The sequence below is a fragment of the Malaclemys terrapin genome, chromosome 13 (genome assembly GCF_027887155.1).
Source record: "Malaclemys terrapin pileata isolate rMalTer1 chromosome 13, rMalTer1.hap1, whole genome shotgun sequence".
In the NCBI taxonomy this organism is placed as follows: domain Eukaryota; kingdom Metazoa; phylum Chordata; order Testudines; family Emydidae; genus Malaclemys; species Malaclemys terrapin.
The window spans coordinates 38,906,938-38,957,519 of NC_071517.1; the positions used below are offsets into that span (position 1 = coordinate 38,906,938).

At 51.5% G+C, this 50,582-nt stretch overlaps 1 protein-coding gene across 1 annotated transcript; it reads left to right on the forward strand.

Annotated features, from left to right (window-relative positions):
* Positions 1–2,680: 2,680 nt before the first annotated feature.
* Positions 2,681–33,505, forward strand: LOC128847242 (butyrophilin subfamily 1 member A1-like). Its single transcript, XM_054046623.1, has 6 exons — positions 2,681–2,786; positions 7,458–7,805; positions 8,568–8,849; positions 13,540–13,656; positions 26,118–26,144; positions 32,837–33,505. Exons 1-6 carry the CDS (start codon positions 2,681–2,683, stop codon positions 33,394–33,396), a joined length of 1,440 nt encoding a protein of 479 aa, XP_053902598.1. The 3' UTR covers positions 33,397–33,505.
* Positions 33,506–50,582: the final 17,077 nt, after the last annotated feature.

The window sequence follows — 50,582 nt, forward strand, 5'->3', positions numbered from 1 at the left end:
AGAGGAAGCAGACCAGGAGTGTTTTCCACCACAACCCCATCCCTTCCATTTTGCAACCATCCCCCCAGAGGAAGCAGACCGTGACTGTTTTCCACCACAACCCCATCCCTTCCATTTTGCAACCATCCCCCCAGAGGAAGCAGACCGTGACTGTTTTCGACCACAACCCCATCCCTCCCGTTTTGCAACCATCCCCCCAGAGGAAGCAGAGTGTGAGTGTTTTCCACCACAACCCCATCCCTCCCGTTTTGCAACCATCCCCCAGAGGAAGCAGACCGTGAGTGTTTTCCACCACAACCCCATCCCTCCCGTTTTGCAACCATCCCCCCAGAGGAAGCAGACCGTGACTGCTTTCGACCACAACCCCATCCCTCCCGTTTTGCAACCATCCCCCAGAGGAAGTAGAGTGTGAGTGTTTTCCACCACAACCCCATCCCTCCCGTTTTGCAACCATCCCCCAGAGGAAGCAGAGTGTGAGTGTTTTCCACCACAACACCATCCCTCCCGTTTTGCAACCATCCCCCAGAGGAAGCAGAGTGTGAGTGTTTTCCACCACAACCCCATCCCTCCCGTTTTGCAACCATCCCCCCAGAGGAAGCAGACCGTGACTGTTTTCGACCACAACCCCATCCCTCCCGTTTTGCAACCATCCCCCCAGAGGAAGCAGAGTGTGAGTGTTTTCCACCACAACACCATCCCTCCCTTTTGCAACCATCCCCCAGAGGAAGCAGACCGTGAGAGTTTTCCACCACAACCCCATCCCTCCCGTTTTGCAACCATCCCCCAGAAGAAGCAGACCGGGAGTGTTTTCCACCACAACCCCATCCCTCCCGTTTTGCAACCATCCCCCAGAGGAAGCAGACCGTGAGTGTTTTCCACCACAACCCCATCCCTCCCGTTTTGCAACCATCCCCCCCAGAAGAAGCAGACCGTGACTGTTTTTGACCACAACCCCATCCCTCCCGTTTTGCAACCATCCCCCAGAGGAAGCAGAGTGTGAGTGTTTTCCACCACAACCCCATCCCTCCCGTTTTGCAACCATCCCCCCAGAGGAAGCAGAGTGTGAGTGTTTTCCACCACAACCCCATCCCTCCCGTTTTGCAACCATCCGTGGACCAGTGACAGGTGCATGAGCAGCCCAGTCATTGGAACTAAGCACGGAGAAGCCAGTGGAAAAAATGAAAAGGGGCCACTGTGGTCTCAACTTGGGCTCAGGGGCACGCTCCATACCCACAAACCCTACCTCCCCTTTCACAAATTCAATGAAAGGGGCCACTCTGGTCAGGAAGCAGATCGGGATCGTTTTTGACCACATACCCCATCCCCTCCTGATTCGCAACCCCATGGACAGGCGGTAGCAAGTTAACAAACAGTTTACCAAACTGCTACGCTGCGTGGCAGAAACCGCTCCCAGTTGCAAAAGGGGAGGGCTGCACTTTGTGCTGATACAACGGCCCTGGCTGCTGCCCATATTATAGGTGATTGCCAGAGCAGGGGGCGCTTCACCTGCCCCCAGAGCTCTGTCAGTGGGAGTCACTGGGGGGAGGCCGTGAGTCTGTGCCCTGGAGCCCTGGTCAGGCCCCTTCCTGGCCAATGCTGGCCCCTCTGTGGGTAACACTGGCCCTGGCGGTGTCCCAGTGTAGGGGAAGTTACAGGCACAGTCTGGTTCCTGGGAGGATTTTACATCACTGCACAGCCTGGCAGGGGTCGCGTGTCTGGGTGCAGCATGAGCCCTGAGTAAGACTCTTTGTCTCTAAGGTACGTCTACACTGCAGCTGGGAGGTGCGATTCCCACCACAGACAGACACCTGCTTCCTCTGCTCAAGCTAGTGCAATAAAAGTAGTGGTGGGGGTAGTATGGGCAGGGGCTCAAACTAGCCACCCAAGTACATACCTAAGGGGGGTCCAGGCAGGTTTGTTCTCAGACACGTAACCCAAGCTGCTGCCTCTGCTACCCCAGCTAGTGCTACACTGCTAGTTTTAGCATCCTAGCTCCAGTAGAGCTATCACATGTCTATCTACCCCCGTGGGGAAGCTCGCTCCCAGCTGCAGTGTAGACGTACCCTGAGAGAGGTTTAAATGTTACAGATTCCAGGGGGCACAGAGCTGAGGTGACTCTTCAGAATTCATCCCTGACATTTGCACCAATGCCGGAGGCAATGAGGGTGGGTCACTGACATGTAAAATCACCAGGGCCGGGGACTGATCTGGGAGATCCCCAGAGAGCCCTCGCCTGGGACAGGTGTGGTCAGATGATGGAGCCACTTTACCCCAGCAATCCGTGGCCATTCGTACCACGCTGGCTTGTTTTCCTTAATATGTCCCGTTCACAGTAGTGTCTGTGCCCCAACTGAGATGGGGACCCCATTGTGCTGGGCACTGGATATGCCAGTAGTGAGGGACCGTCCCTGCTCTCCAGAGTGTATTACAATCTAAATTAACCAGACAGCTCCACGGGTGCCAGCCATGGTGTGAACGTGGTGTGGACTGGCTGCTGGCATAGTGACATCCAACCCTGCTCAGAGCCAGGGCAGACGAGGACTGTGGGGGAAATCCCTTCCCTTCTGGTGCATGGTAGGCAGCAGTGAGGCTTGTTACCTCCTCCCCACGGCCCCGTGCCATTGTCACTGTGTGTCACTCACTCACTGTCTGATTTATGTCTCCTATTCCCCAAGCTACGATGATGGGGAAGGTTCCCTCGTTCTCCCCCGGCTCCACAGTGAGCTCCGCTCTGCCCAGCTACATCGCTCTCTGCCTCACTCTACAGGTTCACAGGCTGGCGTCAGGTAGGAGCTCTGGCCTCCTCGCTGGGTTTGCTGCTGTTACTATTGCTGGTCATCACTGTTCATCTCACATCACTGCCTTGTCTTGTAAACCACGTCTGCTCAACCTGCCCACAACTAGCCACATGGAGAAACAACAGGGCATTGCTGGGTCCCCAGTAGCCATGTTTGCTACCTATATGCTATCTTGTCAGGCCTAGCTACACACATGCTGCTGCTGTGACTGGAGGCGTCTAAGACAAAACATGGTGAGCGCCATTACAGGGCTCACAAATTATTTAAAGGGACACTACCAAATTCCTATAGACTGCACTGCCAGACCGACTGTAAGTTACAGATCAGACTCTTCAGCCACAAACAGATCACGAATCCCCGACTCTCTGGTTATGAAATGAAAACCCACGAGTTGTTCATACTGCACTAGGCACATCTGACTAGGGCTGAGAGCGAGACCTCCTCTCACAATGAGGATGGGAGGATATTTGCTGGCTCCTTCATTCTGTACCCTTGATGAAGGCCTTATCATGTCCCACTCCACCCCCGGGGGCTGCCTGCACAGCTACTTGGGCATTTTGGTTCCCTCCTGCTGTGGTTTCTGTAACGATCTTGGGGCTCATTAAACAACAACTCAGTGAATGGGAAAGGAATAAAACTTTTAATAAAACAAACTAGACAGTTTTTGTGGTGGACTCCGGTGCACAGTTACACTGTCTTCTCAACCTCAGATTCCCGGGCACATCTCTACATTCTGTTGTTCATAATACTGTCCCTCATGAAGGAGCATCTCTAAGTTATAGTCTTCTACAAACATATCTCTATATTTTCCCGCTTAAAAAAACAATGAACTCTTATATACATATATAGAAACATCTAACAACTACCTAATAACACATGCATTAAATTCTCAACCCATCTAGTACATTTCCATAAACCCCATGTGTCAATTACCTAGAGAGGTGAGGTTACCAGCACCTCTCTCTGGAGTGAGTCTTTACCTCTCACTTTCCTCAAATTCCCCTCCTCCAGGCAGGTTAGCAAGTCTCTGAGTCTTTCAGGTCGTTTAATCTCCCTCTCTGATCTTCTCAGTATCAGCCTTTCATTGGAGTCTGAGTTGTTCTCTTGTTCCCTGTTAGTTTCTCCTTTGTCTGTTGATGATAAAGGATCAGTCAGTTGAGAAATGCCAGAGTCCATATCGACTGTCAATGTGTTGGAACTTTCTGGGATTATTCATAGATCCCTTTGATTGTATCAAAATGTGTCCCCTTGATTTGTCTGGACTACAGTCCTATGGCAAATTGCCTAAAATCTGCAGTAGAAAATCGCAGCCCATTATCGCTAAAGACTTCATCTGGAATTCCATGTCTGGAGAGGATTCCCTTCATGATGGCTATCACTGACTTACTATTAGTACTGTGCAGTGTGCAAATTTCTGGATGCAGAGAATAATCCTCTGTGACTATTAAATAATCCTTTGATTGCCAGGTAAATAAGTCAGTGCCTGCCTTTGTGCAACTAGATGAGGTCTCAGTGGCTCTGCTTGTTCCCAGGGCTTGGATTTCAAGCATGAAAAGCAGTTTCCTACCACTTTAGTGATGATGTGATTGATCCATGGCCAATACAGCACTTCTCATGCTCGTTGTTTGCACTTAAGGCCTTTTTGGCATGCAATGTTCCTCCAATTTAGTCAGTATTTTACTTAACTTGATGCTTTCACCTTCTTCAAACTTAAAGTTGTTATAAATATGCAATGCTTCCGCCTCAACAACAGGCAAAAAGATCGATAATTTCACTTTATCATTTTTCTACAAAAACAAACCGGTTTATTAGAAAGCAATAAAACTTTTAATAAAACAAATCAGAGAGCGTCTGTAGTGAGTTGCTGAACACGGCTGCACTCTGTTCTCAACCCCAGGTTCCAGGTCACATCTCTAAATTCCTGTATTTCACAGGGGCCAACTTTCAGCTTTCCCCGAGGGGTGCTCCACCCCCGCTCCGTCCTGAGACCCTGCCCCCACGCCGCCCCTTCCCCCAAGGCTCCACTCTTGCTCCCCTCTTCCCACCCCAGCTCAGCCCCCTCCCCTGAGCACGCCCTGCCCTTGCTCTGCCTCTTTCCGCCCCTGCTCCTCCCCCTCCCCCCAGCACCTCCTGCCTACCACCGAACAGCTGATCAGCGGCAGGTAGGAGTCACTGGGGGGGAGGAGCTGATCTGCGGGGCCCTCTGAACAGCTGATTGGCAGGTGGGTGATGAGCACCCACTATTTTTTCCCATGGGTGCTCCAGCCCTGGAGCACCAACGGAGTTCGCACCTATGGAATTCATAATACTGTTCCTTATGAAGGAGAGTCTCAAAATTATAATCTTAAACACATCTCTACACACCCCAGCAGGAGTCACTGTGTTAGGTGCAGCTGTATTGAATGGTGGAGACATTAGCTGGAGCAGCTTGGTAGAACTGTGCTTGTGATATGAGGAGATCTGGGTCTGAGTCCCCCACCCCAGCATGTGATGAAAGGAGAGAGATGCAGGTGTATCTTGAGGGATCCAGTATCCCCCATTTCAGCACTGAGCTGTGTAGTTGTGTCAGTAGCAGGGCTCAGGGGTCTGCTTGCCACGGGGATTGTCTGTGTGTTTAATGCTGGGTAAGGGAACATGTAGTGCTCGATGGAATCCTGGGAGTGAGGGTGAAGGGCTTGTAAAAGGGGGTGAAGGTTTGTAAAAAGTAACAAGTGTGGGGCTGTTTCTGGGCAGTCGCTCAACATTGAGGGCAGAACAGGGTGGGTAGCAGCTCACCTAAAACAAATCTTCCCTTGGCAAGGAGAAGGTTTGTGTGCTGCAGTTGTCATGTGCCCTGATCCCTGAGTGACGTGCTCTATCTGCACAGGCAGGGTGTGAGTCTGTGCGCCATGAGTGTATCAGGTCATCACTCAAACAGGGCAGAGTTAAGGTCACTTTGGCATGTACCTTAATTCTGCATTTGCTGGTTTTCAGAGGCCTGAGTTTTGCTGAACTCATTTTTCTGGAAGGACCTGAGATACCACTGGGAACCTTAACTCTGCAGTAGCAAAGATTTTGTCAGTGACTTTCCTGCCTAGTTTCTTGAACAGAAAGGACTCTTTGTAGTAGACAGTTGTAGTTCTCACTTAGGTTTGCAGTTGATACACAACTGTGGTTAGATAATAACAAAAAGCACTAGCTTTTCTATAGTTTTTCATCAATAGAGCTCAAGGAACTTTATTTATTATTCCTATTTTACAGATGGGGAAACTGAGGCACAGATCAGTGACGAGACTTGCCCAAGGTCACCCAGCAGACCAATGGCAGGGCCAGAAATAGTCCAAGTCCAGTGGTCTCTCCACTAGGCCACATGGTTGCCAAGTTGTTTCTCAGCACTCCTTGCCCCACCTATACATTTTGTTACAATGGAATGGGGATAACAGTCAGGGTTTGAAGTATTTGCAGTGTGTAGTTGCTAACAGGGCTGGTGAGAGAAATCTGAGACACAGTCTATGGGTAGGTCTACACTTAGCTGGTAGTTCGGCAGCGAGCGATCGAACTTCTGGGTTCGACTTATCGCGTCTTGTCTGGACGCGATAAGTCGAACCCGGAAGAGCTCGCCGTCGACTGCGGTACTCCAGCTAGACGAGAGGAGTACCGCGGAGTCGACGGGGGAGCCTGCCTGCCGCGTGTGGACCGAGGTAAGTTCAAACTAAGGTACTTCGAACTTCAGCTACGTTATTCACGTAGCTGAAGTTGTGTACCTTCGTTTGAATTAGGGGGTTAGTGTAGACCTGGCGTGTCTCTGCATCGGGACAGTTCTGTGGTGCTAACAGTGACTGGAAGTGTGAGAGAAAACTACTGAATCTGTCTCCTTCTCCACCCCCTGCTGCATCATCCCACACAACATGTAGCCCCCCCTTTCCCCTCCAACATTCCAGCTCTCCCTCCCCTTCCCACACCATCAAGCCATTAGTTAGCACTGTAGAAGCCTTTAATATGTAAGATGTTGCTCCTTGCTGTCTCCAGATCGGGTAGACATACCTGCACTAGCTCTGATCGAGCTATCATGCTGTAAAAGGCAGAGTGGACACAGTGGCATGAGCAGCCTCCCTGAATATGTACTTAGGGCCCTGGCCAGGATCATACCTGGAGAGCTAGCCCATCCCCCCGCTCACACCACCACAGCTACGCTTTCTCAAGCTAGCTCAATCAGAGCTAGTGGGTACATGTCTACCCACACTGGAAATTATACCTCCAGCTCAAGGTGTAGATGTCCCCTCAGTGTTACCAGCTCACAGAATTTTATCACAAGTCTCATGATAGTTGATGTGTTTCTTGAAGCCACAGCTCCCGGAGGCCTGTGATTAGCTGAGAATCTCAGCTTTCATTTTGCTTTAAAGTAAGTTTCTCTCCCTCATGGTTGCAGATAAATACTTGGAAGTGTGACCCAAGTGAACTTTAAAGGTTCAGAAATCAGAAGGCAGAGAACAACCCCAATGTTACCATTTTTAAAAAAAATCTCTTTATTTTTAAGCCAATCCTCTCATTTTTCGGGGGGCTGACTCCTGATTTTTGAACAATTCAAAGATGGGAATAAGCACCCTGCTGCACTTACATTCTTGTCTGTCTTGGTTCCTCTCCAATTTAATTTTCTTTTCCCCCTGATACATTTCACAGAACAGTTCACAGTGAGGGGACCAGGCCATCCAATCACTGCCTCCCTAGGTGGGGTGGCCGTCCTGCCCTGCCACCTCTCCCCCAGGATGAGCGCTGAGAACATGGAGCTGAGGTGGTTTCGATTCAAGTTCTCTGCAGTTGTGCACCGGTATAAGGATGGGCAGGATCAGTATGGACAGCAGATACCGGGATATCAGGGAAGGACAGAGCTGCTGAAAGACAATATCACCAGTGGGAGTGTTTCCCTGAGAATACGCGATGTCCAGCTTTCTGACCATGGACAGTACACGTGTTTCTTTCAGTCCAGTGACTCGTATGAAGAAGCCTTACTGGAACTGCAGGTGGCAGGTCTGTAGCTTGTTTTACCTCACTAGCAGTGTAATAAATGGGGCAGGAGAGCTCCTGGTGAGAGGACTCTGGATGTTTCTCATTCACACATTGATACCCAGAATTCCCTTTCAGATTCCAGTTATTGAGCAGCAGGGGCAGCAGCTGCTCTCTGAGCATGAACTGGAGGAATTTCACATCTGTGCTCTGCACTCTGCAGATTTTTCTAATCTTGGCTTTGTTTTAAATAGAATGGAATAGAGTTAAAACATTCCTCAGCCATTAAAACAGCCCCACCATTCCCATGTCCCAGGCTTTATGTCTATCAGGTGACTCCCAGTTTTACTTATTTAAATGTACAGTGTGTTCTGTAGAATGTTCCCAAGATGTTTCTTTGTTATGAACCAGAGTTGGGTTGGTGCAGAGTGCTGTGTCTCCCAGTGAAGTGTCTGAGCTGCTCAGCATTTCTCAGGAGCTGGCCATGTATTTTATTTATTTATTGACTGCAGTTTTCTTTGTCAGCTTTCTCTTGGAATTGCCTTATTATTTTCCATTGTGGATAAACTCAGGATCTAATTTCCATAGGTAGAAATCAGTATTGGGTAATTCTAGAGAAGGGAACAGATCTCCCAACACTCCAAGAAACACTTGTCATGTATTTTTCATGTAGTTCCCAGTGACTCTGGGTTCTGGGGATGCAGAGGGAGAATTAATTCATTCCTTCTGCTCTTTTCTTTTGCTAATTGTGTAGAATTAACACAGATTCATTCCATTCTTCTCTAGTTTCAGGCTCTGACCCCCACATCTCTGTTGATGGTTACCATGATGGAACAATCTGGGTTGTGTGTCGATCAGCAGGCTGGCACCCAGAACCCAAGGCTCAGTGGAGAGATCACCTTGGGCAGCTGCTACCATCTGCCTCTGAAAAAATATCCAAGGAGGCCAATGGCCTATTTCACAGCCAGATTTCTATTGTTATAACAGAACATTCCAACCAGAACTTGTCCTGTTCTGTCAAGAACCTGCCTCTTAACCAAGAGAAATTATCAACAGTTTCCATAGCAGGTCAGTGTCCACCCACACTGCGCCGGGGATAGAATGGATGTGGCAGATGCTAGTGGGAAGTGTGTATGATGGTGTGTTTATTGCTCACTCCTAGTTATATATTTTTCTAGATACTGCATGAGCCTCTCTTCTACTGTCTCTGGAGGGCTTAGAATCATAGAATACCAGGGTTGGAAGGGACCTCAGGAGGTCATCTAGTCCAACCCCCTGCTCAAAGCAGGATCAATCCCCATGTAGTACATGCCAAAAAACTAAATCAATGTCACAGAACCACCAACGACCCAGGCCAGCATCCCAGACCAAGGTAGCACTCCCACTCACTTAGCTGAGAGCTCTGCCTGAGTAAAGGCTGAGGGGGCCAAAATGTCACTTTATATTAAATTTCACAGAAGTCAAGAAATTCAGATTTAGAATCTGCACAGCCCCTTTGATCCTGATCTCCCCGGAGCATGTACTTTCTGCTGTTGCATTACAGAATCACGCAAATGGGCCCAATTCTTCACACACAAATCAATGGGAGATTTGGACACAAGTATATGAAATATCATAGATCCAAAGTTGTAGAGGAGGAAGTGCAGGGAGCCTTTATATTGTTCACTTTCACCACTGTCATTTCTCATGATTTTATAATGAAACTCCTGATATTGTCTATTTCAATTAAAGCCTCATCTACTAGAATTGCAGGTTTATAGAAGAATCTCAGCTTTACCTGGAAAAATGTTTCTAACAGTCCTGATTGCACAGAAAAGCTTGAAAATGTGACCCCCTAAAGGCTCACAAACCAGAAGGCAAATACGAAGTAACATTTATTGTTTTCTAAAATCTCATGATTTAGGGGGATTCATGACTTTTGAACACCTGGTCTGGCAATGCTGCCTATAAAATATTTTTGTTAATATAAAATTATTGTAATCAATGAACAATAATCACCTGAACAACAACAACGTAGCACCAGTGATATTTGAATGAAGGAGATGAAACATTCTTTAATAAAATCCATTAGTGGGGCTAGAGCCCTCTCACAGCAGCACTGGCCTCCCTCACAGCAGGCAATTGGCAAGGCCACCCCAGAACAGTTTTACCTTCACTTTCCATTCCCACAGCCTCTCTCGCAAACCTCACCCATCTGCACCCAGGCAGTAGCAGAGGGGATCCTCATTGCAATATTTAGAATGTTGTTTGTCTCAAATCTACATTGTTACAGTTGCTGAACAGGCTGGGTATGGCATTCCGGAGTGCAATCCAGACCAGTGTGGGGCTGTGTCACCCCTGCCTTCCAAGCTGGGGTACCACACAATGCTTTGCTGTTGTGGTTCCTAACCTGGGCTCCTCACAAACAGCCTGCAGGTCACACTTTGAGTGTCTTTGTACAGCCACAGCCCTGTCCAGCAGCCCCAGCTGCCTTGGTTACCATATTCAGGGTAACCCCAACACATTCCGAATCCTGGATTTTTCCCCAGAAATGTGTGTTCTGCACTCTCCAGCCCTCTCCTGGACAGTCCAGATATATTAGGTCTGTTGCCTTTCTAAGGGGATCAAGATACAGACTGTCACCTTAAATGGAGTTACCCACACAGTTGAGAACACTAAATTAGTTCTGATTAAAGAGTAAAATAAGTTTATTTAATTACCATGAGATAGATTTAAGTGAGCACAAATATTAAGGCATTACAGTCAGAAATGGTTACAACATAAATAAAGATAATACACGTCTGTGACCTTGGTTGCTGAGGAGGCCACACTGAGATTGCTCAATCAGGGCAAACGAGCCTGAAAACTGGTGGTCTTTTCTATATTTAGATTTTTTTTTACTGAAATATGGCATAGATTTATAGATTATGATCATCTACTCTGACCTTCTGAATAAAAAACAAAATCTGTATAGACTGAATGTGTAAGCTGCAGGAGAGGAGGGGAGGACTGCACTCCGAATGGCAGGAGCAGGCTCTCTGGGGTGCTGCTGCTCCACACATGCCTGCACATTGGCAAGGACTGACCAGGTCCAGTTTGGTTGCACCTAAGAGGTTTAACAAGGTCAAAGCCCTGAGCAGTGACGTTAAAATACAGGGAGTTATTTGCTGCCAAATACACAAAGACTTCAGGGAGCAAGATAACAGGAGCAGGAATCAGAGTGAGAATTTCTTCCTAACACAGTCTGCAGAGCGCGGAGGACAGGCCACCAGGAACAACATCAAGGGCCAGTGCTCAGCCCAGCCATGACTAGGGCTCTAGTTTTGTACCTGTGCTATTTTGCTGGTGAAAACATCTGTGGGGACATTGGGGTTAGTTGAATGTCTAAGCTCCTGATTGCACATGTTTAAAGGATACATCCCTTGGTGAAAGGGCATTTTCACTCAACTGTTCTGGTGCCATCTCAGCTTAGAGTTCAGAGTTTTCCATTTAGGAATCTCTAAGGGAATGAACATTTTCCTGCATTTGGTGACCCACTGGATGATGAGTTTGTAACCAGCAAGGCTCCCCCTTCCCTTGTGTCCTTGGGGGAGGTCACACCGATGTATTGTGGCAACTCTCCATCTGGCCCTGGCTTAGAGTAACTCTGGTTTCACTAGGTTTCCTGTTTCTTATTCATTGTTTTCTAATAACTCTGACATTAAAGAGTGAGATTTTCAGATGCACCTCAGTAAAGTAACTTGAAAATCTCACCCCCACGGTCTCTGCTCCTGCCAGGCCCAGCTACAATACAGTTACAGCCATGGCAGGGTGTCACCCAGACCCAATTACAACACAATTCCAATCTGTAGTGTAGTCCGGATGTCAGCTCTATTTCAGAGCTAGGATAAGGCTAGGACTCCACTGGCTTTGTAATAAAGCATGGAGGAGCTGTATCTCACCATGACATCCTTTGGGAGCTCCCATAGGATTCCTTCAGCCAGTCATGCAGTGTTGTCATTGATCTCCAAAATCCAGCATTTCCCCTCACTGGCCCAGATTCACAAAGAGACAGAGATATTGTGAGACTGAGCATTGCAGTGCCTAACTTTTAGGGACCTAGAAAATCACTGGAACAACACTGGGATCCACAAAGCCTGAGTTAGGCACCCAGGCTCCCTGTACAATAAATGAGGAGAGACAGGTACCTAAGACCAGGATCCACAAAAGCAAGTACACAAGGCTGGGAGCTGCCTTAACTAGCCCCTGGGAGATGCTGATGAGAAGGGTGTTCCATAAGCCCTGCCCCTGTCCCAGAGTTCAGTTTAAATTATTCCAGTTTAGTACTAATGTGGACACGAGAACGAATGGATACAAACTGGCCGGGGGGAAGTTTAGGCTTGAAATTAGACGAAGGTTTCTGACCGTCAGAGGGGTGAAATATTGGAACGGCCTTCCGAGGGAAACGGTGGGGGCGACGGACCTGTCTGGTTTTAAGATTAAGTTGGATAAGTTTATGGAGGGAATGGTTTAATGATAAAACATAGTAGCCAAGGAAAACCAAGCAATGGTACATGAACAGCATAATGGCCAACAAGGGTCAGGCTAGAGACTCTTGCCTATATGCTCGGGGTATTACTGATCGCCATATTTGGGGTCGGGAAGGAATTTTCCTCCAGGGTAGATTGGCTGAGCCTCTGGAGGTTTTTCGCCTTCCTCCGCAGCATGGGGCAGGGATCACTAGCAGGAGGGTCTCAGCCGATTGAAGTCACTAAAACACAGGATTGGGGACTTCAACGGTAGAGTCCAGGGAAGGGTCTTGCGGCCTGCAGCATGCAGGGGGTCAGACCAGATGATCATAATGGTCCCTTCTGACCTTAATGTCTATGAGTCTATGAGTGTCCGATGCAGGGAGGCACCTATCTCTGCTTGTGATCCACGAACAAGAGCCCCTCACCTGGGGTCAGGCAACTTAGGCAGCTAAGTTGTTTCTTGTGAGAATGAGCTAGGTGCCTGCTTCACCCTGCACAAAATGGCCACCAGAGGAGGAACCATCCTTTTGTCTTTTCACCAGTGGTTCGAGAAAGAAGGGATTTGAAGAGGGGTTTCCCCCTTGCAGGGGAGTGCTGTAAGCCCTGAGCTATGGGATACTCTGAGGTGGGTCTCTCTGTCTCTCCTGTTAAAGCTGATACACTTTGGATAAATAATTAAAGGGACACAAGAGCAGGGCACTGGTCTCCCACATGGATGCCCTAACCACCCGGCAATGGAGTCACTAGTACTGCCTCTTTCTCTGTCCCAGGGACTAGTAAGTAGATAATACAAGCTGGAACAGCTTTAACTGACAAAATTGAGGGTGCCCCGGACACCAGAATGTGCCTATCTCAGTGGTTAGCACATGCCCCTCAGCTAGGAAAGGTCCCTGTTCAAATCCTGTCTTCCTATACAGGGGAAGCGGGGGAACTGAACCAGGCCCCAACATCCTGGGTGAGTGCTCCAACCACTAGGCTGGAAGATATAAGATGGGTGACTCTACCTCCTCTGGCTGGATTGTGAATGGAGACTGATAGAGATCGGTGTCTGGGTGCCTAGAGCAAGGCAGCAGTGAGCATGCCCAGAGGCATGTAGGGAACTTTTACCCTGAAAGGTCAGGCACTGAGTGAGTTTAGGTGCCACAAGTGGCAGCTGAGCAGAGGGTTTTCCAGGTTGCAGTGGTGCCTAAAATTGCAGTTTAGGTGTTTAAGTGCCATTGTGGATCTGGGCCTCCATGTTTGTAAACTAATGGTACTTTCCTTTGCAGAGCTGTTTTCCCCAAGGGTCAATCCCTGGATGGTGGCTCTGTGGGTGATCCTGGCTCTCCTGGCTGTTCTCATTGCCCTGTCCAGTTACTGTGTCTGGAGGCAACACAAAGCGAAAGGTAAAGTGACAAGAAGGGAGAATTCAGTGTGACCAGAGGGACAATGTCATTAAAAACAAACCACGGGAATGAATTGATTCAGTTAATTAATTCAGTTTTCTAAAAAGAGCTTAGAACTATGGGAGATGGACAAAGGCTAAGGGTGAAGGAGGGGTTGAATTAATTATTATTCAGAAACAAAAAAGCTTCATTTAATGTGAGTTACAGTTGCTCTAATCAATAAATGGAACCATTAAAAATGAGGAAATACAAAGTAAAGGATAAAAAGTCAAGTACAATTTCTAATAAAACAACACAAATTATATCTGATATTTTTAGAAAATTAAACACCATCCTTAACTCCAACCAAAATACATCCTAAAGTATTGGTGTTAATATTTACTTTCAATGTTAATAACTATTGGTTTACACTAATTGTAATTATTTTAATGGCCATTAAAATGACCAAAACATATGGTTAAATAGTATCATTGTTACAGTCATTGTAAAGATGACTCATTTCAGACACATTTTTTATTTATTGTATAAATATATTATATTTACCATCTGAATATAATGTTTGTAATACATGGATATTGGATATTTAACAAATTCATTAATCAATATTTTGGTTGGATTTAAGGATAGTGTTTAATTCCCATAAAGAACGGCCCTCTTTCAAAATGGCCATCATAGATTCATAGATTCTAGGACTGGAAGGGACCTCAAGAGGTCATTGAGTCCAATCCCCTGCCGTCATGGCAGGACCAAATACTGTCTAGACCATCCCTGATAAACATTTATTTAACCTACTCTTAAATATCTCCAGAGATGGAGATTCCACAGCCTCCCTAGGCAATTTATTCCGGTGTTTAACCACCCTGACAGTTAGGAACTTTTTCCTAATATCCAACCTAAACCTCCCTTGCTGCAGTTTAAGCCCATTGCTTCTTGTTTTATCCTTAGAGGCTAAGGTGAACAACTTTTCTCCCTCCTCCTTTTAGATACCTGAAAATTGCTATCATGTCCCCTCTCAGTCTTCTCTTTTCCAAACTAAACAAACCCAATTCTTTCAGCCTTCCTTCATAGGTCATGTTCTCAAGACCTTTAATCTTTCTTGTTGCTCTTCTCTGAACCCTCTCCAATTTCTCCACATCTTTCTTGAAATGTGGTGCCCAGAACTGGACACAATACTCCAGCTGAGGCCTAACCAGCTCAGAGTAGAGCGGAAGAATGACTTCTCGTGTCTTGCTCACAACACACCTGTTAATGGATCCCAGAATCATGTTTGCTTTTTTTGCGACAGCATCACACTGTTGACTCATATTTAGCTTGTGGTCCACTATAACCCCTAGATCCCTTTCCTCCGTACTCCTTCCTAGACAGTCTCTTCCCATTCTGTATGTATGAAACTGATTGTTCCTTCCTAATTGGAGCACTTTGCATTTGTCTTTGTTAAACTTCATCTTGTTTACCTCAGACCATTTCTCCAATTTATCCAGATCATTTTGAATTATGACCCTGTCCTCCAAAGCAGTTGCAGTCCCTCCCAATTTGGTATCATCTGCAAACTTAATAAGTGTTGTGATAGACCCAAGCCAGTTGGGTATAGCAGAGTAGCAGAAGGCAGATATACTGGCCACTGGATTAACAGTTTCCTGTTACCTGACTGACCAGAGCAGGGGCTGCTCCAGGCTAATGAGAACACCTGACTCTAATTAACCTGCAAAGAGTCAGGTGAGGCCATTATGCTAATGTGAACACCTGACTCTAATTAAGTTCCCTCTGATACTATAAAAGGGCTCACTCCAGTCAGGCAGAGGAGAGGGAATGTATCGTTTATTGTTCCCATGGGACTGAGGCTACAGGCTGCCCAGAACAAAGACCGCTGTGACTTTGTTGTCACTGGAAACAAGGGGATGCAAGGGTTCACTTTGGGGAAAAAGCGGACCTTAACTCAGGGCCACTGTAACCTAGTCCCATTGAGAGCAATGGGAGATGGCAGCCATTGTGAACAAGGGCAGTTCTGTGTGAGTGTCTCTGAAGGAGAAGATTTTATGCACCAGCCTCTGCTGACAGATCAACTTCCAGTTATGAAAATACTGGCAAAAAAGACCATTAATCCTATTTGTTTTCAAATGCTGCACATTGCACCAGATCTCCTGCTCAGAGTGGGCAAGAGGGGGAGACTAGGGGTGTGTGTATGCAGCAAAATACAGGGTGCAAGAGGGAGGGGGATTTGGGGTGTGTCTTGGGGAATGTAAGGAAGTGCAAGAAGAAGGGGGGATTAGGAGGATGTGGGGAGGTAGGGGAAAACTGGGCTATACACTCTGGCTGCTTTGAACTGCTCCGGTGATGCAAAGAAGCTGTAAACCCAGTTCAACTGGCTGCTTTGTGCTGCTCCAGAGTGGGGTAAAACAGCCACAGTGTGCTGGTGAATCTGGCCATAACAATAAATACAATAAAAAAGATGTATAATTGATACTTCATACCTTCAAATATTAGAAATATCACATGGTACCATTCTCAATTTCTTTAAATTTATGTACAGAATTTGTAAATAAAAAACAAAACAAATTAAAAAAAAACAGTTAAAATGGAGCTAAAGTTGAGAGAACATATTTCAATATGTTACAGGGATACTGTAATTATCCTAAAACCAAACATCATAAATCCAAAAATTCATAATTAAGGTTAAACTTGAAAGAAATGCAAACATGCTATGGCCTGGAAACGCACTGTTAGGACACGCAAACAGCCTTAACTCTGCCCTGTAGTGACACCATGAGTCCGGGTCCAGGGAGTAGAGAGAGAAAAAAATCTCTTTAAAGATCAGTTTAATTTAATCTGGACCACCAACACTACAATGTCCTAACCATAATCATATGGGTATTGCATTGTATTACTACGTTATAGCTTTGTGTTACTACAAACAGGAAATGTTCAACAATTGCACAAAAAAAGAGGAGAAAAAAGCAATAAAATACATGGTATTAAGTCCTCTATTGCCACCTTTTTCCTGTCTGTGCTGTCAACACCCTCTGTCTGTCTGTCTGTCACGCTCTCTCTCTCTCTCTCTTTTGACCAGCACCTTCTGGATGTCTTTTTTATTTGTTTGTTTTGAAGAGCCAGAGAGGGGGTTGCCAGTTAAGATACACTTAACATTCCTTAAACTTCTTTAAACTTAAAACCCAAACCACCCCCTGATAAAAACAAAATCTCAACAAAGAAACAAGCTGCAGGAGTAAAAAGAGAATGCAGGCAGAAGTCCAGCAACAGAGTGGGGTTTTTCCAGTTTATTGCACCCAATGCAGCATGTTTGATTATCTGCCCTATGGGCAGGTGGCGTATGTGTGCATCCGGTGCAAGGAGCTCCTGGTCCTCAGAGACTGTGTATGGGCTTTGGAGACCAGAGTGGCTGAACTGGAGGAGCTAAGGGAGACAGAGTGGTACATAGATGAGACTTTCCGGGCAGAGTATAAAGGTCCCGCCCCCAGTCTGACAGCCTCTGTGCTGTTGAGGAGGATGAAAGTCTCAGGGAAGGAGAGCATCCAAGTAGAGCAGAGGGAAATGATCCCATAGTTGGGACCCTCCTTCCAGATGATGTTGTGGTATCCTCTTGCACTGAGGATACCACTCTGGGGGAGGGAACTCTAGTTATTAGGAAGAGATAGGTATTGGTAATTGGCGATTCAATCATTAGAAACATAGCTGTGTTTGTGATGACCAGGAGAACCGCATGGTGAGTTGCCTGCCTGGTTCAAAGGTTGTGGCTCTCTTGAGACATCTAGATAGATCTATTTATAGTGCTGGGGAGGAACAAGTGGTCGTGTTACATGTAGGCACCAATGACATAGGGAGGCGTATGAGAGAGGTCCTGGAGGCCAAATTTAGGCTTTTTGGCAAAAGATTGAAGTCCAGGACGCCCATGGTAGCATTCTCTGAAATGCTTCCAGTTCCACGTGCAGGGCCAGTTAGACAGGCACAACTGCAGGGTCTCAGTGCGTGGATGAGACGAAGGTGTAGGAAGGAGGGGGTTAGATTCATTAGGAATTGGGGAAACTTTTGGGAAAGGGGGAGCCTATACAGGAAGGATGGGCTCCACCTAAACCAAAATGGAACCAGATTGCTGGCACTTAAAATTAAAAAGGTCATTCAGCAGTTTTTAAACTAAGGGCTGGGGAAAGCCGACAGGTGCAGTGGAGCATGTGGTTCGGACAGAGACATGCCTTAGGGGAGGATCTACTAATGGAGATTCTCTATGTCCTAGTAAGGAGGAGAGGATGGAAGATGATAAAATACAGGCAGGATCTGATGAGAAACAGTCACATGAAAAAAGTCCCATTCAATTACATCGTGTAATGGCAGACAGCTAAAAAGTGACAAGTTTTTAAAGTGCTTATATACCAATGAATAATAGAATACCAGGGTTGGAAAGGAGCTCATCTAGTCTAACCCCCTGCTCAAAGAAGGACCAATCCCCAGACAGATTTTTACCCCAGTTCCCTAAATGGCCCCCTCAAGGATTGAGCTCACAACCCTGGGTTTAGCAGGCCAATGCTCAAACCACTGAGCTATCTCTTCCCCTCAGTGCTAGGAATCTAAATAATAAGATGGGTGAACTAGAGTGCCTCGCATTAAATGAGGATATTGATATAATAGGCATAACAGAAGCTAGATGGAATGAGGATAATCAATGGGACACAGTAATCAGTAGCATAGCTAGGGCGGGAGCAGGGGGAGCTGTGGAAGCGGGGCCAGCGCTCCGGCCGGGGGAGCGGGGCCGAGGGCTCCCAGCGCTCCGGCTGGCACAGCAGGGTCACGGGCTTCCGTCGCTCCAATCGGGAGAGCGTGGCTGGGACTCAGGGTGCTCTGCCCGGGACTCCGGCCCTGAGAGCGTGACCGGGGGTCTTGGCGGCCCAGACAGCGCTCCGGATGGGGAAGTGGGGCCTTCTCTCTTCCCAGAAGAGCAGGCCACGGGCTCCCGGCGCTCCGGCTGTGAGAGTGGGGTTGGGACTCAGAATGCTTTCCCCAGGATTACAGCCCTGAGAGTGTGGCCGGGGGTCCGGATGGGGAAGCGGGACCGGCGCTCTGCCCAGGGGAGCGGGGCTGCCGAAATAAGAATACTTACCCCAGTTCCGTTTTGGCAGCATTTCGGCGCATGTGCAGGGCCGCCGACATTTTTTTTTCTGGTGGCCCTGTGCATGCGCCGCTCTGCCTTTTGGTGGCATTTCGGCGCATGCGCAGGGCCGCCGAAATGCCTCCAAAGGACTGGCGCCTTTTTTCTCCGCCGCTCCTCCTCGGCAGCAACCCTCGCTACGCCACTGACAGTAATACCAGGGTATAAAATATATCGGAAGGACAGAACAGGTTGTGCAGGTGTGGGAGTGGCACTATATGTGAAAGAAAGCATAGAATCAAATGAAGTCAAAGTCTTAAATGAACCAAACTGTACCATAGAATCTCTACGGATAGTAATTCCATGGTCTAATAATAAGAATATAGCAGTAGGGATATATTGCAGACCACCTGACCAAGGATATATTACTGACTACCTGACATGGGGATAGTGAGATTAGAGAGGCTATTAAAATAAAAAACTCAATAATAATGGGGGATTTCCACTATCCCCATATTGACTGCGGACATGTCACCTCAGGATGGGATGCAGAGATAAAGTTTCTTGACACATTAAATGACTGCTTCTTGGAACAGCTAGTCCTGGAACCCACCTGAGGAGATGCAATTCTTGATTTAGTCCTAAGTGGAGCACAGGATCAGGTCCAAGAGGTGAATATAGTTGGACCGCTTGGTAATAGTGACCACAATATAATTAAATTTAACATCCCTGTGGTGGGGAAAACACCACAGCAGCCCAACAGTGTAGGATTTAATTTCAGAAAGGGGAACTACACAAAAATGAGGAAGTTAGTTAAACAGAAATTAAAAGGTACAGTGCAAAAAGTGAAATCTATGCAAGCGCCATGGAAACTTTTAAAAGACACCGTAATAGAGGCTCAACTTAAATATATACCCCAAATTAAGAAACATAGTAAGAGAACCAAAAAAGTGCAATGGTGGCTAAACAACAAAGTAAAAGGAGCAGTGAGAGGCAAAAAGGCATCCTTTAAAAAATTGAAGTTAAATCCTAGTGAGGAAAATAGAAAAGAGCATAAACTCTGGCAAATGAAGTGTAAAAATATAAGTAGGAAGGCCAAAAGAGAATTTGAAGAACAGATTCAGAAAGTAATAGCAAAAATAACTTTAAGTACATCAGAAGCAGGAAGCCTGCTAAACAGCCAGTGGGGCCGCTGGACGATCGAGGTGCCAAAGGAGCTCTCAAGGATGATAAGGCCATTGCGGAGAAACCAAATGAATTCTTTGCATCTGTCTTCATGGCAGAGGATGTGAGGGAAATTCCCAAACTTGAGCCATTCTTTTTAGGTGACAAATCTGAGGAACTGTTCCAGATTGAGGTGTTATTAGAGGAGGTTTGGGAACAAATTCATAAACTAAACAGTAATAAGTCACCAGGACCAGATGGTATTCGCCCAAGAGTTCTGAAGGAACTCAAATGTGAAATTGCAGAACTACTAACTGTAGTCTGTAATCTATCATTTAAATCAGCTTCTGTACCAAATGACTGTGGGATAGCTAATGTGACACCAATTTTTAAAAAGGGCTTCAGAGGTGATCCCGGCAATTATAGGTCAGTAAGCCTGACGTCAGTACCAGGCAAACTGGTTGAAACTATAGTAAAGAACAAAATTGTCAGACACATAGATGAACATAATTTGTTGGGGAAGAGTCAACATGTTTTTTATAAAGGGAAATCATGCCTCACCAATCTACTAGAATTCTTTGAGGGGGTCAACAAGCATGTGGACAAGGGGGATCCTGTGGATATAGTGTACTTAGATTTTCAGAAAGCCTTTGACAAGGTCCCTCACCAAAGGCTCTTAAGCAAAGTAAGCAGTCATGGAATAATAGGGAAGGTCCTCTCATGGATTGGTAACTGGTTAACAGATAACAAACAAAGGGTAGGAATAAATGGTCAGTTTTCAGAATGGAGAGAGGTAAATAGTGGTATCACCTAGGGGTCTGTACTGGGACCAGTCCTATTCAACATATTCATAAATGATCTGGAAAAGGGGTAAAGAGTGAGGGGGCAAAATTTGCAGATGATACAAAGCTACTCAAATAGTTAAGTCCCAGGCAGACTGCGAAGAGCTACAAAAGGATCTCTCAAAACTAGGTGACTGAGCAACAAAATGGCAGATGATACTCAATGTTGATAAATGCAAAGTAATGCATATTGGAAAACATAATCCCAACTATACATATAAAATGATGAGGTCTGAATTAGCTGTTACCACTCAAGAAAAAGACCTTGGAGTCATTGTGGATAGTTCTCTGAAAACATCCACTCAATGTGCAGCGGCATTCAAAAAAGCGAACAGAATGTTGGGCATCATTAAGAAAGGGATAGATAATAAGATAGAAAATATCATATTGCCTCTATATAAATCCATGGTATGCCCCATCTTGAATACTCCATGCACATGTGGTCGCCCAATCTCAAAAAAGTTATGTTGGAATTGGAAAAGTTTCAGAAAAGGGCAACAAAAGTGATTAGGAGTATGGAATGGCTTCTTTATGAGGAGAGATTAATAAGACTGGAACTATTTAGCTTTGAAAGAGATGACTAAGAGGGGATATGATAGAGGTCTGTAAAATCATGGAAAAAGTAAATAAGGAAGTGTTATTTACTCCTTCTCATAACACAAGAACTGGGGTCACCAAATTAAATTAATAGGCCGCAGGTTTAAAACTAACAAAAGGAAGTATTTTTTCACATAACGCACAGTCAACCTGTGGAACGCTTTGCCAGAGGATGTTGTGAAGGCCAAGACTATAACAGGGTTCAAAAAAGAACTAGACAAATTCATGGAGAATAGGTCCATCAATGGCTATTAGCCAGGACGGGTAGGGATGGTGTCCCTAGCCTCTGTTTGCCAGAAGCTGGGAATGGGCAATAGGGGATAGATCACTTGATGATTACCAGTTCTGTTCATTCCCTCTGGGGCACCTGGCATTGGCCACTGTTGGAAGACAGGATACTGGGATAGATGGACCTTTGGTCTGACCCATTATGGCTGTTCTTATGATTAGTTAGTTTTGTGATTTACTGGGGCCAGGTTTTAAAAAATGGACAATTTCAATTATGAAATAGAAAAAAAGTTCACTTTTGAAAATGAAAAAGTTTTGAAATTCTCCGGAAAATTTAGAAAATAAATTGCTTTCTTTTCAGACCTAACAGAAGGATTTTGAAAATGTTTTGACTTTTCCCCCTATGTTTTTAGCCATGCTCTAGTTTCTATCCCTGTTATTTTTTTATCCTATATAATGTAGCTGTAGGTGTTTTCACTATCCAGATTAATGTCTACTCACTTTTTAAATTCTTCTGTGCTCTTGGCCTCAATGATTTCCTGTGGCAATGAGTTCCACAGTTTAATTGTGTGTTGTGCTAAAAAATTATTTTGTTTTTTATTTGCTGCCTACCAATTTCACTGGAAGTCCCCTTGTTGTATTATGAGGATGGTTAAATAGGAGCCCCTCATCTACCTTCCCCTGTACTACTTATAATTTCATATCCTTCTAGTCATATTGCCTCTTACTCCTGTTCTCCGTAACAGCTCTAGTCTTTCAGTCTCTCCTCATACTCTAGTTTTCCTGTAATCATTCTCCTCTCGCATCTCTGAACCTCTCTAATTTTGCTGTATCCTTTTGAGATAGAGTGACCAATATTGCACAGAGTATTCCAGATGAGGGCAAAACATAGACTTACATAATAGCATAGTAACATTTCCTCTATTATTCTTCTCCCATTCATGATGCACCTTAACAATTTGTGTGCTTTTTGACCATTTGTGCCCATTAAGCAGACAACCTAGTGTGATGTATGAAGAGCTTAACTTATTCCCCCAGTGTGCATTACTTTGTGATTGTCAGCATTGACTTTCATCTTCCAACATATTACCCGTTCCCTTAGCTTCATTAGATCGCTTTGAAGTTACTCACAGTCCTGTCTGGTCTTGACTAACCTAAATAATGTTGTTTGCAGTGTTGTTGTAGCCGTATTGGTCCCAGGATATTAGAGAGACAAGGTGGGTGAGGTAACAGCTTTTAAAGGACCAACTTCTGTTGGCGAAAGAAACAAGCTTTCGAGCTACACGGGAGAGCTCTGCATAACTTGAACCTTGTCTCTCTCACCAACAGAAAAAGATACTACCTCACCCACCCGCCTTGTCTCTATAAATAACGTTGTCATCTGCAAATGTTGCTACTTTTCTGCTCACCCCCCTCTTCCAGGTCATTGATAAATATATTAAACAACCCCAGGCCTAGCACGTAACCTGAGGGCACCCCACTGTTAGCCTTTTGCCATGTTGAAAATTGACCCAGTCTCCCTACTTTGTTTTCTGTCTCTCGGCCAGTTCTAGTCCATGGCAATACTTTGTCTCTCGCCCCATCATTAGTTTAACTTCTTGTGTGGGACTCTGTGAAAGGCTTCTGAAAGTCCCACTGTGGTGACCCGGCTAAGCTAGGCTAAGCTAACTGAGGAGAGGCAGAGGCAAACCAAGACAAAAAGAAAAAAAATGTTTAGAACTTTAAAAAGGAAAACCCCATCATTTTACCAGGAGCATAAATAATATCAAACATTACCAAAGACTGACTTCTTACGTAATACCAACTTATTAACCTTTGTGAGCTTGTACATTCTGTGTGTGCAGTTAGTACCAAATGCATTGTTATTAACAATAACAAATGAGATTACTTAACAATACACTGAGTCACTTTAGAGGAGAATCAACGTTTCCTCTCCTTGACTGTAAGTCCTGTTCTAGTCTTGCTGTCCTGTTCTTTGCTTCTCTTATGCTTGAGATGCCCCTTAGATTCGATGTTCCTGTGGCTGTACCTCTTTTCAATGAGTTTATCCACAAGTGGGGTTTCTTCACCTAATGGGCTCTCACTTGTCTGTCAATAGATGTTCAAACAGTCATTCCCTTTGTTCATTTACTCTAGGCCCTTTGTAAGTGGCTTCTTATTTACCATTTTCAGGATCTGTTTTCATCTAACACAGCTTTGTGATCAATTCCCTTTTTCACCAATTATATTTCCTTTCATTCCCCCATCCCCACCCCCGATACTCTCTCTCTGGTATGTCTGTAGATTTTATTTCCCTCTACTTCCCTTCTCTTATATACCCAGGTCTATTTTTTTTCTGCTTCTCCTGAACTGAAACCTTTCCTGTTTTCCTTAGTTCCTTCTTCTCACTTCCCATCCCCTTTCATTCTCCTGCTCTGCTTTGATTTTATCACCTCACTCACCTCCTACCCAGGCTCCGGTTCATCTACTAGCTCAGCATCTTGATTCTTCCCTTCTCTAACAGCTTTTTCCAACTGCCCCTTTGGGTGGATTGTGAGCCCCACCCCCCAGTTCAAGCTGCCCTCTCACTGGCTGTCTCTCTCCCCAGGACAGCATTGTGTGCTACAGCATTGCAACTGCAGCAGGTACTAGTGCCAGGGTGAGGGTTACTACACCACGACACTGTCAGCTGGTTCTCCTTTATCCAGTGCAGCCAAATAATTCAAGCAAGGCGTGGTTTTCTTTTGCAGAAGCCATGCTAGGACATCCCTGTCAAATCACAATTGTCTGTTTTATAATTCTATTTTTAATTTTGGTTTCAATCAACTTAATCAAATTGAGAGTCTCTTTTAAACATAGCTCCAACAGTTACTGCACCCAAAAAGAGTAGCTGATTTTACTGAGTTTGTATATTTTTGCTCACAGCTCAGCCACTCCACTCTACATGTCCTTCAGGATTATTAAATGGAACCATGTGGGCCAGGAGACTTACTGTTCTGTAATTTATCAGTGTTTTCAGCATCTCTGCTTTTGCCCTTCAGTCAGTGACAAAATTTCATCTTCATTACCTGAAAAGAGTAGGCATCCTCTCATCAGCCTCTGTGGTGAAGACTGAGCAGAGAAATCATTTCATTTCTCTGAAATGTCCTTATCCTCCTTCACTGTTCCCTTTATGACCCCAGTGATCCAGAACACTCACCAGTTCTTCCAGAGGCGTCTTGCTTTGGAAATGTCTTTTATTTATTTCTGTACCTTTGGCTGTTCGCTCTTCAAATTCCATGTCACCCTCCAAAAATCCACTTTATATTTTATCTGAGTAGGGTTGGATTTCCATTTGCTCAATGATCCCTATCTGGATCTAATTACCTCTGGCACCTGCCAGTTAGCCAGAGTGGGGAGTTCTTCACTTTCTGCTTCTGCTTTTGCGCAGGGACGGGTACTGCATTCTTTCTGGAACTGAGTAGGTTGCATAAGCAGCTTCTGTTCTGAGTCAAAAGATTTTAATTTGTTTACTCTTTAGTATGGGATCTTATTGAATAGCCTCCTTCTTCTTTTAACATATGTTTACTCATTTTTCTTTGCTTTACTTTTAGAGAAACTGCAGGGTGAACTCAGTAAGTTGTCTTTTATTCCTAATATAAACCTTGCTACAACATTGTCTCCAATTCAGAGTTTCAGGGGAGGTCTCATCTCTCTGTCTGTGTTTGATTTCAGAGTGGAGAAGAGCCCTACTAAATGCAGGTAAATAAATATGTATTTCCCTAATCGACAGTAGTGGGGTGGTCACCCCCGGGCCTGAAAGAGTTACAGCCAGCCTGGGAGAGGGCTGGGGCTGCAAGCCAAAGGCTAGGCTGGTGGAGAAGGCAGCCACAACTGGGGCCACGCCCCAATCAGGCCATAGCTGGCCCTATAAAAGGCTGTGAGCCAGGAGCTTAGGCACACACACACAGAGCTAGAGAGAGGGACCTGGCTGCCTGGGAAGCAGAGAAGGGTACCTGAGGTGGGGAAGGGCAGAGGGAACTGGGGAGCTCCAGCCTAGCAAACCCCAGGCTGCAGGCCGAGTTAAGGGCCCACAAAAGGGTGCTAGGGCTGCAGAGGGGCAGCCCAGGAATAGGCAGAGGCAGCTGGTCCAACCCCCCTTGCCGATGATGAGTGGTTTACAGTCTGCCCCACTAAGCGGGGGCTAGACGATGACTGGCAGTAGCCCCTGAGGCGAGGTGGGGATAGGGGGTTGGGGGTTCCCCTGGGAGGGGAGAACCAAAAATGAGGGGGTACTGCGGTGAGCAGGACCCCTAGGCAAAGGGCACTGGGGTCCGGGAGGGAGATGGGGGCCAGTGGCAGGCAGGACATCAGCTGGCAGAGGGTGCTCTGGTGCTGGAAAAGAGCTAATTCCCTAGACAACCAGCAGGAGGCGCCGTGCCAGTGAGTCAATCCGCGCCACAGTAGATAATATATTTTTTTTTCTTATTTCTAAACGTTGTTAGAGATTGTTTTCTATTCAGCAAGTCTGTGTTCAGGGCAATTCTCATCTCTCTCTATTTGCTTGATTTCAGGTTTGGAGAAAGCCCGACAATATGCAGGTAACTGTGCTGTAAACTCCGCTGAAATGTGATCTGTCAAAACCCCACCAGCCTCTGAACGCTCTCTGCTCCTTTGCTTTGGAAAAGTGCTGAATAATGAGAGACTGTTTCCCCTCGGCCTCACCTTCCCAGTATGGTATCTGGGTCCTGCCTGATAGACATTATCTCAGCTCACCTTAATAGGCGTTAAACTGCTCAAATCTCCCCTCCCAACAGCAGGGTTTTCATGCTCATACAGGTCTTTAACCTGCAATTTCCCTCTACAATACTCTGAAGGGCTAAGAGCTGTTCAGTGTCTCCATGGATGTGGGGTGAGGAAGGCCCTGTCCCCGATGCAGAGGCAGATGTTTTTATAACCAGATTGTGTAACTCACTGACACAAGTAAAACAAACTGTGCCAACACAGCCGCTTTCCTGTCTCACAGCTGTGCTGAGCTGTGTTTTACGTTCACACCCAGCCGGCTGCCTGACTTCTGTGTGCCCTGGTGCATGCTGGGAGACTGGGCAGCACCAGCAGAGGTTAGGAGCCCAGGGGACATGCGCACACATAGCAGCACCAGTAGCCCAGGGGTCAATGAACTCTGCGGTATCCTACCACACTGAGCTGGGAGGGAGGGGGCGCTCTGGTCAGTTACATGGGAACTGTTCGGGGGTCGGGGCCACAGAGCATTGTAACAGCCTGCTGAGCCAGGTACAGGCATCCAGCCACGTGCCAGCCCAGCCCCTGGTGGGGATGCCGAGCGGCCATGGTCCACTAATGGTTAGCTCCACTGTGGGCCGAATCCTGTACTTATAGCTCCCAGGGGCAGGCCCCATGCCCAGGAACAGCTGTAATATGTGCGGGGCCCTGCTTGGGGCACTGGGGAGGGGTCACCAAGTGTGAGCATCTCTGTTAACGCACTGAATGGCTCAGGGGTCACAATGGACCAGCTGGCTGAGGAAGGCAGTGAGGGGAGCTGGGGCCTTTCACTCCCCAGTGACTGATCTCAGCCCAGGCTCAGAATCCGGTTCCCAGCAGACAGGAACTCACCTTGTAACTCACATTAACGGCAGCCTCACCGGTCACCTTCACAGGGAAGCCAAGGCCTGAACGGGCCCCAGGACAATTCCTCCCCAGGGAGAAGTTCCAGCAAGTGTCAGGGCTGAGCCATGTTGGCAGGACAGTGGGGGGCTCACACGCTGCTGTGACATCTTCGTACCCTCGATACACAGAGCTCCAGCAGCCGGGATGTAAACCCCACTCATACCCCCAGCAGTGAACTCACTGACGCTGCCCTATGACCCTCTCTCCTCCCCAGGAGGTAAAGGGGGCCCTGGGGCTGCTGTTCCCCATCCCAGGAGGTGGGTGAAGGGGACGTGGACACAGACAATGTCCCCGCGTGCGCTGTGAGGGGCAGACCTGGCTCCACCCAGACTTCAGAGCCTGAGCTCCAGCCTGAGCCTGAACGTCTACGTGGCTATTTTTACTGCCACAGAGGGAGCCCCACAAGCCTGAATCTGTCAACCTGTCTCTGGGACTCGCTGCTGCAGGCTGCGTAGACAAACCCAAAGTGTCTCCAGAGTCTGGGTGTGAAAGTTCCCAAAGTGTCTGACCCAGGGCTGGTTAATGAGAGCCGGGGGGTGGCTGGTGCAGTCGTTAGATAGACACCTGAGCCCCTGGGGCTCTGAGATGTCTCTGTGACCATTATCCGCTCTGGAAGACGCCCAAGTGCAGCAGCAAAGGGTCTGTGCTGCTCGCAGAGCCCACAGGACAAATCACTCTGGGCAGAGAGTTCAGGCTGGAGCCAGGTCTCCATTTTCACTCTAATTTTTGGGGGGTAACACCAGGAGTCCAGGGGGAATTTTTCTACCAAGGGCAAATTTAATGGCAGTTTTGGAGTGTTTCATAGCTGATGTCCTGAGCCTGGTCTGCCCATACCTGTGCGTTTCTGGGGATGTTGACAGTCATTCACTGCGAGTCACTGGGATTTGGGCTCCTAAGGGTACGTCTACACTACCCGCCAATCCGGCGGGTAGTGATCAATCTATCAGGGATCAATGTTATCGCGTCTAGTGTAGATACGATAAAATCGATTCCCGATAGCTCTGCCGTCAACTCCGGAACTCCACCGCAGCGAGAGGCAGAAGCGGAGTCGATGAGGGGGCGGCAGCGGTTGACTCACCGCCGTCCTCACAGCCAAGTAAATTGATCTAAGATACGCCAACTTCAGCTATGCTATTCGCATAGTTGAAGTTGTGTATCTTAGGTCGACTCTCCCTCCCTCCCTCCCCCCCAGTATAGACCTAGCCTAAATTGCTCTGACAGGTTTGAAGTGGAGCTGGGTGAAATGTTTTGGTTTGATTGAATCCATGTTGAGTTTGCTGAATAGTTTAAATGAACAGAAAAAGGTGCCGTTGCTTCCCTTCTAGCCTTTAGCCCAGTGGCTGGGCCCTCAGCTGGGAGCCCCAGGTTCAATCCCCCCATGTGATGTGGGGCAGGAATTGGAATGTGGGTCTCTTTCCCCCACCCCCCTCAGGTGAGGGCTGGAACCACTGGGCTCCAGGTGTGTGATGTGGGGCTCCCTCAATCTCTCCTGCTGAAGTCGTCCCCCTGTGTCTAAACACTGCCATGGGCACTGGGCCAGAGCATGGGAGTGAGAATGACTCTGCAGCCCAGTGGGTCGGGCCCCCACCTGGGAGCCCAGAGTCCAGCTCCCCTGCTCCAGTGACCCTGTAATTATTGATCCATAACCCCAGAGAGGGGAGGGATTACGGCCCCTGGCACAGCAGTGTCTCAGGTCGTGTCTGCCGGGGTTTTCATTCACCGATGAAAAAAAGAACAGGAGTACTTGTGGCACCTTAGAGACTAACAAATTTATTAGAGCATAAGCTTTTGTGGGCTACAACCCACTTCGAAGCTGCCCTGGTGCAAGCCCCTAGTGCCGACGTGCTGCGTGGCACCTGGTGCAGCTTATCTCTGATGGAGGGGGCAGTAAGTTGTGAAATGCCCCCTCTCCTCCTCACTGTCCCAGCTTCATGAGCAACTGCCAAATAAGTTCGTATTTACCCCACCCCAGAATCCCCCACTGCACTGCCCCCTCCTAGTGAGCCCAGCCCAGACACACTGCCCGTGCCCTGGGGAAGGGGTTGGGCCAGGTGAGGGGAGGGGCTGTCTGTGTGGTTTGTCTCGCTGGAAGATGGAAGAGTTCTAGCTGCACCCCCTTGGGCAGGGCTGCCCGGCCAGTATGTGTGGGGACGTCACAGCCTTGATCTTAGTGACAAACCAACCACACATGGCCAGAAAGCAACAGATATTCCCTGGGGCCTGCCTCTCCCTCACCCCTCTCTGGCTCCCGTCCCTCCCGTACCCTTCCCTCATCCATGTGCCCACTTGGTCCCTGCCTCTATCCTCACTTCTCCCCCTCCCCTTCTCACCCCCTTTCTGCTCCCCTGGGCCCCTCTGCCCCTGCTATGCCTCCCTGGCTCATGCCCCTGCCCTCCACCCACCTCTGCCCCACTGTATCCCACCCCTTTGCCTCCTGCCTTCCTGGAACCTGCCCTTCTTCCCCAAACACCCTCTGTACCCTGGAACCCACCCATCACTTCACCCCCCTTCTATCACCAGGCATCCACCTCTCTCCTTTCCCCCTCTGCTACCCATCTTCTCCCCTGGTGCCTGATACTGCCCTTGCCCCCTCTACCCCCTGATAGAATCATAGAAATGTAGAACTGGAAGGGACCTTGAAAGGTCATCAAGTCCAGTCCCCTGCCTTCACAGCAGGACCCCTCCCCTGATGCCCACTCCACCCCTCACCCTCCTCTGCTGTCCTGATTCCTGCCCTTCTCACTCCCCTCAGCCCACCTGGCACCTGTCCCTCTCCCCAACCTCTCTGACCCCTGGCACCTAGAATCCTAGAATAGAATAATAGAATATCAGGGTTGGAAGGGACCTCAGGAGGTCATGTAGTCCAACCCCCTGCTCAGAGCAGGACCAATCCCCAACTAAATCATCCCAACCAGGGCTTTGTCAAGCCTGACCTGCCCCTGGCCTCGCCCCCCTGTGCCCACCCCTCCTCTAGCTCCTCTGACCTTCTGGTTCCTGCCCCTCCTCGATCCCCTCTCCTAACACGTCCCTCTTCCCACCTGCCCTGCCTCTCTACTCGCCCTGCTCTGCCCCCTGGTGCCCACCCCTCCCATTGCCCCCTACTCTGCCCCCTGGTGCCTGTCCTTACCTCCTTTGCCCTCCCTGTGCCTGCCCTTCTGCTCAGCCCCCTCAATCCCCCAGCACCTGCCCTTCCCCCTATACCTTCCTGGTGCTGACCCCTTCCCTCACTCCCCCTGCCCCTCTGGTTGCCCCCCCTCCTCCGTGGTGCCTACCCCCTCTGCCCCACTGACCCTGTTCTCTTCATGCCCCTCTTCCCCATCACCAATGACTTGCCCCACCCCCTGCCTTTATTGTGCCCACCCCTCCTTTCACCCCTTCTCTCCTGGCACCCCCCCCCCAACTTCTTTCTTTTTGTTTGCCCCTTCCTTTTCCCCTTTCTGTCCCCTGGCACCTGCCCCGGCACCTGCCCCTCTCCCTGCCCCTCTGGCGCCCACCTCTTCCCTTGCTCCTCCTCTACCCCCAATACCTGCCCCTCCTCTTTCTCCTTGTTGGTGCTGGTGGCTGCCCCATTCCATGCCGCACCACTGTCCCCCTGGCACCTGCCGCTCCCCTGTCCCATTGCTGTCTGCCCATCTGCTCACCCTCCTCTGCCCCCTGCATTCACACCTCCCCTCACACTCCTCTAGCCCTCTGGCACCCACCCCTTCTCTTGCCCTCCCACCCACTGATGACCACACCTTCCCTCACCACCCCCCATTTGCCCCTGGTGCCTTCTCCATCACTGTCCCCCCGGCATTTGTCTCTCCCACACTCTGCCCTTGGTTTCTGCCCCTTCCTTCTACCGCCCTGGCCCCCATCTCTCCCCTCAGCACAAGGCCCTTCCTTCACACCCACCCCCCGGTGCCTGCACCTTCCCTTGCACACACACCCCGCCACCTTCCCCTTAGTTCTTCCCCCTCCCTCTCTGCCTCCCTGACACCTGCACCTCTCACCCCCCCAATCCCCTCGTGCCAGCCCCTCTATTCACTCCTCTTTTGCCCCCGAGACCCGTCTCTACCATTGCCCCCATCTGCCTCCATGGTGCCTGCCCCTTCCCTTGCCCCCTCTGCCTGCCTGGAGCAAACCCCTTCCCTTGCCCCTCTTTGGGCCCCTTGGTGTCTTCCCCTCCCTTCACCCTCTGCTACCTCTGGGTCCCGCCCCTCCCCTTACCCTCCCTCTGCCCCCCTGGTGCCCACATCTCCACACCCCTCTTCCCATAGGGCCTGCCCTTCTCCACACCCCACTTTCTGCCCCCCGGTGCTTGTCCCTCTCCTCTCTCCCCTCCTTGCATCTACTCCTCTGCTCATCCCCACCATCCCTCCTGGTGACTACCCCTACCCTCCTCCCACCTCTGTCTTCCTGGCACCCACCCCTCATGCCCCTCTCCCCCTTTATAACTGCCCTTTCTCTCGCTCCACTGTTGCCCCTCCCGGGGTCTGCCCCACCTCTTGTCATCCCATGTCCTTCTGGGACCTGTCCTACTCCTCACCCCTCTTTGTCCCCTTGTCACCTATGCCTTCTCCCACCCCCTCCTTTTCCCCTGGTGCCAGCCCCTCCTTCTACTCCCCCTCTGCTTCCCTAGAGCCTGCCCCTCTGTTCACCCCTTGTGTCCCCTGGTGCAAGCCCCTTCCCTTCCCCCCCATCCCCCAGTGCCGCCCGCCCCTTCTCTAGCCTACCCTTTGGACCCATGGTGCCCACCCCTCCCCTCATCTCTCTCTTTTCCTTGGCACCAGCCCTGCCCCTCACTCATACTCTACGACCCTGATGCATGCCCCTCCTCTTCCTCCTTAGTCCCCCACAGTGCCCGCCCCTCTGATCACCCCATTCTGCCCCCAGCACATGCTCCTTTGCTCACCTCCACAACACAGCCCCCTGGTACCTGCCCCTCCTCTTGCCTTCCTCCACCCACTGATGACTGCCCCTGCCCTAGCCAACCCCTCTGCCCCCAGGCTCTTGCATCATTCCGTCCCCCTGGTGCCTGCCCATTCCCTCCCCCCCCCCCCATGGTCCTGGCACCTGCCCCATTCCTCATCCCCACCACCCCATGGCACCAGTCCCTCCCCTTGATTCCCTCCGCCCCATTGGAGCCCGCACCATTCCCTCTCATCCCTCTGCCCTCTGGTGCCCACCCCTTCCCTTGCTTCCCTGTGCCCCTGGGGTCTGTCCCTTCTTCTGCCCTTGTGCCCACCCCTCCCCTCAGCCCCTGCAGGCCCCAGGAACCTGCCCTTCCCTTCACACCCCTCTGTTCTCCTGGTGCCTGCTCCTCTTCCCCCCCATTGCCCTTGTGCCTTCCCTCCCCCTACTCCTGTCACCTGCCCCTCCCCTTTCCTCTCCCAGCATCAGCCTGTCCCCTCCCCTCCCCCGCCCCCACTGACACCTTCCCACCCCTCCCCCACTACTCCTGCCCTTTCCCTTCATTGTCTCCTCACAGTTAGACGGGCCGACTCCCCTCAGCCAACAACCCCCCTCCTCCCCGGCCCCAGCGATTAATGAGGATGCAGGTTAATTTCCCTTTGATCTCAGTGACCAGCCCCTGCCCCCGGCCCTGACTCTGTGACTCTCTCCCCAGTGGACGTGACTCTGGATCCAGACACGGCAAATCCCTACCTCGTCCTGTCTGAGGATCGGAAACGTGTGAGACTCGGAGACACACGCCAGGATCTGCCCGACAACCCTGAGAGATTTGATCGTTGTTACCGTGTCCTGGGCGCTGAGGGGTTCGCGGGCGGGAGGTGTTACTGGGAGGTGGAGGTGGGAGACAAGACAGGCTGGGCTCTGGGGGTTTGTAGGGAATCTGTGAGCAGGAAGGGGAAGGTCACAGTCTCACCTGAGGATGGATACTGGGCCCTGTGGCTGTGGGATGGGGGATACAAGGCCTGCACCTCCCCCCTGACCTCCCTCCCCGTGAGCGTCAGGCCCAGCCGGGTGGGGATTTTCCTGGACTATGAGGCGGGCGAGGTCTCGTTTTACAATGTGACTGACAGGTCCCATCTCTTCACTTTCACTGACACCTTCTCCGGGACGCTCCGCCCTTATTTCAATCCCTCTCGCAACGCTGGGGGTACAAACGCGGCTCCCCTGATAATCTGCCCGGTCCCAGTTGAGGCCGGAGGGAATCTCTGTCCCTGACAGTGACCCCGCGGCACAGACTGTCCCCTCCCAGCGCTGCTGCTCTTCCCGTCCCCAGTGGTGGGGGCCAGTTACTGCAGCAACTGGACTTTTTGTGCTGACTGGACGCTGCCAGTTTCCTGTTTCAACTGGCAACCCCTAGCCCTCACCTTTCCCAGCCCCCTGCCCCATGGGCAGGGGGTGGATGGGGGTCATTCACTCCTGTCAGAATTTTCTACCCTGGAGAAATCTCAATGTAAAATATGAAAGAAAAAAGATTATTCTAATTCAGAAAATATTATTATAACAAAGTGTAAATACAAAAATATTTTAATTTACATTTCCACAGTATTTCAAAAACAAGCATCTAAACATAATTTTAGAAATGGAATTATTTACATTTATTTTTTGATTCTTCCCCCTTCTCCAAATAACATCATTTGTATTTCAACTGGAATTTCAAGAAATCCAAAATATTTATATTAACAAAATAAACTATTAAATTGTCAGACTGGGTTGTTCAGTTACAATGTACATGTGTCATAAACATCACAACTACACACATGTGCAGCTTCTCTCTCTCTTCTCCCCACCCCTTTATTGCCTCTGGCAGGCAGGGCACATACACCCACCTCCTGCTCTACATCTTTGACAATTAATAGGTTAAAAATGATATAATTAATCAAGCAATATATTTAAGTGAACTCACACAAAACTACATAAAAATCTTTGAACTTCTGTCAGCATTAGTTCAAGGGATTTTTAACTTTCTAACTACATATAATCGGTAATCAAGATATGACCTTTCCTTTCTTTCTCTTACATCAATTAAAAAAACACCCTCCCCGACCTCAAATGCGCTCTTCCTATTGATAGAAATCTCTTCTACAATCTCCATTTTTTGGTTTATTTTTCTTTAGAAATATTATTTGGATGCAATGGACTGTCAGTGTCCACTGTTGATTTCAATGTACTGTTGGGCTCTTCATGTTCTTGGTTATAAGGACACAACAAATGTACTTTCATAAAGAAATAGTGAAGGGGTTGTATTCGTTTACTGAATCATCACAAATTAACTTAATTGTATTAAAGACACTGGCACTTAATGACACATGACATGGAATTTGGTAAAGCTTTCTTGGGAAACCTTTCTTCTCGGCCATAAATCAGTTGAAAGGCTGAGATTTTTGATGTCATGTGAGGTTTACAGTACAAAGAAAAGAAAGTTGCTCCAGGAAATTCATCACAATTCCTCTGGGTTCTGTCCACCACCTTCTGCAATGCTCTGTAAAATAGTGACCGATTGGTCTAATTCCTTGAAATTAGCAATTGAACCTAATGTCTTGAAGAGCTAGCTGAGCAGAGTCTGAGGGAGGCACATCACATGGCATTGCTAGGACTACTTTCTGTTTTAAACGTGATGTGTTATGAACATTTTCAATGTAATAATTCAGTTTTGAAGATTTATTCACAATATGCCATTCATGGCAGTGTGCCCTAAACTTACCTTGATTATTTGAAAATAAGTACCCTGAAATTATCTTGTGATGGATTCATTTGTGTTTTTATCCTGTCTGCTGGAGTCTAGGCGGCATGGGCTCCTGAAGCTATGTGGTTTTCCTAGTATTTAACACAGGGAAATATTAATCTAAAATTAGATAATTTTTCCCTAAAATTTCCTTCAGAAATCTCTGCGTTCCTTTCCCTATTTCTCACTGAATTATGTGTAATTACTGTGCTTTCTTATCTAATCTTATTGTGTTATTACATGGGGAAATATGTTGGCAAATAAGTTAATATACAACATGGTTTTTACTATGTGACAAGTCATAAAAATGTGTTGTCACTCACAATTTACAGCCTGAAGTGTTATGAAGAGATTGCAGGCAATGTTCATTTTTAAATTTCTAACTATGAATGGGCTCCCCCATCAGTTCCTGCAGCCCCTGGCTGGCAGAGCTCTGTGTGAACCTCCACCATGTGTCTTTGTTACTTTTTATGGTGCATCACAACATAGCAGCAGTTACAAGGAGCCCCCTTCCTGCTCCCTGGTTCAGACTTTTATACTGCTGCTTTTTTCTCAGCACTGAGCTAGTGACCTCACCAGGGCTCCCCACAGGGAGCTGGGAGCCTCCAGGCAGCAGTCCGGCTGGCAGCATGGAGCAGGGCAGGCTCAGCCCAGCTCAGAGCAGGAAGCCTGGGCAGCAGCTAGGCTGGGAGCAGGGTGAGCTGTGGGGCATCCAATCTCCAGGCACGGAGGGTACAGCCAGGCTAGGACAGGGGAGCCTCAAGGCAGCTGGGCCCTAGCTGGAGCCCCCTACCTGCCCCCGGAACAGCCTGGCTTTTTAGTCAGCAGAGCCATGAAACTGCCAAGAATGACAGCCAACAGCTGATGTAAGTGAGACAGTGTCTACACACACACTGCGAGCTCACAGGCACTTCCCTCTGGGCAGCCAGGGGCCAGCCAGGGACCTCGACCTCTGTGAGCACTCTCGCTCAGTGAGCATGTCCTGTTGTCAGCTACCCCAGGACCTGCTGCGCCCATTCTCTGCTGGCACCACAGGAGGAGCCCTAGGAAAAGCCAGACTGGGAGGAAAGCTGGGGCTGGAGTTCCCGTTGTGTTATTGTGAGTTATCCTGTGAATAAAGCAAAGTCCCAGGGCAGGGCAGGGGTGAGTTTGACCCCACACAGCATGTGCAGACTCTGGAACGGGGTGGGAATGCCGCTCGTTTACAGCATCATGTCAGCAGGAGTTCATAGCTCCTTGGTCAGTTTCTAACCACCTGTCCAGTGACAGAAGGAGATCGTCCATCAGTGCCCCTAGAACAGTTGCAGTTCAATGGCCTGGCCTCAATCCAGAGCGAGCCGTGTCTGGAGTGTGAGCTCCAGCTAGATGAGCTTGTGGTGGGCCGTTTGCTAGCTCCCCTCTCAGCTCGTTCAGGAATAGATCTGATGCTGGTAATAGTAGTGAAAACTGAAGCATCCAGGCTGGGTTTGCTCAGTGTTGGTTGGACTATTGCATGTTTGAAAGAGGGAGGGAAGATTCCTTCTCTGACTGGGGCATTGGCTGTTTAGGTGAGGGGTGGCTCCCCCCACTCCTGTCTGCAGCAGGGCAGGGACACAGAAGATAAAACTTTGGGCAACCTGTGAATTGTGGCAGACACGTTGAATTCCATGGCATCACGAGTCCACTGAGGTGTGAGGACTGGAGAATTTCTCATCTCTTAGTGCTATTGTTTCAGGCTGTCTGCAGACTAAGGCAGGCGTCACTGCATCACTTACACTCAGTAAGTTTGGATATGAAACTGTTTGGTGGGTTACCAAAGAATTGTGGCTGATATAGGACACGTTGATATAGTGGATGGGGAGTGACCTTTGGAATGGCTTCCCTGAGCTTTGGAAACAGGACACACCTGTGAGTAATGTTCTCTCTTTGTATTTGGGTCTGTTTGCTCTCTGTGTACTTGAGGTCTATGGGGGTGTCCATGTATAGAGAAAGTTTTTAAAAACAAAATTTCTGTGTTGTTAATCGATTGACTGCTCCAGATGCGACAATCATACAATATATTTACTAGTGAAGCATTTTGGAGCTGTGGAGTCTTAGCAGAAACGTTTATTTTTATAAACTTCTCCTCACCTCTGTACAATTCTTCGCAAACCACTCAGACGGGTTCCCTGGGCTGAGTCAGAGATCGACAATGGCTTGTTGCTTACAGTCAGGTTGCTTTAAGCAGGTATCTGAAGAGACATGCAGCTTCCTGATTCATGGCCTGCAGTGTAAATGCCTCAGACTGACCCGAAACAGTCAGAGGAGTCACCTCTTTGCTTTGGGTTTTCTGGTAGTTGGAAAAGAGGTTTTATTTCCTTATCCTGTATTGGGACTGGCCGGCAGGAACCTGCCGTACCTAATCCGGGGGCTGCATTCTACGCTAACAGCATAGGCACTGACTCAGAGGGTGCTCTGGGGCCCAAGCACCCATGGAAAAAAATAGGGAGTGCTCAACACCCACCAGCCATAGGTGTTTGGTGCTGGCCGCTAATCAGCTGTTCTGCAGGGTCCTGGGGCTGGCCACCAATCAGCTGTTCCGCAAGCCCTGAGGTTGGCCATGGATCAGCTGTTTGGCGGGCCCTGGGGCTGGCCGCTGATCAGCGAGCGGCTGGTGGGAAGCTCTTGGAGACGGGGCAGAGAGGAGCAAGAGGCTGGTGGGTGGGCGGGGAGAGGGTGCAAAGGAGCAAGTCACAGGTACGGGAGGGGGCAGAGTAGGGGCATGAAGAGGCAAAAAGAGGGTGGGGCCTGGGATAAGATGCCCCGTGGGGAGGGCCTTGGGGTGGAGCAGGGCCGGAGCATCCACTGGGAAAAAGAAAAGTTAGCGCCTGTCTTCATGGCAGAGTTAACTCCGGCTCTAAGTCAGGCATTGCCCTAACCCTCCTTCTGTCCACACCCAAACCCTCTCATCCCAGTCTGGTGGTGCTTTCAACCCAGGTGACTTAAGTGACCAATCACATCACACATAATGAATATACAAGGTTATTTGCTCCATGCCTGCTCACATCACATGGTTTCTGACAGGGCTTGATGCCTCTTTGGCTGAGCAGCAGTTGAAATTTGGGGCCTGGCTGGGGGAGCAGGGATCCGTTTGGATGAGCAATTGCAGGCATGAAGTCAGGGTTATCTTCGGTGTCATCTGGTTATTTACAGAAACACACAGTAAGTCCTGTTCCCCTGAACAGCAGTGGGGATGTACAGTGCACAGGCGCCCACAGAAATCCCAAGCCCGACACTCCAGCGCTGTGCCTGAGAAGCAGCTCTCTCTGCCTTTGCTTCCTTCCAGCATCACCCTGACACTGGGAGGGTTCAGTCACATAGCACAGAACCAACCCCCAGCCCCTGCCCTTGGAATCTAGGGGATTATCTCTATAGGGGGGTGTAGTAGTTCCAGGGTGGGGCTCGTCCCTTCCAGGGGCTCCTGGGAGCCAGGCCGCCCCGCTACAAAGCTAATAACAGTTTAAGGTTCAGGCCCTTGTGCAGGGAGTGAGCACACAAGTAACAGTTCAGAGCTCAGGCCCTTGTGCAGGGGCTGGGTCAGTTTGTGGTAGCCCAGGCCCTAGGTCAGGGCAGGGCAGCAAACAAATAGTCTGTCAGAGGCCCAGGCCCCTTAGACAAGGAGGAGGAGAGACTGCCACCCGGCGCGGGGTGGCAGGGGGGAACACAGGCCCACCCACTCCACTGTGTTCCAGCCCGGGGCCCTATCCGCAGCAATCCATCTGCCGCGCAGTCAGTGGGGATCCTGACCGCAACACACTGACATGGGTTCGGGGTCTGCTATCCCCGGGCCACTTCCCATCTCCTCCTCCATGGGTACCTGTTCCTCCTGAGTTTCGTCTGCTGTGTCCCAGATCATGGGCTCCTCCGGGCCCCGAGCACCGGGTAGGTCTGTCGCTCCCTCTGGGCCCTCGGCAGGGGGAAGTTCAGACCACTCCTCTGGATACCGGGCTCTCGGCAGGCTCGGGCACCAGTGTCTGTCCTCTCCCGCTGCCGGCCAGCTACTGAGCGCTGTGGCTTGGCCTTTATACTTCCTGTCCCGCCCCTTGACTTCCGGGGGGCGGAGACAGGCGGCGGTGGCTCCGCCCACTCTGGCGGCTGTTCTGGCTCTTTCCTTCCAGGGGCACCTGGGAGCCAGGCCGCCCCGCTACAGGGCCCCCCCCCCCCCAAGGCTGGCTCTCTGGTACCGGGGCCAGACCCTTCCATACCTCCTAGGCGGGAAAGGAAGTCGGCGTTCGCGTGGTCTCTCCCAGCCCGATGGCGAACGGTGAAGGCATAAGGTTGCAGCGCCAAGTACCACCGCTGTAGCCGCATATTATGGTCCTTCATGCGGGCCAAGCACTGGAGAGCAGAGTGGTCGGTGACCAAGATGAAAGGGGCTCCTAGGAGGTAGTAGCGCAGGGCGTCACAAGCCCACTTCGCGGCTAGGGCTTCCTTTTCCACCACCGCATAGTTCTTCTCTCGGGGGAAGAGCTTCCGACTGATGTAGAGGACTGGATGCTCTTCCCCGCCGACCTCTTGGGAGAGGACCGCCCCGAGTCCCATCTCCGAAGCGTCGGTTTGCAGGACAAAGGCCCGCTTAAAATCGGGGCTATATAAGACTGGCTCTTGCCAGAGGCTTGTTTTGAGGGTTTGAAAGGCTTCATCACACTCGCGGGTCCAGACCACTTGCTGGGGCTTTCCTTCGTCAAGAGCCCCGTTAAGGGGGCTGCGATTGCCACAAAGTGGGGAATGAAGCGTCGATAATACCCCGCCAGCCCCAGAAACTGGCGAACCTGCCGTTTTGTGGTGGGCGGGGGGCAGGTCGCAATGGCCTGCACCTTGTCCACCAGTGGTTTCACCTGTCCGTGTCCGATAGCGTACCCCAGATACTTAGTTTCTTGTCGGCCGATGCAACACTTCTTCGGGTTGGCCGTTAACCCGGCGGGCCGCAAGGACCTCAGGACGGCTGCGACCTGTTCTAGATGGTTTTCCCACTGTGGGCTGTAAATGACTATGTCGTCCAAATAGGCCGCCGCGTAGTCTTGGTGGGGTTGGAGGAGGTGGCCCATCAGGCGCTGAAATGTGGCCGGGGCCCCGTGGAGGCCGAAGGGCATTCGGGTAAACTGGTATAGGCCCGTAGGGGTGGCGAACGCAGTTTTCTCCCTGGAAGTAGGATCCAGGAGGATATGCCAATACCCCTTGCTGAGGTCCAGGGTCCTGATGTAACGAGCTCCTCCTAACCGGGCCAACAGCTCGTCTATCTGGGGCATGGGGTAGGCATCGAACTTGGAGATGGCATTCACACTCCTAAAGTCGATGCAGAACCGTTGGGAGCCGTCGGGCTTTGGTACCAACACAACTGGGCTTCGCCACTCGCTGTGTGATGGTTCAATCACCCCCAGGTCCAGTATCGCCCGTACCTCCTCATCCACGGCGCATCTCCGGTGATATGGCAAGGGCCTGGCCGCGCCACGAATCACCACCCCCGGCTCCGTTTGGATCCTATGGTACACCAGGGAGGTGGCCCCCGGTTGGGCCGTGAAGGTGTGACGGAAGGCTCGTAGGAGGCACCGGGTTGGCTTGAGTTGTTCCTCCGTCAGGGTCTCCCCAAGTTGGGGTTCCTCAGGATCCCGGGTATGGGCTACCTGGGGCCCTAGCTCGGGCTCTGGTGGGTAGGGGTTAATCAAAAGCCCTTCCCGTTCCCGCCAGGGCTTGAGCAGGTTGATGTGGTACCGCTGTATCCGCTTCTTCCGATCGGGCTGGTCGATCTCATATGTAACGGGCCCACCTTCCGGACCACCTCATATGGTCCTTGCCAGCGAGCCAGAATCTTCGACTCACTGGAGGAGAGGAGGAGTAATACCCGGTCTCCGGGTAAAAAGTCCCGTGTTTGGGCGTCCTGGTTATAGGCCTGGGCTTGCGTCTCCTGGGCGGCTTTCAGATTCTCTTGGGCCAGGTCTCCAGCCTGCTTAAGACGCTCCTGGAGCTGGATCACGTACTTTAAGAGGCCTGGGCTGGTGAGGGGGTTTGCTCCCAAGTTTCCCTCACTAGGTCCAATAGGCCTCGCAGTTGACGGCCGTAGAGCAGTTCGAACGGCAAGAAGTTCGTCGACGACTGGGGGACCCCTCAGATCGCCAGGAGCAAGGGTGGGAGTAACTGGTCCCATCGGCGAAGGTCCTCCGGGGGGAACTTACAGAGCATGTCTTTTAGGGTCCGGTTAAACCTCTCGACCATCCCGTCCGTCTGGGGATGATAGACTGACATTCGCAGTTGCTTGACCCCCAGAAGCTCACATACCTGGCGGAGCAACCGCGAAGTAAAGTTTGTCCCTTGATCCGTGAGGATCTCGCGGGGTAGGCCGACGCGGGCAAAAATCTTCACCAGCTCATTGGCGATGGTGCAGGCTGTAATGTTCCGCAGGGGAATTGCCTCGGGGAACCGGGTAGCATAGTCTAACATCACCAAGATGTATTGAAACCCTGCACTGCTCTTGGGAAGGAGCCCCACCAGGTCCATGGCCACGCGCTCGAAGGGTGTCTCAATTAGGGGCATCGGGACCAATGGGGCCTTGGGAGTCCGTGCCGGGGCAGCCAACTGGCAGCGCGGGCAGGAATTACAGTAATTCTTTACCTCCTGGTACACCCCCGGCCAGAAGAAGCATCCCAAAATCCGGGCCAGGGTCTTCTCGTGACCAAGGTGTCCAGCCGCGGGGACGTCGTCGTGGGCCAACTTCATGACGGACTGTCGATGACGCCGGGGAATGAGGAGTTGGGTCCGGGTCTCCCCCGTGTGGGAGTCCCATTCGACCCGATACAGGCAGTCCTGCCGCAACTCAAAGTGTGGCCACTGGGCCGCTCGACCGGGGTCGAGGACAGTCCCGTCCATCACGGCCAATTGTTCGTATACTCGCTGAAGTGTGGGGTCGGCCCATTGGTCTCGGCAGAAGTCTGTGGTGGGCGAGGAATCCGTCGCCGCCCCTGGGGGAGCATTCTCTGGTTCTCCGGCCGAGCTGGTTGGCTCGGGGGTTTCTCTCTCCTCTCCTTCGCTCTCGGGGGCCTCCCCTTCTAAGGCTGGCATGGCCCGCGGGTCGTCTCCTGCGTGCCGGCGGAGGATTGCTGGAAACTCCGGCCAGTCCCGGCCCAGGATCACGGGGTATGCCAGTCGTGGGGCAAGTCCCACCACCATTGATCGGGTGACCCCCTCGATCATCAGTTGGGCCCGGGTACTCCGGTAGGGCCGTATGTCCCCATGGATGCACTGCAGGTGAATTTCACCCAATCGGGCGTCAGCCGGGGGGCCGAAGTGGCGGCGGACTAGCGTCTGTCCGCAGCCCGAGTCGAGGAGGGCCACCGTCGGGTACCCTTCAATGACCACCGGCACGGTGATCTTAGCCGCTTGGGAAGGACGGGCACGAGCCTCCCCTGCACAGACCCGACCAAAGGTACACTCCAGCCCCGGGCAATCCTGCTGGAGATGGCCGTACTCCCCGCAGGAGAAACAGGGCCCCAGGGTTGCCCGTCCCGTCCGGGGCCAAACCCCAGGGTGAGGTCCAGGCGGACTTCGGTGGTCTTTTCGCCCTGTGGGGGTTGGGATCCGAGCGGGTCACCTGGGTGCCACCGGGGCATGAGCCCAACCCTTGGTTTCCCGGGAGGAAACCCGTAAATCTGCTCGAGCGGGTGCCCCTTTCTTCTCGGGAGTAGGGCGCTCCGCCCCTGGTGGGGCCACCCGGAGTCCCGGGCCTATCGGCGCATCAGCCGCGAGGAAGTCCTCCATTAGTGACACGGCGGCGGCCAGGGTCGCTGGTCGGTGGTGGAGGACCCAGGCCCGTCCCCGTGGTGGAAGAACATGGGTGAACTGCTCTAGCAGCACCTGTTCCATTACCTCTTCCGACGTTCGGTGCTCGGGCTGTAACCACCGCTTGCAGGTTTCCTGGAGTTCCTGGGCCACCTGCCGAGGTTGGGCCCCCGTGGGGTAGGTCAGACTTCTAAACCGCTGGCGGAAAGTCTCGGGACTCACATCCAGGGCGTCCAGAATGGCAGCCTTTACTTGGCTGTAGTCTTGGGTGGCTTCCACCGACAGGCCTCGGTAAACCATCTGCGCCGTCCCAGTCAGGTATGGGGCTAATATGGAAGCCCATAGCTCCGGGGCCGAACCGGCGACGACGGCCACCCGCTCGAAGGTGACGAGAAAAGCTTCAGGGTCATCGCCGGGTACCATTTTCGTCAGCCGGATCGGGGGGCTGGGCCGCGTAGTCCCGGCTGCGCCTCCTGGCTGTGCCACTCCGGGTCGGGCCAGCGCCGCTGCGAGTTGCTGGAGACACTCCCGCTGGAAATCCTGCTGCTGGGTGACCAGGTCTTGCACGAGCTGGTTCCGTTGAGTTCCAACCTGCTCCATGAGCTGCTGCTGCTGCTGCAGCTGTGAGGCCTGTTGCTCCTTTTGCTGCTGCAACTGGGCCGCCTGCTGCCGCTCCTGGGTTTCTGTCACCAGGGCCAAGAGCTGGGACAGATCCATCTCTCGGGAGGGGGATCTTTCTCCCCCGGCCCCTCTCTCCCCGGAGTCGAGAGTTCGCGCCCACATCCTGGGCGGCTGACTCCTGCCTGGCTTGCCACGTGTAGTAGTTCCGGGGTGGGGCTCGTCCCTTCCAGGGGCGCCTGGGAGCCAGGCCGCCCCGCTACAAAGCTAACAACAGTTTAAGGTTCAGGCCCTTATGCAGGGAGTGAGCGCACAAGTAACAGTTCAGAGCTCAGGCCCTTGTGCAGGGAGTGAGCTCACAAGTAACAGTTCAGAGCTCAGGCCCTTGTGAGGGGCTGGGTCAGTTTGTGGTAGCCCAGGCCCTAGGTCAGGGCAGGGCAGCAAACAAATAGTCTGTCAGAGGCCCAGGTCCCTTAGACAAGGAGGAGGAGAGACTGCCACCCGGCGCGGGGTGGCAGGGGGGAACACAGGCCCACCCACTCCACTGTGTTCCAGCCCGGGGCCCTATCCGCAGCAATCCATCTGCCGCGCAGTCAGTGGGGATCCTGACCGCAACACACTGACATGGGTTCGGGGTCTGCTATCCCCGGGCCACTTCCCATCTCCTCCTCCTCCGTGGGTACCTGTTCATCCTGAGTCTCATCTGCCGTGTCCCAGATCATGGGCTCCTCCGGGCCCCGAGCACCAGGTAGGTTTGTCGCTCCCTCTGGGCCCTCGGCAGGGGGAAGTTCAGACCACTCCTCAGGATACCGGGCTCTCGGCAGGCTCGGCCAGTCCTCCTCTGGATACCGGGCTCTCGGCAGGCTCGGCCAGTCCTCCTCTGGATACCGGGCTCTCGGCAAGCTCAGGGCCGCGGGAGCTCAGGCACCAGCGTCTGTCCTCTCCCGCTGCCGGCCCACTACTGAGCGCTGTGGCTTGGCCTTTATACTTCCTGTCCCGCCCCTTGACTTCCGGGGGGGCGGAGACAGGTGGCGGTGGCTCCGCCCACTCTGGCGGCTGTTCTGGCTCGTCCCTTCCAGGGGCGCCTGGGAGCCAGGCCGCCCCGCTACAGGGGGTTAGTTCAGACTAACTCAAATTAATGCAGATTGAAAATACCTGTGTGCACATGACACAAACCCATAAAGCACACTAACTCCCCACTTGTTGTGAATTCTGGATTCCACTTTAAAAGTGCATTAAATTCAAAGTGAATTAAGGTAGCTTGTGGACTATTGCTCATGTGGATGCAATGATGCCACCATGAGGACAGTGGAGCCCCGAAAGAATTCTTTGCAACTGCCACTATGCCACTCAAGAGCCACACCCAACTTCGGTAAGGGGTGTTTTACTAGCCTGTTGCAGACATGTGTAAGTGCTTGAGATTAAGTAAAGTTTAGCTTTAAGTGAAAGCACTCTTGTGTTGTCCTGTTTGTGCCAGCCATCTACTGGTCTGATGACTGTGTCTCCCTGGATTTATTTCCTGACACCACTTTGCACAGAATAAAGTTACCAAGAGCTTTGGATTGAAAGAACCCTGGGCAACAGATTTTGGGAGTCCCAGAGAGGATGGTAGAGAGGAAGGAGATGGATGGTACAAACTGTAGTTTGTCCATTGCAATAGACGGCAGGGTGGAGTTGCTCCTCACAAGTACCCGTGTCGCAGTTTGCGAGTTAATCTACAGATAAATTCCATTACTGGGACTCAGGACTCAGGCTGATTGCCTTCTCGAGTGAAGAATTATGTCCAGGGACAAGGAAACACTTGGAAAGAGAGAACAGATGCAAATGATGTTGAGGAACATCTTGACAGATTTTGTACAGGAATATGGGGGTAATGAACCCTGGAAGCCTGGCACCTTCACTGGCCCCGGAGCCTTCCTGCAGCTCCACAAGCAGTGGGATGTCTGGGTTGGTGCAGGGAAGTGGGGAGGTCCAAACGTTAGGGCAAAGAAGAGGGCTGCCTTGCAGGGGTTGTGGATGGTCATGAAAACACTGGATCAAGAGAACGATTGGCTGGAAGACAGAGTGCAGGAATTGGAAAGAATCAGAGCTGAAAAGAAAAGTGAAGTGATGAATCTAAAGGCAGAATCTGATGCTCTCAGAGCTACGTCTCTGACACAAGCAGCACAGATGTAGAAATGCAGAAGCAAGTATGTGGCAGTGAGAGGGTCAGTGGCAGGTTGCAGAAGGAAGTGTCTGAGTGGAAGCAGCAGACAACAGAGAGTGAAGCTACAGTAGGGTTACCATATTTTGTGCCTCCAAATGGAGGACACTCCCCGGGGCCCCGGCCCCGCCCCCAGCCCCGCCCACGCCCCCGCCCCAACTCCGCCCCCTCCCAAAGTCTCCGCCCCCTCCCCTGCTTCCCGCGAACATTTAATTCGCGGGAAGCCTGAAGCAGGTAAGGGGGCGGGGCGGGCGGGGGGAAGAGGCGCGGCCCAGGCTGCCCCCCCCCGGCGGCTCCAGCCTGGGTCGGCTCGGGCCCTGGGGTGCCAGCCCCGACCGACCACCCCCCGCGGGCCCGGCTCCCCGACCCCGGCTCCCAGCCCCGACCCCGACCCCCGGCTCCCAGCCCCGCACCGCCCGGCTCCCCGACCCCGGCTCCCGGCTCCCGGCTCCCAGCCCTGGCTCCCGGCTCCCAGCCCCGACCCCGGCTCCCGGCTCCCGGCTCCCAGCCCCGACCCCGACTCCTGGCTCCCAGCCCCGGCCCCGACCCCGACCCCGACCCCGGCTCCCAGCCCCGACCCCGACCCCGGCTCCCGGCTCCCAGCCCCGACCCCGGCTCCCAGCCCCGGCCCCGACCCCAGCTCCCAGCCCCGGCCCCGACCCCGACCCCGGCTCCCAGCCCCGGCCCCGACCCCGGCTCCCAGCCCCGGCCCCGACCCCGACCCCGGCTCCCAGCCCCGGCCCCGACCCCGACCCCGGCTCCCGGCTCCCAGCCCCGACCCCGGCTCCCGGCTCCCAGCCCCGACCCCGGCTCCCAGCCCCGACCCCGACCCCGGCTCCCGACCCCGACCCCGGCTCCCGGCTCCCAGCCCCGACCCCGGCTCCCGGCTCCCAGCCCCGACCCCCTGACCCGGCCCCGCGGGCCCGGCCCGGCCCCCCGACCCGGCCCCACGGGCCCGGCCCGGCCCCCCGGCTCCCGGCCCGGACCCCGGCCCCGCGCCCAGCCCGGCCCGGCACCATGCCCCCGGCCCCGGACAAATGGGCCCCGGCCGAGCCTCCCGATTTTCCCGGACATGCCCGGCTTTTGGGGATTTCCCCCCGGACGGGGATTTGAGCCCCCAAAAGCCGGACATGTCCGGGAAAATCCGGACGTATGGTAACCCTAAGCTACAGTGAGAGCCCTATTAAAAAATTCACAAAGCAGAACCCAGGCAGATCCCAGGGAATGCTGGGTAAGAAGCAGGAGGCAGTTGGCAGCAGGGAAATGGCCGGTGGCTGTTAGGGCAGCACATTTCTGAGAACAGGAAAGTAAAACTAAACCTGTTACTCCTGGGTCACACTGGTGCGAGCAGGAGAATCAGGCCAAGTAAATACAGTCCTGTCAAGTCTTCTGCAGCTCCTCTGAGCAGAGCGGGGTGGTGGTGGGGAAACACCAAGATGACTGGGCTGTTGTTCCTGGGCTGGGGTTCTCTCCCCAGGCCCCACGGGTGGGTGGCGCCCTCGGGCAGATATAACACAGGGCTGCTCACTCCAGGGTACACAGAGGCACTGAGCTATGGGGAAGCACACAGGACCTGGCAGCTCCCAGGGACAGACAGAGCCTGGGGAGACACTGAGCCCAGACATGTGGACTGAGTGGCCCTACCCCCACCATCTCTTCATTCAGGCCCTGAGCTGGAACAGCGCCACAGCCCCAGGGAGACAGATTCAGGGTCCCGCATGTCTCTGACTCTCCCCAAGATAAAGACTGATTTGTCTCCATGCAGCTGCGACAGGGCTGATGGAGGATCCCACTTCTGCCTGCATGACCTGAAAGGGAGGGATCTCTGCTATGGAGCAGGGAGGGGAAACAGCTGGGCTCACAGCCCCCCAGGGCCAGGGTAGGACAGCAGCTGGGCAGGTTCTGTCAGTAACTGGGGGCTGCACATGGCTCAGGCTCAGGGCTTGTTTGGGGCCACCAGGGTTTGTATCCCCAGGGTGAGGGGTGTGCACAGAGGAGGCTCCCAGGGGTGAGGTTCCCTCTGGGGGAGGAGCCCCTCAAACCTTCTCATGCCTGGGGCATTTGTACAAGGGACTGGAAACCTCCCCTCCCCTGTTGCATTGCCCATGGATATGGAGCTGACCTGGGAACCTCCCTCTCCACTTATTGTTCCTGCTGCCCCTTCCAGTCTGAGGCCAGGTCTATGCTACAGAGTTAGCCCGATGTAAGTATCTGCACTAAAATTGTGCTCCAGCCAACGTAAGTCGCCCAAAACATCAACTTAATAATTCCACCCGTGCGAGAGGCACAGCACTTAGGTCGATGTAGTTAGAGTGATGCAGTGTCAGTGTAGGTTGCTTACATTGACTGTTGGCTGTCAGCCCTGTGTGGGGCTCACAGCTGGTGCCCTCCCCCACCCCCGGAGCTGACAGCCCGAGTTGTCAGCTGGGCACAGGGCTCAATTTCACAGTAGGGAACCTACCAGCAATGGAATCGACATTGTTGACAGTTTCACAGCTGCTATTATTTCACATTTTGTCTCCCACTGTCAGCCCTGGGGTGGGGAGGCTCCAGCTGTGAGCCGGCATGGCTGTCAGTGCCCCACTCTCTGGCTGTCAGTGCCCCACAATGCCCCAGTTCGGTTGGTGCAAGTGCTCCTGGTGAGGACGTGCACCACCGGCAGAAGGAGGGGAGTGTGGACACCAACAATTTAATTACTGTGGTGGCTGTAGGTCGACCTAACTAAGACAATCTAATTTTGTAGTGTAGATAAGTCCTCACTCTCCCTCCTTCCCCCTCTCCACTTCCCTCTGGCTGGGAGACTCAGTCCCTGGCCCAGTCCTGGGGCGTTCACTCTCCCGGAGCTGGCTCGGCTCCTGCAGGCGCTCAGGGGAGCAGGGCTGGGGGGTGGGGTCAGGGAGGGCAGCAGCTCTGGGACTTGCAGACCCCTGCCCAGGAGCAGAACTGGGGCGAGGAGGGGCCATTGGTGCAGAGTCACTTTCCTGCCTGGTCCCAGCCCTTTCCCCCGGGTCTCTCCCCTCAGCTGCAGGCTCCGACTCAGGAGCTGATGTTGGCAGGGGCTGGTTCCAGCCACCGCAGAAAGTCCCTGGCTTGGAGAAAGTTTTAATGACCAAGTTGTTTCAGTGAAAGCTCTGGGGAGTCTCGGCTGGTGCTGAAGGCGGCTGCTCGAGGCGGAGGCCAGACGCATCATGGTCCCGTCACTGTTGTGCTGTTCAGGGCAGCAACAGCCCGGAGAGGGGGACCTGCACCCCCAGAGCAGAGATCAAGAGGAGGGCTGGGCCATTTCCATGGGATCCCTGACACTGAGCCAACCGGCCGGGTTCTGATCAGTCCCATGATCCCCTCCCCCAACCCCAGCGCCCTCCACAACAGGGAACCGGAACAGGACAGGAAGCAAATAGCCCAGATGTGGCCATGTCCCTGTCACTCCACACAGAGTCTGCCAGCCATGGAGAGACTGGTGTCAATCCTCTCCCCCTGCCAGCACCCTCTGCCCAGTGCCCCCTGCCTCTGCCCCACACCTCTGCCCCTCCCCCCCTTTCCCTCTCCCCAACTCTGCCCAGTGCGCCCTTCCCCTATCCCCTCCATCCAGCACCTCCTGCCCCTACCCCCCTCCGCCACTCCCTCCCTCTGCCCAGCACCCCTTACCATTGTCTCCAGTGTCATGGATCCAGAAGGTCTGGTCTATATCTCAACCTTTAACCAGTCCTCTGGGAGTGACCCCTTTAATGTGCTGGTCCCCAAGGAGCCACACAGTTCCACGGGGCAGGGCCGTGGCCTCCAAGACTCCCAGATTGCTTCTTCAGTGACCCCGTCTTTCTCCATGGCTCCCTGCAGCTAATCCAGCCCAGCCAGACTCCTGCAGGAGGCTTGTACTGGGCCCCTTCAGGGCTCAATGCTCTGAGGGACTTTCTGTAATGACACCAGAGTGATAAAGTGGAAATTTTCTGCAGTATTTTTATGAAGCCTATGTGTGCCTCGGTTTCCCTTATATTTTGCACACTACCCAATGGGGGTGGGAAGAACTAAGTTTGCTTGCAGGGCAGGCTGGGAGGAATGGGGAGGGGGTCAACTGGCAGTCTGAGCCTGAACGGGTCATTAGAAAGAACTGGTCGAGGTCGACCCCCTATCAGTGAAGAATCCAAATTGACAATGGAAAACCCGACCACCAGGACATTGACACCTAGCAGCCAATGAACCAGAGGGAGATGGAGTTCTCCACCTCTCAGCAGGGAAGCGGAGCAGACCCCGGCTTGAGAACAAAGGACTGAAGGCGTGAGGTGGGGATAAAGGGCTTCTGGAAGAAGCGGGGGGCTCTCTCACCTGGGAATGGACTGAGTGTAAGCAGGGGAATGGTTCTGCTATTGTGGGGAACTCTCCTGGCTTCTGCACTACCCCGGTGGAATCGGAGAGCGAAAGGATCTGAGTCCTCGCTCCCACTCTCTTTACCCAGAGACCTGTCTGCCCTCGAGGACTCCCCTTCCGCTCCCCCATGCAGCAGGCTTCGTAACCCCGATAAGGCTGGGCCCAAGATTCCTGGGATGGTTAAACCCCAGTCTTCAGGGCCGGCTTTAGGAAGTGCGGGGCCCAATTCAAACATTTTCAGCGGGGCCCCAGCCGGGATGACTTAAAAAAAAAAAAACCATGTAAAAAAAGCCTTTCATTTCTTAGCAACCAGTTCCCTATAAAAAGTTCTGATTTAAGGAATGTGCCACAGTATGTATTTTTTGTACCAATAGGGTTACCATACATCCCGGACGGCGATTTAAGAACCAAAAAGCCTGACATGTCCGGGAAAATACGGATGTATGTTAACCCTACCTAAAGTTCTTTTTTAAAAAGATGGGCCTGAACTAGAAATGGGCTCCGTTTCACATGTGTGGGTCCCTGCCACTCCCTGGGGGTGTGCTAGGGTGACCAGATGTCTCGATTTTATAGGGACAGTCCCAATTTTGGAGTCTTTTTCTTATATAGGATCCTATTACCACCCACCCCCTGTCCCGATTTTTCACACTTGCTGTCTGGTCACCTGGTGTGCACATGTGTGGGTCCCAGCTGCTCCCTGCC

Bases quoted from the DNA above. Each gene is read 5' to 3' on its own strand.
- LOC128847242 (XM_054046623.1), top strand. From the start codon at position 2,681: ATGATGGGGAAGGTTCCCTCGTTCTCCCCCGGCTCCACAGTGAGCTCC. The intron at 7,806-8,567 runs GTCTGTAGCTTG...ATTCTTCTCTAG, and splicing joins ACTGGAACTGCAGGTGGCAG to TTTCAGGCTCTGACCCCCAC. The intron at 26,145-32,836 runs GTAACTGTGCTG...CTCTCTCCCCAG, and splicing joins GAAAGCCCGACAATATGCAG to TGGACGTGACTCTGGATCCA.